Source organism: Henckelia pumila, unplaced genomic scaffold, assembly GCF_033568475.1.
Source record: "Henckelia pumila isolate YLH828 unplaced genomic scaffold, ASM3356847v2 CTG_525:::fragment_1, whole genome shotgun sequence".
Lineage (NCBI taxonomy): Eukaryota > Viridiplantae > Streptophyta > Magnoliopsida > Lamiales > Gesneriaceae > Henckelia > Henckelia pumila.
The window spans coordinates 1-72,089 of record NW_027331855.1 but is presented as its reverse complement, the minus strand read 5'-3'; the positions used below and the strand labels follow the sequence as shown (position 1 = coordinate 72,089).

The following is a 72,089-nucleotide window of genomic DNA, read 5'->3' as shown; positions in this document are numbered from 1 at the left end:
CCAAGAGTTGGGGTGTAATTCCTGAAGCTGTTGGTCCAGTCCCGGTGTACTGTGACAACACGGGTGCTGTTGCTCAGGCAAAGGAACCAAGGTCTCATCAGAAGTCCAAACACGTACTGAGGAAATACCACATCATCCGGGAGATCGTGGAGAGAGGAGACATCAGTGTCGAGAGAGTGGCCTCTACAGACAATATCGCTGATCCGCTTACTAAGCCCTTGCCAGGACCATTGTTTGACAAACATCGCGAAGCAATGGGATTACGTAGTATGACTAGTTGGCTTTAGGGCAAGTGGGAGATTGAAAGAGTGGGTGCCCGGTTAGCCAACTTGTGGCTAAGGGCTTTTATGACTCTATGTAAAACAATCTTTTGTTTAATATAATTTACACTTTTATAATGGCATTGACTTTATCTTTCTTCATAATGTTATATTATGATATAATATTGTTGTTTTGATAAAGACCTTGAATATACTATAGTGTATGTAAGATGTGGTAGCACATGGGGATGGCTATCATGAAACACATCTTATAGTCACTGTATATTCTAAACTGTTCCTAGTCAATTAAGCCGTCCGCAAATAAGGATAAGGATCGCTCGAGATTGAGACTAGCATTTGTGATGCCGATTACCACGTTTCATTGGTATGGAATATAGAGATGTTCAAAGCATGCAAATGGATATTTATATGATGAATGATCGAACTACCCTATTCGGATTTTCCAAGTGGTTATCACTTATCGAGTGGATAAAGTCCGCGGTTTTGGTTGTACACCATTAGTCCTTATTACTTGAAACATCATTGAGACTCTATATGCTAGTACTGTGCTTTGACTCATTTATCGACTCTATTGGGGTCATCAGGTGTCGGAATTGGGTACAGTTACGACACATATAGGAGTCGATGCTTTGTTGTCAAGGATTCACCACATACTTGCGAGTGTGGATATCCTATGAAATCTGAGGAGATATTAGTGTGACGAATCTCTGGCCAGAGTATATGATGTGTTTTAGGTTAATGGGTTTTCCTAGTAACACATGCGATGTCACTAATAGATCTCCAAGATGTTATGCATAGTTATCGAATCTCGAACAACTCTCGATATACCAATGGTTGTTGATTCGATCGGGATATATGGATGAAGGGACCGTACTGTACGCTAACCAAAATCTACTGGTTCTTGCAGGCACTATCAGTAATACCTAGGGAATCATGGGGCGATGTTGCTAGGCGCTCTTACCATGATTCGATGGGTAAGTCGAAAATTGTTGTTCCGAGTCACAAGGAGTTGTGAGCCCACGGCTAGCTGTATTCCTAAACCATTGAGGGTTACACAAGTAATGGATTACTAAAACCCCGTAGAGATAGTTAAATTTAAAGAGTTAAATTTAATGAAAGAGAAGTTGGACTTCTTAACTAAAGGGAGTGAGATTTCCTAAAATGACATAGGGATGGACATTTTTGGAAACCACTGAATTCGGATTCAGAAAAATTATCTTGACTCTAAAAGATGCAGAAATGGTTTCTGTGCACATTGGTGAAATCAGTTTATCAATCGGAGTCACGATGAATTTTATATTAATTTCTATAACAACAGGCTTGGCTTGTTGGGCTTAAGTTATGGATTGTGGGCTTTAAGGAGTTAGAGTCCTGATACAATTATAACTAGAAATTATCTATAAATATACTGCAGTGTTCGAAAATTCCATAAGATTTTCAGTCTTGCAATTTTCGAATTTCAGCCTATATTATTCAAGGGGATTTTCGAAATCCTCTGTCCCTTTTGGAGAAAATTCGGGTTGTGATTTTTGTGAAAAATTACAATCTGAATTAACAGATCATATCTGTTTATTCTCTACGCAAACTTCTGATTGATTTCTAGTGCAGTCAATCAGAGGGTTTTGTTTTCTATTCGTGGACCTGATTGAAGAAACGTTCATTCATAAGTTCCTGGGATATACAACAAGAGCAGATTAAATTCTGTTGGTGTCCATAATCTCGCTTCGAGATTTCAAGGTAAAATATTGAATAGTGATTATTTGTTTTACTTACACAAATTTAATCGTAAAGTTTTGATACCCAGATATGGAATCGTTCCATATTAATAAAATAAATTTTTAAACTTCCGCTGCACCGGGTATCAATTCTAATTGATCTGAACACAGTTTTCCAACAATGGTATCAGAGCCAGGTTGCTCAGATAAAACGATTAAATTAATCGATTGTACAAAATTTTTTAAGCCTCGGTTTTTGAAACAAAACGAAAATTTAAAATTGAAATTTTAATGGGCAAATCGGGCAGCGAGCGTCGCTGCCCAGCCCGGGCCCCTTTTTGGGGAGCGATCCCGGGCAGCCTGGAAAAATTATTTTTTAATTTTTAATTAAAATTTTAATTTTTGAAATTCTAGTTTTTGATTCGATCGAAAATTATTTTTGATTGGTTCACGAGGCATCGGATCGAATTGTTCGAGTCCGAAAATTTTAAAATTGATTTTTGGATAAATTTGAATTTTTGAAAAATTTATAAATTTTATCCGTTAAATTAAATTTTATAAAATTAATTATTTTGGTACAATTGATGATAAGATATGATCTTATGGATGGATAAGATAAAATATGATTTTATCTTTTAAATTATAATGCCTTTGCATGTTTATCCAATTATTTAATTATTGAATTAATTAATGGATAAAGGATGATCGATTGCCATGACCAATATTTTAGGTGTATGTTAGGTGATTTACATTTGTCTTATTGTTGTTGGTGTTTATTAATGGGCTTGGTTTATAGCCCAATATGATTGTCATATGTAATAAAAGTGGGCCTGGTTTATGGCCCGTTCCCACCCCTAAAAATGTATCCCATATTTGTCATCGAAATTTATTGTAAATTTATTAGACTTAGTGGAAGACAAATATTTGAAGAAATGGTGGGCCCAGCAGACAATGAAGACCGAAGAAATGTAAATTGGAAGCACAATGTAATAGGATTGCATTGCATACTTGCATATCACCTAGGATTGGACTTAGACTCGTGATTGGCAACCACGGGTCGATTAGTTAATGGGATCGATCATCCTTAAATAATATATGATATTATTGATGTATGCATGTTTAGACAAAATTGTATGAATCCCGCAAGCATACTAAATTGCATGATGAGACAAATTTTCAAAAATTAAAAATCCCTCATTTTAAAGATGATTTAAAATTGATATCAAGATTAATAAAAAGAGAATTTAAATATTGTTTAAATATTCCTACCTTCCATCAACGATCAATGTATGAGATGCTACCCGCGGATACGGTCCGGCTCATATTATTGGGGGGGCCCGTTCGTCGAAAAGCTGTACATTGGATCGACACATGTTGTAAGTTGGGTGGAACTCCCATGGGATTGGCTCATATTATTGGGGATCTACATGGCGACCGTCCATCACAACTTAATATTGATGGGTTATCTTGCATGTCACAATAAACGGCGTCATATTATTGGGCCCTTATTGGACATGAGGTAAAAACATGGGGGTTACTTTGGAAGTAATTGGACTCTACCTTTTGAAAATTATGGTTGGCTGATATTATTCGGGATCATGATTTGTCAATTGGACTCCATGTTCTCACTAAGAAAAACAGTTTCCCGTTTTCACTAGAGGGTAGTGAAATCGTTAAAATAGTGGGAGTGTAATTCATAAAATAAAAATTCGCCATATTTTATGTCTTAGTAAATTAATTAAACAATCATTGATTATTGTCTGTTTCCTTTTCAGTATACTATTACAATGACTTCTCGCAATCCACTGTTTTCAATTCTCGAACAAAACAAATTGACTGGCGCAAACTATATGGAATGGTTCCGTAAGTTGAAAATTATTCTAACTTCGGAAAAATCTTTCTACGTGTTAGAAAAGCCGCCTCCGAAGGAAGCCCCGACTAATACAAGTCCGGAAGAGTTGGCCAAACTTGATTTATGGTGGGACCATGATATCAAGGACAAATGCTACATGCAGGCTTCGATGTCTGATGAGCTTCAAAGGAGATTCGAGGATACCGTGAATGCTGCTGACATTCACAAGAACCTCAAGGAACTCTTTGGAGCTCAGTCAAGGTCGGAGAGGTATGCCACCGTCAAAGAGCTCATGACGAGCCGCATGCGAGATGGGACTTCGGTCCGTGAGCATGGGGTGCGCATGATTGGGCTCATTGAAAAGTTGGTAACACTCGATTTGACATTGGAGCATGAACTTAGCGCGGACTTGTTGCTTCTATCACTTCCTTCATCGTTTTACGGTTTTGTGATGAACTTCAATATGAACAAGATAGAGGCCACCCTTGAAGAGATGGTCAATATGCTTGTCACATATGAAGCCACACTAAAGAAGGATAAACCGGTACTCTTGGTTGGCTCCTCTTATAACTCTAAGAAAGGACCAAGTGGAAAGGGTAAGAAACGTTCTGCCCCACCCAAGAAGATTGTACCAAATAAGAAGGGAAAGGCCAAGGCTTCAATTGGAATAAAAGATGAAAACGTTTGCCATTACTGCAAGAAACCCGGTCATTGGAAACGTAACTACAAGAAATACCTCGAACAGTTGCGAACTGCAAAGGGTATGTTTTACATTGATATAAATGTTTCGCTTAATACTTCTTCTTGGGTATTGAATACCGGATGTGGATCTCACATCTGCAATGATTTGCAGGTGATGACAAGAAGTCGTAAGCTAAGGATGGGTGAGACCCAGCTAAGGCTCGAGAATGGTTCTAGAGTCGAAGCCAAAGCTATAGGAGACATTTATTTAGTTTTGCAGAACAATTTTAAGTTATTTTTGAGAGATGTTTTATATGTTCCGGATTTGGTCAAAAACATTATATCTATTTCTATGCTTGATAGAGATGGTTTTACTTGCAATTTTGTGAATGGGATTTGCTGGTTTTTCTTGCAATTTTGTGAATGGGATTTGCAATATTTACAAGAATGAATGTTTGATTGGAAATGGACAACTTGAAAACGATCTATATAGCTTAAAATTAAAAGACGTTCCAATTAATTATGTTGATGAACCGGTAACAACAATTAAAAGGAAAAACGATAGTCAAAACCCGGAAAACCTTTGGCATGCTAGGCTAGGTCATATTTCCTCAAGGAGGATGAACAAGCTAGTGGGAGAGGGCATGTTTGATATTTCTGATATTAACTCTCTACCTACTTGTGAGTCCTGCCTAAAGGGAAAAATGACTAAATCTCCTTTCAAAGGGAAACCTGAGCGTAGTCAAAATCTGTTGGATTTGATCCATACAGATGTTTGCGGTCCATTTAGGATTGGTACTAAATATGGCAACACCTACTTCATTACCTTTACCGATGATCATTCTAGGTATGGGTATTTATATTTAATGAAATATAAGTCTGAAGCATTTGAAAGGTTCAAAGAATTCAAGGCTGAAGTAGAAAACAAACTAGGTAAAAGTATTAAGGCATTTCAATCGGATCGAGGTGGAGAATACTTAAGTACCGAGTTTTTGGACTATCTAAAAAAGAATGAGATTCTCTCTCAGTGGACTCCTCCGATGACACCTCAGCTGAATGGTGTTTTGGAGCATCGCAATCGAACTTTGTTGGACATGGTTCGATCCATGATGAGCTTCACTGAGCTCCCACCTTCGTTTTGGGGCTACGCGCTTGAAACGGTGGTATTGTTGTTAAACAACGTCTACACTAAAGCAGTAGATAAAATACCATACGAGTTATGGAATGACAAAGCTCCTAAGTATTCGTACTTGAGGATTTGGGGATGTCCTGCTTACGTGAAGCAGATAGTGGGAGATAAGTTGTATAGTCGATCCACCTTATGTTATTTTGTAGGGTATCCGAAGAATTCAATCGGATATTATTTATATCATCCTGCTGAAACAAAAGTGTTTGTTTCAAGGAATGCCACCTTCTTGGAGAAGGAGTTCTTATTGGATAAGAAAGGCAAGATGATGGAACTCGAAGAAATTTGAGAAGAACCCGAGATACAAAATAGCGATCCTACACCTCAAGAATCATCACAATACACACCTATTACTAGGAGATCCGAGAGGACTTCCAGGCCTCCTATTAGATATGGTCTTCTTCTTGAAGGGGATCAAAGTGAACCCGACATTGGATGTGATCCAAGAAACTTCAAGGAAGCAATTTCTGATGCGGATTCGAATTTATGGCTTGAAGCTATGCAATCAGAAATAGACTCGATGCATTCTAACCAAGTTTAGTCTTTAGTAGATCCTCCCGATGGAATTGTTCCAATTGGGTGCAAATGGATCTACAAGAGAAAGCTTGGGCCTAATGGAAAGGTATTGACCTACAAGGCACGATTGGTGGCAAAAAGGTTATACTCAAAGACAAGGAGTTGACTATGATGAAACTTTTTCACCAGTCGCAATGTTCAAGTCCATAAGAATCCTTATTGCCATAGCAGCATGATATGACTATGAGATATGGCAAATGGATGTAAAGACTGCATTTCTTAATGGAAACATTAAGGAAGAGATCTATATGATGCAGCCTGAGGGATACACATCCATGGGAAGCGAGCATAAGGTATGCAAGCTTCAGAGATCAATCTATGGTCTCAAACAAGCATCAAGAAGTTGGAACCAAAAATTTGATGAAACGATAAAGGATTTTGGTTTTATCAAGAACCGGAGGAACCATGCGTGTACAAGAAAGTAGTTAAGAATGCGGTAACATTCTTAGTACTTTATGTTGATGACATCCTACTCATGGGGAATGATGTAGGGATGTTGCAGTCAACAAAGATATGGTTATCAGGTAGATTCTCGATGAAGGATTTAGGTGAGGCATCCTATATTCTAGGAATTCAGATCTATAGAGATAGATCTAAAAGAATGATAGGACTCACTCAATCAACCTACATCAACACCATATTGAAAAGGTTTTCTATGGATGAGTCCAAGAGAGGACATCTACCTACGTGTCATGGAGTTTCTCTATCCAAGTCTATGTGTCCCAAGACTGACGAAGAGATAGATAAGATGACACACGTGCCATATGCGTCAGCCATAGGTAGTATCATGTATGGGATGATATCTACCAGACCGAATGTGGCCAATGCTCTGAGCGTCACGAGCAGATACCAAGCCAATCCCGGTCAAATGCATTGGAAAGCCGTGAAGGATATTCTTAAGTACTTGCGAAGGACTAAGAATTTGTTCATGGTTTATGGAGGGAGAGAATTGAAGTTGGAAGGCTATACCGACTCTAGCTTCCAATGTGACGTGGATGACTCGAAATCAACCTCTGGATTTGTATTCGTGCTCAATGGCGGTGCTGTCTCTTGGAAGATTTCCAAGCAGGACACCACAGCGGATTCCACCACTGAGGCAGAATACATTGCAGCATCAGCTGCTGCTAAAGAGGCGGTTTGGATAAGGAAATTCATCCAAGAGTTGGGTGTAATTCCTGAAGCTGTTGGTCCAGTCCCGGTGTACTGTGACAACACGGGTGCTGTTGCTCAGGCAAAGGAACCAAGGTCTCATCAGAAGTCCAAACACGTACTGAGGAAATACCACATCATCCGGGAGATCGTGGAGAGAGGAGACATCAGTGTCGAGAGAGTGGCCTCTACAGACAATATCGCTGATCCGCTTACTAAGCCCTTGCCAGGACCATTGTTTGACAAACATCGCGAAGCAATGGGATTACGTAGTATGACTAGTTGGCTTTAGGGCAAGTGGGAGATTGAAAGAGTGGGTGCCCGGTTAGCCAACTTGTGGCTAAGGGCTTTTATGACTCTATGTAAAACAATCTTTTGTTTAATATAATTTACACTTTTATAATGGCATTGACTTTATCTTTCTTCATAATGTTATATTATGATATAATATTGTTGTTTTGATAAAGACCTTGAATATACTATAGTGTATGTAAGATGTGGTAGCACATGGGGATGGCTATCATGAAACACATCTTATAGTCACTGTATATTCTAAACTGTTCCTAGTCAATTAAGCCGTCCGCAAATAAGGATAAAGATCGCTCGAGATTGAGACTAGCATTTGTGATGCCGATTACCACGTTTCATTGGTATGGAATATAGAGATGTTCAAAGCATGCAAATGGATATTTATATGATGAATGATCGAACTACCCTATTCGGATTTTCCAAGTGGTTATCACTTATCGAGTGGATAAAGTCCGCGGTTTTGGTTGTACACCATTAGTCCTTATTACTTGAAACATCATTGAGACTCTATATGCTAGTACTGTGCTTTGACTCATTTATCGACTCTATTGGGGTCATCAGGTGTCGGAATTGGGTACAGTTACGACACATATAGGAGTCGATGCTTTGTTGTCAAGGATTCACCACATACTTGCGAGTGTGGATATCCTATGAAATCTGAGGAGATATTAGTGTGACGAATCTCTGGCCAGAGTATATGATGTGTTTTAGGTTAATGGGTTTTCCTAGTAACACATGCGATGTCACTAATAGATCTTCAAGATGTTATGCATAGTTATCGAATCTCGAACAACTCTCGATATACCAATGGTTGTTGATTCGATCGGGATATATGGATGAAGGGACCGTACTGTACGCTAACCAAAATCTACTGGTTCTTGCAGGCACTATCAGTAATACCTAGGGAATCATGGGGCGATGTTGCTAGGCGCTCTTACCATGATTCGATGGGTAAGTCGAAAATTGTTGTTCCGAGTCACAAGGAGTTGTGAGCCCACGGCTAGCTGTATTCCTAAACCATTGAGGGTTACACAAGTAATGGATTACTAAAACCCCGTAGAGATAGTTAAATTTAAAGAGTTAAATTTAATGAAAGAGAAGTTGGACTTCTTAACTAAAGGGAGTGAGATTTCCTAAAATGACATAGGGATGGGCATTTTTGGAAACCACTGAATTCGGATTCAGAAAATTTATCTTGACTCTAAAAGATGCAGAAATGGTTTCTGTGAACATTGGTAAAATTGGTTTATCAATCTGAGTCACGATGAATTTTATATTAATTTCTGAACATGCGAGCTTTGCTTGTTAGGCTTGAACTTATGACTAATGGGCCCTAAGCTGTTAGCAGCCCACATTATAAATAAGTTATTGCAGTACAGAAATTAAACAACAGAGGTCACAATTTTTGAAAACCCTAGCTGTTTTTCTCTCTAAGTGGCCGCCCCCCTCCCTCTCTGCTCGGGAAAATCCAGCCTGTGAATTTTGAATTTACAGTCTGGTTTAACGGATCAAATTCGTTAATTCTCTTCGTAGAAACTTCTGATAGCTTTTCTAGTGCAATCTATCAGAGGGATTAAATCTCTGTTCGTGGACCTGATTGAAGAATTGTTCGTCCATCAGTTCCTGGGATATACAACAAGAGCAGAGTAATCTGTTGGTGTCCATAATCTCGATTCGAGATTGGAGGTAAAAATTTATAATTGTTATTTAATTTTTACACACACAATTTAATCGTAAAGTTTTGATACCCATTATGGAATCGTTCCATATAAAAAAAAAATTTTAAACTTCCGCTGCACCGGGTATCAATTCTGATTGATCTGATCACCGTACTCCAACAGTGCAATGACATCATAATTAAAAAGATAAAATCAAATTTTATCTTATCCTTTCATAAGATCATATCTTATCATCAATTGTACCAAAATAATTAATTTTATAAAATCTAATTTAACGGATAAAATTTATAATTTTTCCAAAAATTCAAATTTATCCAAAAATCAATTTTAAAATTTTCGGACTCAAACAATTTGATCCGATGCCTCGTGGACCAATCAAAAACAATTTTCGATCGGACCAAAAACTAAAATTTCAAAAATTTCAAAAAATCCAAAAAATCAAATTTTAAAATTTTCGCACTGCCCGGGACATTCCCGGGCAGCCCCGCCTCCATGTGGGACAGGGCTGCCCACGTGGAGGTGGGCAGCTCGTCGCTGCCCCTGGGCAGCGATTAAATCGCTGCCCGATTGCCCTTGTTTCCCTTCAAATTTAATTTTAAAATTTTTTCGTTTTGTTTCAAAAACCGAGGCTAAAAATTTTGTACAATCGATTAAATTTAATCGTTTGATCAAAGTTTACGACCTGGCTCTGACGTCACTGTTGGAACACGCGTTCTCTGATCACACGGATGTGATACCCGGAGCAACGGAAGTTTTAAAAAATTTTATTTTTCGATATGAAACGATTCCATATCGTGGGTATCAAATCCTAACGATTAAAATCTTGCACGTAAAAATATAAATTCACAATTAAATATTTTTACCTTTTCAAGCTAAGGCTTGATTATGGACTCCAACAGAATTTAATCTGCTCTTCTTGTAAATCCCGGAAACCGATGACTTGCTCGATCAATCTCCGGAATTAGGTCCACGAATAGAAAACAGAAACCCTCTGATTGATTGCACTAGAAATCAATCAGATGTTTATCGTAGAGAATAAACAGATTTGATCTGTCAATTCAAAATGTAATTTTCAGAAAAATCACAAACTGAATTTTCTCAAAAGGGACAAGAGGAATTCGAAATTCCCCTAAGAAATATATATTGTGATTTTCGAAAATTGCTTGATTAAAAAGTTATTATTTTCGAAACCTACACACATATATATATATATATATATAATTTCTAGACTGAATTAAGTTATAATTGTATTAGGACACTAAGTCCTTAGGGCCCACAATTCATAACTTAAGCCCAACAAGCCAAGCCCATTATTATAGAAATTAATATAAAATTCATCATGACTCCGATTGATAAACCGATTTCACCAATGTGCACAGAAACCATTTCTGCACCTTTTAAAGTCATGATAATTTTTCTGAATCTGAATTCAGTGATTTCCAAAAATGTCCATCCCTATGTCATTTTAGAAAATTTCACTCCCTTTAGTTAAGAAGTCCAACTTCTCTTTCATTAAATTTAACTTTTTAAATTTAACTATCTCAACGAGGTTTAGTAATCCATTACTTGTGTGACCCTCAATGGTTCAGGGATACAGCTAGCCGTGGGCTCACAACTCCTTGTGACTCGTAACAACGATTTTCGACTTGCCCAACGAATCATGGTAAGAGCGTCTAGCAACATCGCCCCATGATTCCCTAGGTATCACTGATAGTGCCTGCAAGAACCAGTAAGTTTTGGTTAGCGTACAGTACAGTCCCTTCATCCAAATATCCCGATCGAATCAACAACCATTGGTACATCGAGAGTCGTTCGAGATTCGATAACTATGCAACGCATCTTGAAGATCAAATAGTGACATCGCATGTGCTACTAGGAAACCAAGTAACCTAAATCACATCGAGTACTCTGGCCAGAGATTTGTCACACTAATATCTCCTCAGATCGCATAGGATATCCACACTTGCAAGCGTGTAGTGAATCCTTGACAACAAAGCATTGACTCCTATATGTGTCGTTACTGTACCCAATCTCGACACCTGATGACCCCATAGAGTCGGTAAACGAGTCAAAGTACAGTACTAGCATATAGAGTCTCAATGATGTTTCAAGTAGTAAGGACTAATGGTGTACAACCAAAACCGCGGACTTATCCACTCAAATAATAATAACCATTTGGAAAGTTCGAATAGGTTAGTTCGATCATTCATCATATGAATATCCATTTGCATGCTTTGAACATCTCCATGTCTATTACCAATGAAACGTGGTACTTGGTATCACAAATGCTAGTCTCAATCTTGAGCGATCCTTATCCTTATTAGCGGACGGCTCAATTGACTAGGAACTGTTTAGAATATACAGTGACTATAAGATGTGTTTCATAATAGTGATCTCTCTTTATTCACTATCTCATCTTACTTACACTATAGTATATTCAAGGTCTTTATCAAAACAACAATAGTATATCACAATATAACAATATGAAGAAAGACAAAGAAAATGCCATTAATGAATGTAAATTATATTAAACAAAGATTGTTTATACATAGAGTCATAAAAGCCCTTAGCCACAAGTTGGCTAATCGGGCACCCACTCTTTCATTAATATTCTCCTATTATTAATTAATTCTAATAATAATTGAATTTTTTTAAAAAATATCAGCATCGTTATTGGGTTGTTTTTAATTTTTTAAAGAAAATTTTGTTAAGATTTAATTGGTGTTTATATCTATTATCTATTACTACTATATCTATATGAGTTTCAATTGTGAATTTTATAATTTGTCTTCTCTATATTTCATAATTTTTTTGTTTTTATGACTTGTTTTTGCCTTTACACATGCTTCATTAATGCATTGAATTTTGTTTAATAATAATTTAGCTTAATACCAATTAATATTTTCCTATTATTAATTAATTCTAATAATAAATTGAATTTTTTAAAAAATATCAGCATTGTTATTGGATTGTTTTTGCCCAATATATGAGTTCCATATGAGTTTCAATCTATTATCTGTCTATCGGGATAATTCTTAAATATATCCTTGTATCTTTTCCATTTTCTGTTTTATATCCCTTTCACTTTTTATGTTCAAAATATATCCTTGATTCATTAAATACTTTCTCGAATATGTCCTTAAAACTAAATAATCCTTATTATACCTTTTAATACCTTATTAATTATTTAAAAGCTTAATCCCATCATGCTTCCGTAAGTAAATTAAAGTCAATTACCTCTTTGACCAAACTGTTGTCGGGTTATGTCCACCGGGTTTTATAGGTTGCTCCTCACAACCAAACCACGCGATCGCAACCGATGGTTTCTGACACAGACTCCTTCAGCAGCAACTAGTACAACCTTATTTCGTTTCCTACCTTAAGGTGTATAGTAATAGATTAATTTTTAAATGAGAACAACATGATAGAGAAGAGCTTCAGAAATTTATTCAGACAACATATTATTAAATAAATCAACCTCCTTTGAAGAGGAGGAGATAACTAGTTTAGCTACTCATAGTAGTCTTTTTCTTGAAATACATAAAATTAAAACTTAATACTAACTTAGAAAGAGAAATATTACAATGTTTTATTTGTAAAAAAACTGAAGGGAATGATCGATGTCTTCAGCTTCCTCAACTGCCTGTATTTATAGCTGAAGCTCCACTCGTTCACCGAGAAACTTCAGGGAATCTTACAGCTGTCTTGAATTATTTATGTCATTATTTATGACATCTTTTACTCGTTGAGGAGTCACATATCTGCCACTTTTTTTGGGCTTTATATTATCCTCACATGCCTTCTTTAATTTTGTCGGGGCATATATCTTTTGCTTTTGAAGTGGGCCCCTGTGAAAGCGCGTTTTCAGTGGTCCTTGTCCATTTTTGCTAGTCTCAGAAAAATCCCTCCGATCCTTTCGGGGTTTGAAGGTTTTCCAAATTCTGGCTCCTTTTGGTTAGAACATTCTGGGGAGATATTTTCTGACCATCTCCCGATATGAGTCATATTGCAAAATTTTCGGCGAGTTTCTTTACTCCCCGGTAGCTTGTTGTTCCACAAAAAGTTTTTCTTTTTGTCGAAGAGTTCTTCCGCAAAAGTCGTAGTTTTTCCTTTCATTGTATTTAACAGGAATGATACATTCACCGAATTTTGATAAAATTTGAACGAAAACTTGACCTTGTCCATCTAAGTGAGACAGACCCAGATACCCCATGCCCTCATGGTTGAGATTTCATTCTCTCCGAAAGTGGACACAAATGATATTTCTTCAGATATAGGATCCTTGATGAATCTTTGATTATTCATATCAGGTCTCCTTAGCTTGATGAAATGAAAGGACTCGTGTGATCCTTTCTCTGTTGGTTCTGGAGCTGCACTAAAGAAGTATAACTCGAGCACATCTCCTCTGGACAAATGGTCATTATTTGTCCATGTTTCTTGGACTGCTTCCTGAATCCATTTTGGTAGCTGTGATACCTCCTGAAAGCCTGGTGAAGTTGTATAAACTGAGGCCAGAGCCCCAAATTCATACCATAGCTTTACATCCTTAGGGTTGACATTATTTTTTAGCCAAACCCTTGGATATATCCCTGCAACATCAACCTTGCAAGTGTTCGGGTTAATTTCTGTAGTAACCCATATCCTGTTTTAAGTTACTTCAATTTCAAATACATAATCAAGGGATTAAATGAGATGAAAAATAATTGAATTGTGTGTTAAAAATATGTATTCAGACATATCGGTTTATAGACGATATTAAATTATATATTTGATTTTTATAGCACACATGAGTTGAACTAATTTTAATCGGGTCACGTTTAAATCTCGAATGAATAAAAAAATACACACAGTTAAACACGTATACACAATTATATTGTGATATATACATATATAGATATAACGAATGTACACGTGCCATCACTATTCACGGTCACATCATAATCTTCAAATTTCCTGATTCACGTTTCTCTCTCCTCGCGCCGCCTTCAAACTGCCGTAACTCCGCCACCGCTTGTCAAAAATCAAAACTAAATATACCATTGGACTCCTCGCGACGAGGGCTATCCACGGATATCCACTTTGGTCATTTTAGACGCACCCCGACGAACCCGAATCCGGAGCCGCCGCTTTATTACCGTCGTTCAGCCGTCTCCGGCCACCGAAACGTGAAATTGAATATACGGTTGGACTCCTCTCGACGAGATCTAGCTATTGATACCTATTTCGCGAAGTTTCGTCGTGATTGCCAAAAACCCATTTTTTCGACCGCCGCCTTCGCTGCCCCGTTTCGCCACCGTAAGTCGCCGGAAACTTGAAATTGATTGAGGCGTTTTGTTCCTTATGTCGTAAGCTTCGTTTTGATATAAATATTTTATAGAAATATCCAACTCCGACGATGGTTGATTTTCCGGTCGCCGCCGCCACTGCCGGACATCAGTGTTGAGTTTGTTTAATTGTTGGGCTTGTTTCGCAGCTTTGATATATAAATTGGAACACATCAACGGCTAACTACAGACGAAGGTATGATCCAGAAATCCTATTAAGAAATAGGAGTATCTACTAGCTTAGTTAAGACTTGTAGATAATAATTATTGATACAATAAATATTTGATTGTAGGCTTGAAATCTAGGTCCTGACGTAGACTCGAACTATTACATAGAAGGTACGTAAATATTGACTGAGATAGCCAGCGAATATGCATGTTTATATGTTGCATTTTTACGTGGCATGATGTATGTTTTACTGATTTTATATTCATATGTCATGTGCACATACACGTTGAGCCTATTTTCTTTGACATAGCCATGATAGTAGAGCTGCTCAGCTCTACTCCAGTATATGGTCTAGCACTAGTAGTGTAGCGGAGATGGATATGTCTGAATACTACGGTGTTTTAGACGAGTGTGGTTGTACCCAAAAGTTGATCCGCGAGGTTCCAGCACTCATTTAGGCGCCTAGTCTGAGCATGATTTGATGGATTACCCGATATTCAGTCATCATATGCATGCATCATATTTATATGTTTACTCATGTTTACGTACTGGGCATTAATCACTCACGTCCTTAGTATTATCTTGGACAACCCATTCGACGGGACAGGTTCCAGGTCGGACAGAGCAGGAGGTTCGAGGCAGGACTAGAGGGCAGGAGCGGTTTTGGAGTATATTATGCAGCAGGAGTTGATATAGCTGTATAATAATATATTTTAGTTTTTATTGTATATATTTCGATATGGTTGTATCACTACAGATTTGGGTTTTAGTACTGGTTGTTTTCTGCTGGTTTATGTATATTATGAGTTATGTTTCCGTAAGTTTTACTCTGATAATTAAGTATTTTAATTAAGTTGATTGCATGCTTGTTAGTAGGTGACTCAAAGCAGGGTCACTACAATTTCACTTATTGTACTTAATTTCTCCACTTTTGTTGATAAATCTGAAATGGAGAAATAACAGCTGGGTTAGTATCAATCTTAGATTTTTTCTTGTCAGTATTGAGCCTAAGATTGATCTCTTCATCTTTTTTTCCAAAGGCGAATGTTTGACTTGATGAGTTTTCCTCATCAATTGTTGCTTTATCTAGATCATCAAAAGCTGATGATAGATTAGCACTTATTTCTTGAGTTTTGGAATCCTCAACATCTTGTTTCACAATCGGTGGTTGTATTTTTTGTTATTGTAAAACCAATGGTTTTAACATTTCTAGTTTATGAGAAACCAATGGTTTCTCTATAGCCCTCACAATTGGCCCTTGAATAGCAGCCCATAGTTGAGTTTGATCTTGCATACATCTTGTAATTCGATTAGATACTTTGATCCGATCAGCTTGTTGTAACCTGCCGGCCATTTCAGCATTAATGGCTAACTGGTTGAACTCGGTTTGAAGCAACCCAAGGTGTTCCCTGAGATGTCTCTGCATTTTCATGATGGAATCTACGTCACCGCCTTCCATCTCTTGTTAAAAAATTTGCAAGAATATTTTCATGAGATTTAATAATAACAATATCAAAAATATAATTTTGATATAAAGCTTGCCATCTTAATAATCTAGCTTTCTCTGGTTTAGATTCAATTTTATTTTTTAAGAAAGCTTTTACCTGGGTATTATCAACTTTTAAAGTAAATTTGTTAGCAAGTAAAAATAAAAGCCATTTCTCAAAAGTCTTTTTAACTGCGTAAAATTCCTTTTCGTTGATATGTCATCTGATACCCTCAAATTCTGTAAAAAGACCGCTACAGTATCTGTATGGTATCTCCCCATCTGGAGTGAGCTTAGTAAGGACTGCAGCCCACCAATCATTGTTGACATCTGTAAATAACACCAAATCATCTTCATCTAAGGGTATAGCCATTTTCAAGAGTTTCTTACATATCTCCTTTAGTTGGTTTACCTCTTTAGTATGTTCATCGGTCTATATAAACCTAGCATCCTTTTTTAATAAAGGACTAAACACCTTCAAGTACATTGCTAGGTTGTTTATGAACATTCCTGCAAAATTGACTACTCCGAGAAAACTTTGGAGTTGTTTTACGTCTTTGAGTTTATCTGAAAAATTCTGTACCTTTTTCATAATATTGGGTTGTAGAATTATTCCAGATTCATCAATCTCAATACCAAGACATTCAATTTTTCTTGTCGCTATGACTGCTTTCTTTTCAGATAAAACCAGTCTTTCTTGTTTACAAATTTTAGAGAAAATCTCTAAATGTTTAACATGTTCATCTATGTTTTTTGATGCTATAAGAATATCATCAATATAAACAAACATGAAGTTGAAATAATTTTTAAAAATATTATCCATCTTTCTTTGAAATATTTGGGGTGCATTAGCCAATCCCATAGGCATAACTTCCCAGATATAATGTCCTTGTGGTGTAGAGAAGACTGTGGTCCATCGGAAGATAGGACCGGAGAGGTCCAGACATCCGAAAAAAGTAATTCAAGAGGGCACGAGGAATTAAGAGTCGTATAAAAAAAAATGAAGTTTATGACTTTTATTAATATTGCATGAGTTACAATGAAAATTTGAAAAAGAGCTAGACATGACCGAAATGGCCTTATTAGAAACTAGATTACTGACAAGAGCCGAGGTGGGATGACCCAAACGGGAGTGCCAGAGAGACAGAGACTCAGCAGCAGTGGTGAGGGCGACAGTGATGGTAGAGGTAGTGGTAGGGGATCGCCAGACATAAACACCATTCTTACATGGACTCGTTTGCAGCAGAGCTCCCGTGTGAAGATCTGTCACCTGAAACGATGAGTGAAGGAATGTGACAAAAACATTATTAGTATGACATAACTGGGCAACAAAAATAAGATTTTTTTTCATGGAAGGAACACATAATGTATCAAACAAGGATAAGGATGACAAAAATGTAGGTAAAGTAAGAATTCCAGTATGTGAGATGGACAAACCAGACCCATTGCCCACAACAATGTTGTCAGGGCCATGGTAGGGCGAGTGCACATAAAGATTTGCTAAGTCTGTGATGACATGATGAGAAGCCCCGGAGTCTAGAATCCATTCGGCAGGGCTGGAATGAGGATAGGGGTGGGATGCGGTATGGGCTTGGGATGGAGCATAGGCAGGACGTGGTTGACGAGGTGAAGGCTGGGTCGGCAGGGTCCATGGGAGATGTTGATATGTGGTACAGCACCAGGCAGAGTGTCCTGGGGTGCCACAGAGTTGGCAGCGGCCGAGGTAAGGACGAGGTGTGTGAGTTTTATTTGTGAATAGCCTAAATTGTCCTTGTATTAATTATTGTTTCATTTGTATGTGAAAAGTCAATGGATAGTTTAAGTCATTTTCATAAAATTTAATAAAGTTAATTTAATTCTTCATTATTGCATTGATTATGGTCTTACTATTACTATTATTATTAAAAATTACGCATGTTTAAACCATGTTATCAAATTAGATTGGATTAATAATAACCATTACTATTATTTAAAATATTATTATTCAAATATGTCTAATTGTTTTTTTAAATTTTTTTAATATTTATAATTAATTATTTAGGAAAAAAACATGATTTGCATAAATGATTTTGAGAATGAACATGAAATCATATCAATATCGGATTTATTTTAAATTTAACTCATTTCATAACATGTTAATTTTAACTAAATTAATGTTCATTAACAAATACTAATATAAACTAAATTTTAAAATTTTATTTTATTTTATTTTTTACATTTTATTCAAACCCCTAAATTTATAATCTAATTTAGAATGGAATAATTCGGAATGTCTTATCAATTGTCTTTTAAATGCGAAAAATTTATTAAAAATTAGTCACATTATCTTATTTTGTAATATATTTTTTCTCAAAACTTCTTTTGTAAAATTTTTGTATAAATAATTTATTGAATTATGTTAACATATGCGTATTTATGATCTCATAGAATATATCTAAAATATAGCTTTTTGAAAGAACTTTTGAATCATGAACATATCATAATAAAATATTTTTAAAGAAGAAGAAGAAGAATAATAAGAATAAGAAAATGATGATGAAAAGATAGAAAACTAAAACCGAAATCTTACAATATAAAAGACCGAAATCACAAATTGAAAAATTTAAGAGATTAAAAATGCAAATTTTCCAAACAAAAATAAGGAAAACAACAAACTTTTCCCACCTATTTTGATGTTTTGAGGATTATTTTGCTTTATTTTTCTCATTTTTTTTACCCAGATAAATTTTAATGTGTGTAATATAAACTTTATTTCAACACACGTACTATGTAGGAAACCGTCGGTATCAAATAAACCATATTCTATAGATTTAGAGATTTCAGACAAAAAAAGACAAAAAACTAGAAGTTATTTTATAAAATCCATATTTTGACAAACCACATAACTAAAAGCCAAAATATGTTAACTTACAAAACTAAAATTGTAATTTTTTAGTATCTTTCGTTTTTGAGTTTATTTCCCTTATGTTTAATTTTAAAACTTAATAAAGTACCTATAATGAATATTACGGTTTTTCAGTTATTGGTTTTATATCTTTTTGTTTAGTTTAAAAATAATGTTTATGACCATTATCGATCAGATATATGTAATATTTATTAGATGTTAATAAACATATATATAATTCTAGGTTCATCACGTACACCTTACCTTCCTAGTCCAATAATATATACAATAAACCTTATCAAAAATTACAAAACATAAAAATTAAAATCAAATATTTGGGAGCTTATTCTTCTTCTTTGTCAACTCAATTTTGGGCCAATCAATTTCCATAATTTAATGAGCATCTCGATTGCTTCTCCCAACAATCGAAATTTTATTGTTTCATATTGTTTGAGGCTCTATCTTTATCCATATCCTAAACTATTTGGATCATAGAATGAAATGATTAATGCATGATATATAATATATAGATAGTAAATATAATGATTTATATAACTTTTATCACTTATAAAACTATAACTGTACGAGGACGTAAGTGTAGAAACTAATAAAAGAATGATATTTTCATATATCTCAAAGAATGATGACATGAGATGTTTATATACAACAATAAAAACCTAAAAAATATAAAGATTACAAAGAATAAAAGATTACAAGATAAAAAAATATATAATATACAATACATATACAATATATTCCAATAGACCCCTCAAGATGGTGGGCTCATAGAGATACTAATCTTGGAACACGGTAGACGAAGACGAGAACCAGAGAGTAGCTTTGTTAAGGCATAAGCTAGCTGGTAAGAGGACGAGACATGAGAAACATGAACTTTGTGGCTCTGAACCAACTCGCGTAAAAAATGATAATCCAAAGCAATTTGCTTCATGCGAGAATGAAACACAGGATTCACACATAAATAAGTGTCACTGATGTTGTCACAATAGATAGAAAACTGAGAAGACGCACAAACAACACCAAGTTCAGCAAGAGGAGAGCCAACCCATTGCACCTCCGCAGCGACAAAGGTGACAACACGATACTCAGCTTCCGTATAAGATCGAGCAATAGAGCTCTGCTTTTTATAGCTCTAAGAAACTGGATTGGGACCCAGAAACACAATATAATCACCAGTGGACGTGCGACCATCCACATCACCAGCCTAGTCCGCATCACAGTAAGCATGGAGTGATAGACAATTGTGATGCTAGAGACAAAAACCATAGGAGCGCGTACAATTGAGGTTGCGCAGAAGCCGATTGACCGCCCCCAATGAACAAATGATGAATAGTGCATAAACTGAGACAACTTGTTCACAACAAAGCAATATCTGGGCGAATAAATGAAAGATACTGTAGATTGCCAACCGTCTGACGATACACGGTGGCATCGGCAGGGGAAGAGCCATCAGACTGGTGGAGCGCAAGGGGAGGATGCCATAGGAGACTGCACCGGCTTTGATTTTTTCATGTTAACTCGTGTAAGGATATCAAGCATATACTTTTTCCGAGAGATACGGAGGCCCCCTGCATAAAAATCCACTTCAACACCAAGAAATTAAGACAAGGAGCCCAGATCCTTGACAGAGAACCGACGGCTTAAGTGATCAATGAATTCCTGTAGTGGGTTTCGCCACATGACTGAAAGTATCAGTGTAGTCAAATCCAGGGAGTTGATGAAATCCCTTTGCAACAAGACGAGCTTTGTAACCATCAACAGAGCTATCTGGTTTCCACATAATAAGAAACACTCATTTTCATCCGACCACATTTTGAGATGTTACAGATGGAACAAGATTCCAGGTGCCATTACGAAGAAGAACATCAAACTCCTCAAACATTGCGGCACGCCAACGGTGATCCTTGAGAGTTGTAGTGTGCGAGGATGGATCAGATGGAGTGGTGTTAGTGACAGCAAAGCAAGGGTAGGGCTTGAATATATTATTTCTATAGGGGGTAACCATAAGATGAGAGGTCGAGGGTATGAGTGGGGTGGTTGCGGCCATTTCGGGAGGTGGCTCATGAGGCCTAGGAATAGTGGGGCAAGGTTCGGCGACGGGTGGAGGCTGGATGGATAATGTGGGGGGAATGATGTACAGTGCAAGAGGACAAGGAGGTGAAGAATCACGAGATTGGGAATCCTTCACAAAGACTCTACCAGGCAGAACTTCAGGAGGAGAACTAGCACCAGCACCACCACTAGCAAAAATAAACGCAGACTCAACAAAAACAACATGACGCGGGAAAAAGATTTTTCCAGAGGAAGGCTCAAGACACATATAGGCACTCTGGGTAAGGGATTAACCAAGGAAGACACGGGGATATGAGCGATGAGAGAGCTTATGCGAAGCGTAGGGGCAAAACCAAGGATGTCACATATACCAAAAAATACGAAGCTTGGATATATTAGGAAGAGCAGCGAAAATGCATTCAAAAGAGGACTTGTAGGAAAGGTTGTTTTTAGGTAGCCGATTAATGAGATAGATTGCAGTGGCAAAGCGTACGGCCAGAACCGAGTAGGTACCGATGCATGGTGAAGGAGGACAAGACCTGTTTCAACAACATGACAGTGATGACATTTGGAGTAGCCATTATGCTCAAGAGTGTGAGGGGGTGTGGTTAGGTGAGAAATACCTTGCAAACCAATAAATTTTTTGAAGGCCAGAAATTCACCACCATTGTCAGTGTATAAGGTGAGAATAAGAAGATTAAACCATTTTTCGACGAGAGATTTAAAACATCGGAATACAGAAAGAACGTACAATTTTCGTTTTAAGGGATAAATCCATATATATTTACTGTAATGGTCAACAAATATAACATAGTATTTATAACCATTGCAGGAGAGAACTGGCGAAGTCCAAACATCAGAGAAAACTAAATCAAGTGGAAATTGCGAAGAAATAGATGATTCATGAAAGGGTAATTTATGAATTTTATTGCACTGGTAGGAATTAAATTAAATTGACGCAACAGAGAACTAAAAGATGATAATGACTTAGACAAGACTAACTAATGTAAGAATCGATCAGATGGATGACCAAGACGACTGTGCCAGACATGCAATGACACAACAGAGGATGAGAATGCCAGTGGTGGAGAAGGCGTGTATGCGGTCCACGAGTAAACATCGCCCTTAAGTGGACCCTGATGGAGAATGACCCCGGTTTGAGGATCCTTCACATGAAAGAAAGTGGAAGAGAAAACAACAACAACATCATAGATTTGCAAAGTTGAGAGACATATAAAAGTTTCTTATTAATGGAGGGAACACAAAGGGCATGTGGGAACTTCAGGGAGCACGGAGTAGAGGGCGGTAAGAGACAACCTGTGTGAGTGATGGGAAGGCCAGCACCATCACCAACAAAAACACCATCGGAGCCAACATAGGGAGCATGAATGTAGAAATTGGCAAGATCAGATGTCACATGGTGAGTGACACCATAATCAAGGATCCAGTCAGACAGAGAGGATGAGATAAGCATGTAGGCAACAACATGGGAGGCAGACGATCCAGAGTGAGGCGCATTCGTAGGTGCAGGAGCTGACATATAATGAAAATCCAGATAGCGGAGAGCAGAGTGGCCCTGAAGACTGCAGAGCTGGCATCGCCCGAGATACGGGCGCGGGGCATGCTGACCAGGCGCTGACTGGTTGGGATTTGAAGACGGTCTAAAGAGCCAAGAGCCAGGATGGAGGCTGACGGCGACGTGTTGTGGGACGGCGGCAGAAAATGGACTTAGGTAAGAGCCGTTAGATCGGGCAGATGATAGTGTCGTGACTGGAAGTAAAACGAAAACATCCTAGCAAGCAATAACATTTGGATTATGATTGAGGAGTTTTTCATGTAATTCCTCAAACGAGATTGCAGTGTTCGTGCCTGAATAACATTGGCGAGTTCCTAGTAGTCATCATCCAGACCATGGAGAACCTTGATTGTAAGGTCCTCAATATCAAGAGATGCATTCATGAGAGCGAGTTCATCAGCTTTGGATTTGATAAACTGCATAAATTCAGTGATGGACTGAGAGCCCTTTATCGGATTTTGAAATTGCGTCTTGAGTTGAGTGATGGGACCACGAGAGGTCTTGCCATAAGTGATGGCAAGAGTGTTCCAGGCGGAAGCAGAGGTGGTAGCAGTTGCAATAAACGAAATCAAGGAAGGAGACAACGATCCAATGACGATATTCAGGATCAACTGGTCTTGGCGGATCCAGGAGGTGCACTCAAGATTGAGAAAGTGAGTGGCAGCAGTGGTGATGGTCTTGGACAGACAAGGATGAGAACCATCAATAAAGCCAAACAGATCGTGACCTGTGAGGAGGGTCGTGAACTGCAGACTCCAAGAGAGCTAGTTCGACAAAGTGAGCTTCAAGGGCGCGCGCGTGGGCATCAACATTGAAGAAGATTGGAGAAGAAACAATTCTGGTGGCATCCATGGAGTCGATCAGAAAAAAAGAGAAAGATTTTTCGGTGACGGGATGGCCGCGACGGCGATGGCTGTTGGAGTCTGGGGTTAGGATTTAGTGACGTAGGCCGTGGGCTCTTGATACCATGTAGAAACTAATGAGAGAATGCTATATCATATATCTCAAAGAATTATTACATGATATGTTTATATACAACAATAAAGACATAAGAAAGATAAAATTACAAAGAATAAAAGATTACAAGATAAAAGAAAACATAATACCGTTTGGTACATGTTATTATTAATCTATGTATAACTTATCTCATCCAATCTCGTGTTCTTCTCATCATATTATTTATTTATCTATTAATTATTAATTTTACATCAATCAAATCATTACTAATTTATCTTACATCAATCAAATCATTGAATTTAAATTACTATTTTATCCCTTATAAATAATATTATTTATAATTTATTTAATATTAAAAGGGAAAAAAGTCATTTAACATTTTTATATAAATTAAAATTTAATCAATCAAATCAAATAAATTATAATTTATCAATCAAATCCAATACTATATTAACTATAATTTTTTATTTATTTTTATTACATTTTATTACTTATCTATGTATTATTTATCTTATCTCTCAATTTTCAAATGGTACTAAATATACAATATTCCAATAGTTAGAGTAACACCATAATCCCAAACTATAGATGTGAGTGTAATTTGGCTAATGAACAGTGGAGAAAAATGAACAATATAATTGAGAAACTAAAGAAATAATGAAAAACTGAACAAATATTATAAATAGTTGCGGAAATCATAATAACTGAGAAAAGGATTGCATGAATTTTCAGAAATGGTTGTTCTTCACAGATTTGGCCAATTAATTTGATGCTATTGTTCAGACGATGAATTTTCAGACTATTGTTCAGACGATATACAGAATTAGAGTGACTCAGATATGCTTCTCGACCGGCTCATGATTTGGGTTTCGTTTGGATATGTGATTTAAAAATATTTTTATTATTTTATAATTGAAAAAAAGTTAAAATATGTGTTTGAATAAAATTTATGTAAAATGTTTTTGAAAAATATTTTTTAAAAAGTATTCTTCAAGTATATTTTTTGAAGAACACTTGAGATGTGTTTTTAGATTTTTTTTTAGAATAGAACTATAGAAGACAGAAATGAACAACGTTATTTTTGAAATATTAAAATATTTTTATAGAATAGTTGTTCAAACATATATTTATTTTTAAAAAAACTTTTAAAATATTTTATAAAAAATTTTAAAAAACACTTTTATAAAAACAATTTATAAGTACTCCTACGAATGAAACCTTGTTATTGACTGGTTGAAGCAAACCGGATTCACAATGAATTAAATATGAATAAATATTAATTAGGTGTATTATTCGGAGTTGACCATGTTGTTTTCTTTTTAATTATTTCATGTAATTAGATCAAAGCCACTTGAGATCTTACTTTTCATGAAATAAACAATGACTTCGAATATGATACCCGTGAACGGATCCAGGATTTTATATTAGGATAGACTGCATTTAATATAATAAATTATAAATTTTTAGTGGAAATATAATATATAAAAATTAATATATATAATAAATTAAATGTATCATAACTGTAAATATTTAAATATTAAATGCAATAAAAAATAATTTAAAAAATTTATAGTAGGTTTGTTTTTGAGGTATTTTTGAATATATTTTTAACAATCATATAAATATATATAATAACATATGCATAGTTTGACTAATATTTAAGCCAACTATTATTTTTTTAAAAAAAATCCTTGAGTTAATTTGGATTGATTAATATTTTATTAAAAAAAAACATGGCATATTTTAAAAAAAATTTAAGTCAATTTGGATTGATTAATATTAATATATTATTTAAAAAACATAGCATAATTAAGTAATAATAATTTATCTACCATTTATATATACATTTCAAGTTCAACCACATATATTTAAATAATATATTAATATTATTCAATCAAAATTGACTTAAAGATTTTTTTAAATATGCTATGTTCACATGTATTTGATTAAGTCCAAATTAAGCCCAACCCAACACATAAAAAATTAAGTAATAGACTATATATTCACACCAAGCCCAAGAATTGGGGTGGGCTTGATACCACTTGGAAATGTTTAGTTGCTGATTCTAACAAGTTTTCAATATGTTTATATATAAAATATAAATTAATTTTAATAACCAAGATAAGCTAAAGTAGTGTTTGTGAGAGCTTTTAGAAAGCACTTCTCAGATTTTCCATCACAATAATTTGAAATTTGTTAAAAGAAAAGTTGACAAGTGCTATCTATAAGCTCTCTCAAATACTATATGAATCTATTGTCTACTAGTTCGCAACCACCACCACAACATTTTAGTAAAAAATAATTTGTTATTTTATTTCAACATGCATGTGTGAGTTGAATAAATTCTGATATGAATTCGATATTGTAGGGTGATATTGGACATGTTTAGCTAAAAGAAAATCTGTGTTGTCTACGGTGTTAGCAACGTTAAAAAACAACATGCAGCGAAAATAGTAAAACACCAAAAATAACATGCAACGTAATATTCTTCACAGATATATATCATTGGTTGCAGCTCAAATTTACGTTTGCTATTTTATTACTCCGACTGATATGATGACATTAGATGGAAAATTAATGGGAGGATAACGCCTCCCCTGATTGAGATCGTAAACCAACTCCTTGAATTGTTCTTATTTTGAGGTGATAAATTTTGAATCTTGATTATTTAAAGAAGAAAGAAAAAGACAGGCTGCTGACATTCTTCTCCAATTCTCTGTTTCTTCTTTGTTTAAGCTTTATTAGTTGATCAATGGATTTTGTAATTCTTAAAATGCAAATTTAAGTCAGTCAACTCCCAATTTATTTGCCATGGCCAAACTTTTTTTTTTTTTAATACTATTTTATCGCTCCAACGTAACTGATCATGTAATGTCGTTTTTCGATCAACTTGATGAATTTTATTTCTGCAACAGCTTATTTGTTGCTAGCTTTCGAATTGCACTCCTGATCAATGTGCCTAGCTCACCAACATTTTCAAGCAGCTAATGGCTTAATCGTTCGACGCTAGGTCTAGCTAGGAATCGAGACAAGACCATATTAATTCCTAATATATATAAGAAGAAGTTTACGCCTGAGGCATGCAGAGTAGAGTTTTGGCGCAACATGCAATGCAAAACAAACCTTTTAAAAGTGAGGCACTCATGATGATCATATACTAGAATCTAGCTAGTTATGCAAAGAGAAATAATTAATACGAGTACTATATATCAAATATACTTTAGAAGCTGTTAAAATTCTATTCTTCATGGGGAATCTATGGATGAGGAGTATCACTTAGTGCGTAGGAAAGCGGAGAGGTTGCTTGAGACCGAACGCTTATTCCTTGCACAAAAATCTAAGTGCAAGTACTTGTTGGAGGGAGATAGGTGTACAAAGTTCTTCTACGATTTGATTAAGAGAAACAACAAGAAGAGTGGTATTAAGGTGGTGCGGAACATACATGGTGATCTTATTTATGACATGGATGAGATTCGAGATGAGTTTGTTGGTCACTTTAAAAGCTTGTTGGGCAACCGATCGGATACTAGTGAGCTCGATAAGGATGTGATCCCCCTGGGGCCGTTGGTTTCGGAGGATAAATGGAGTGGATTGGTGGCCAAAGTCACTCGTGAGGAGATGAAGAATGCACTTTTTGATATTGAGAATCATAAAGCACCAGGGCCGGATGGATTTGGATCTTACTTTTTCAAACACTCCTGGGACTTGGTAGGAGAGGATATGTTTAGAGCGGTGGAAGAATTCTTTACTAATGACAAGTTGTTGAGATAATGGAACCATTTCGTCATAGCACTTGTTCCAAAGAGTGCTCAAGCCATGTCGGTGAACGATTATAGACCCATATCTTGTTGCACGGTGTTCTACAAAGTTATATCCAAAATTTTGGTCATGAGGTTGAAGGAGGTGATTGGGGATTTGGTTGATGATGCTCAAGCGGCGTTTTTGAAGGGGAGATCTATTGTTGATAATATTCATCTTGCACAAGAGCTCTTGAGAAGATATGCTCGGAAAAATATTTCGGCACGTTGTACTTTGAAGGTGGATTTACAAAAGGCTTATGACATGGTGGATTGGAATTATCTTATGGAGACTCTTGTTGCATTGAACTTTCCTAGGAATTTTGTTGAGTGGATTATGGAGTGTGTTTCGACGACATCTTACTCGGTGTGCGTTAATGGAGAATTGAATGGTTTTTTTGAAGGGAGGAGGGGTTTGAGACAAGGGGATCCGCTTTCACCATTGTTATTTACTCTCTATCTTGAACCTCTCACCAGAGCATTGAAGGATATGCCCCGATCTTCACACTTCAATTTTCACCCGAGGTGTGCGGCTCTTGGCATAACTCATCTTGCCTATGCGGACGACTTGTTGCTATTCTCTAGAGGTGATGTGATGAGCATTGAGGCGGTTTTTGAGCGTTTGAGTCGGTTTAGTGATATGTCCGGTGTGAAGATCAACTTGTTGAAGTCGAATGTGTTCATGGCCGGTGTGTGTATGGAGGATAAAAGTGCTATCTTGGAGTTGTTGGGATTCAAAGAAGGGGTGTTACCATTTAGATATCTTGGTATTCCGATATCTTCGGCTAGACTACGCACATCTGATTATAGCTTACTTGTAGATGCCATTGGAGAAAGGGTGTCGAGATGGCCAAAGAATTCTTTATCATATGCGGGAAAGATTGAATTGGTGAGGTCCGTTCTACAAGGGGTGGAGTGCTTTTGGTTATCTATATTGCCTTTACCATCCAACATTATTGATAAAATTTATGCTATTTGCCGGAACTTTATTTGGAATACCAAACACCCACCGATTGCTTGGAGGGAGGTTTGTAAACCGATAGAAGATGGGGGATTGGGGTTGAAAGATTTATCGGCTTGAAACAAGGCATTGCTTGCTAAAACTCTTTGGAAGGTTCACATGAGAAAGGAAGCCTTGTGGATAAAATGGGTGAATCATAAATACCGATCATTTGGGGATGTGTGGCTTTGGAGATGGCATATGGAGGAGTCACCGTTGATAAAAAATTTGATGCGTATACGAGACTTATTGGTGGAGAGGCTTGGATCGATTGAGCTTGCGAGACGTGAGTTGGAGGTTTGGTTTAGGGGCGGTGGTGACTTGAAGAGAGCTTATGGATCCTTCTTGGGTACTAGAGGTGTTTGGCAGTGGAAGCCTATTGTTTGGAAATCTTGTATCTTACCTAAGCATAGAGTTATCTTGTGGCTCTTTGCTCATGGGAAGTTGCTTACGAAAGATAGACTTGGCTTTGTGGAGGATAAAAGATGTGGATTATGTAAGGATGGTGATGAATCGATCCAACACTTATTCTTCCAATGCCGTATTTCGAGCGAGATTTGGGATGGTATACGGGATTGGCTAGATTTGAAGAAACTCATGAGATCACCAACCATGATACTGAATGCTTTCCGGGGAGTGTACAGAGGAGCCGGAAAGTTGGCTTGCATGAGAGTTATGGGGTTGGCGGCTTGCATATATTTTCTTTGGAATGCACGTAACCGAGCTCACTTCGAGAATAAAGAACCATGTGTTGAAGAATTGGTTAGACGTATTAAGATTCTTATTTTGCGTTGTATGTTTTCGAAGTATGATTGATGTATTTGGTTTTTGATATTTAGCCTTTGGAGCTTCGCTTTATTTCCGATTGTAAATATATCGGGAATGCCCGGCGTAGTTGTACTTGTTCTATTTACCTTTTAATGAATTTTTCATTAAAAAAAAAAAAAGAAATGATTTATATATCCTTGTCTTTTTATTTCTTTTTTATCCAATATCTCCACATATGAGGTGTGCTTCCGGAGCGCGCGCTTGAAAAGCAGACCAAGGAGCAAGCATGAGGCTTCTTCATGGTTACGGCGAACTTCATTGGACGGGTACATGACCAACTTGAGTTGTAGTGCAAGAGTTAGGATTTTCAGAGCCTCGAGCCTAAACACGTCTCACTAATCCTTTACTGTTCGGATAAATCTTGTTCTGCCTTTTTTTTTTTTTTTTTTTTTTACTGATCTTGAAGTAGTTGAGAATTAAAGGAATAGAAAATAATTAATTAGTTGACGTTGAAAAGTATAATACATATCAGCCAGTTTGCAGCTATATATATATGGTGGTTTGTATTGTGTATGCATTAGATTTGTTGGATATCATAAGTAGCAAAGATGCTCACAAAACTAATTCTTGTGTATGCCCTTTTGTATCATCTACCAATGCTGCAAATTTCCCTGCAGGTGCATTCTGAAGAAACCAACACAACCCAACCCCTCACAAACATCACAAAAGGTGACAATATCGCCAAGCCTGGATGCCAAAGCAAGTGCGGGAATTTGACCGTTCCATATCCTTTTGGCATTGGCTTAGGCTCAGGTTGTTCGGTAGATCCGTCGTTTGACATCAACTGCAATACTTCTTTCAACCCTCCCAAGCCCTATATCACTGAAAATCTTGAGGTGGTTGATATATCAAACTCCCAAGTGAGAGTCAAGAACTGGTTAGCAACTCGCTGTTTCGACAAACAGGGCAACGTGACCTCATCCAACCCGTTCTCTATCGAGCTAGACCCCTACTTCAGCTTCTCTGAGGTAAACAAGTTCACAATCGTCGGATGTGACGATCTCGCTATAATATTAGGAACACAAGGAGCTAATTTTACCACAGGGTGCATTTCCACTTGCTCTGCAAAAGAGGATCTTCTGGATGGATTTTGCACTGGAATTGGATGCTGCCAGACCTCAATTCCCAGAGGACTACAGAGCTTTGATGCAGCTTTAGGTAGCCTTCGTAATCACACACGAGTGTGGTCCTTTGACCCTTGTGGTTATGCCTTTCTAGGTGAGCAAGACAGATTCACCTTTCGCGTGTCTGATCTTTCTGACCCGACGTTTGAAAACAGAACAACAGAAAATGTCCCCATAGTCCTGGAGTGGGTGATTGGGAACAAAACTTGCGCCGAAGCTCGGAAATCCAATGATTTTTCTTGTGGTCAGAACACTAGTTGCATTGATACGGATACCAAACTTGGAGGATACAGCTGCAGCTGCTTTGATGGATACGAGGGGAATGCATATTTGGAGCCAGGCTGCAAAGGTTAGCTTCTTCTATATACCACGATTCATTAAGTTGTCTGAAACAAATTCATGTCTGATACTGTGATGTTAGCAGATATAAATGAATGCCTGAATAATCCCTGCGATCCACGGGGAAGCTGCATCAATACTCCGGGTAATTATAACTGTTCGTGCCCCGGCGGATTCGACGGTGATGGCCGAATCAATGGACGTGGCTGCACCAAACGTCCTTCACAAAAACAAGTAACGGGGCTCTCTTTAGGTACTTACCATTGTTCGTTAATAAGCTTTTGTGTGTCTCCTTTCCTTTCCCCAAAAAAATATTGTTTCTTTTTTGTTACCATTAATTTATTCATTTTTATGTTTGATAACTGACTTTAATTTACGAATGTCGTTGTTCAATTACTGATGTAACACGTGTCACGTCAACCATTAACAAAAACGACGAAATTAATAGTTAATTTACAAAAACCAAAATTTTAAACTTATTAATGGATCAAAACTCAAAATCGAACGATTTAGTACTGAACCAAAAATTATTATCTCTCGTTTGTTTAGTTAGATCGTAGAGGAAGCTCGACGTTCTTTAGGGGCTGAAATGAGAAATGATTAAGTGTCAACTTTTTTTTTTAATATGAACATATTGTTTTTATATTTAATAACAAAAGAAAATTAGTTTAAAAAATAATATACTTTGTGTATATTGTTTAAGGTTTTTTTTTATTCATCTTCTCTAATCTGGGTAAAATAATAATTTTTGAGTTGACTTGATTTGATTATATATAATTTATTTGTATTTTTGTACTGCAAGAATACAAATGCAAACAATATAGAAAAGCACCACCACTCTTAATAATTATTCATTCATATTTATACACAAAAATCCTATAAAGACTTTTATATATCTAATCTATATATAATTATTATACCAGTTTCCATTCTAAAAATCCAATTGATAGAAATTTAAAATAAAAAATTTAATAATATGAAAATTAAAAATAATAAAAAAGGGAAAATTTTTAATAAATATTTTTTCGTTGGATTTTTGTGAAAAAAATGGTTATATTATGATATATGTGTTGTATTTTAACAAAGGGGAGTGTTATTTACACTTCAAAAGTGTTAATCACACTCCAATTCATGTATTTAATTTTTTAGATTGACATTATTAGCCTTGCATATTCTTTCCTAATTTTGTGTTGAAAATCTATCATTTTAAAATTTACACACTTTCCTATTTCGTTTCTTTTTTTAATGACAAAAGGTTATATTTAATATAAACTACAAATACAACTTTCCTATAAAATAAATTTTTTAATGAAACTAATTTTCAAATTACAAAATATTTTATATAATAAATTATCTCTAAATATTATCGTATTATTGTGAAAGATTTTATTTGAAAATATCTCAAATAAGTTATGTCACTAATTTTCTTTTTTAAAAAATGTCACCAAAATGATTGTACTCACGAACTAATTATATTATATTTCTTATTATAATCACAAACTATTATTATTATTTCTAAATGATATTATATTATATTCAAATGTATAATAATAAATAATAATATTTTAATTAGCATGATAATATTTTTTTTATTAAATATGCTAGATTTTGTGATATTGGTTTTTAATATATATTATAAAATTAATATAGTAATTATGTGTAAGAATGTTACTTGATTTGATTACCAATTAAATCAAATGAGTTTAATTTAATTTTTGAATAAAAAATATTTTCATTTAGAACTTTTATCAAAATTTTTGATCGATTTTGAAATTTTTAATAAATTGAAAAGAAATAAAAAAAATTAATTTTAAAATAAAAATAAAAAATTAGATAATTGAATCTGGCTAATTATAAGTATATTTTTATTTTGATGATTAATTTGATTAATTATATGAACTTTCGGTAAAACTTGAGATATAAATATAAACATATTAAAAATTTAAACTTACAGTGAAATCATATAAAATATGAACTAAATTAAAATATCAAAAGATTTTTCCACAATAATAAGACTAATAGTTAATATGGGAAAATATAAGTTTAGATTTTGAAGGATCAATTAAAGTTTTGTATGTAAAGAAATATTTGTATATAAAGAAAGTTATATGTGAGGGTATGTTTGTTAACTAATGAAATAAAAATATGAAATGAAGTGTTATTAATACTTTTTGAAGTGTAAATAATACTTTTTTTTAACAAATCCAAAAATTATTATAATCATATAGTGGCATTTTGTACCAAATGTTTTATATTCTCAAAAAAATGCATACCCAATTTTAGGAAAGACGCGTGTCAACCAACTCATAATCAGAAGGGTAAAAAGTACAATGCCTGATAAATTTGTACAAAGAAGAATAATACATTTTTAATATTTTATAGGGATATTTGATGTAAAAAACTATTTTCATAAAAAATTTTAAAGTTGTTTTAAGAATAAATACGTGTTTGGACGATTATTCTTTAAAAACCTTTTCATAGTTAAAAATATTTAAAAAGGTATTTAAAAAACTATCTTATTGTAATTTTCTTTCTTCTCGTTTTTTCTTGTTTGTGATAATATATTGCCCATTTTACTCACTTTTTTTTATTTTAAAATACCATAAAAATATTTCTCAATTCTTCTTTAAAAATTATATTAGGAGAACAATTTTTTAAAAAATAATAATTATTATTTTTTTTAAAAAAAATCTTATCTAAAAACATACTGTTAAGTGTTTTTATTTATTTGTCCAACAAAGCCTAAGGTTTCTTTGACTTAAAACTCTAAGAATATGTTGTTAACTATGTTTTAAAAGACATCGCGCCTAGACAGTGGGCGGTCACTCAGTGTCCTGATTTTGCTGTGCTGAAAAAATCGATCGCCTAGCCGGTTCATTTTTTTTAAAAAAATATTAAATTTAAAAAAATATTAAATTTAAAAAATTATATAAATTTTTTAACGAAAATAGTTAAAAAAAATTTGTTGAAATATGCACATAAAAACTTATTCATATTAGTAAGCATTAATACTAAAGAATATTAATGAAAATGTTGAACACAGTTATGCATATGGATTAATTTTAGATATTGTAAAATTATATATATTTAAAAAAAAAAAAAAAAACTGTCTAGCGCTAGTGGAGGATGGGCTGTTCGTCTGGGCATTACGCTTTTTAGAACCTTGGTTTTTAAGGTACTTGTGCAAAGAGGAGAAATGTAAATTATGAACTTGATAAAATTTTGTAGAGCAGACGATGCCAAAGATTGGAGCAGTTGTTGGGATAAAAATTTGTGAATGTCATACACCATTGGAGCGATGAATAATCAATCAGTCACCACAGCATTCTTGCCTTGAAACTTCTTGTCATGAATCATGAAACTGTATGTATTTGAACATGGAGAGTTATATATATCATTGGAACATGAGCAGTGTGACTCTAATATGTGCCAAGTTGATGTTGCTAGCTTCCATGTCTCTATCTTAGTGTGTTTGTTCTGTGCTCCGAAATGTAAATTTTTCAGGCTTGAGCTTTGGCATATTGGTCTTGATGATTGGCATTGCTGGTTCATACTTGATCATCCAGAAGAGGAAACTAGCTAAACTGAGAGAGAAATTCTTCCTGCAAAATGGCGGTGTGCTACTAAGGCAGCAGCTTTCTTCAAACGAGAGCATGACGGAATCAGCTAAAGTCTTTTCGGCTGGAGAACTCGAAAAAGCCACCAACAATTACGCTGAGGATCGCATTCTTGGTCGAGGTGGTTATGGAACAGTTTACAAAGGGATCCTCAGTGATAATCGTATAGTCGCGATTAAGAAGTCAAAAATAATGGATCAGAGCCAAATAGAGCTGTTTATCAATGAGGTTGTTATTTTGACTCAAGTTAACCACAGAAATGTGGTGAAACTTTTAGGTTGCTGTTTGGAAACCGAGGTGCCTTTGCTCGTCTACGAGTATGTTTCCAATGGAACAGTCTTTCACCATATACATAACAGTGGAGGAATGCCTTGGTTCACGTGGGAAAATCGGCTCAGGATCGCCACGGAGTCTGCTGGTGCACTTGCTTATCTTCATTCCTCAGCGGCCATGCCTGTTATTCACAGAGACGTAAAATCTCCCAATATACTGTTAGACGATAGCTACACCGCGAAAATAGCAGATTTTGGAGCATCGAGATTAGTCCCACTCGATCAAACGCAAGTGACCACTCTGGTACAGGGGACGTTAGGCTATCTTGATCCAGAGTATTTCCAAACAAGCCAATTGACAGAGAAAAGCGACGTTTACAGCTTTGGAGTCGTCTTGGCAGAGCTGATGACAGGGAGAAAACCTCTTTCGCCCGAAAAGAGTGAGCAGGAAAGGAACCTGTCCACTTATTTTGTCATGGCCATCAAGGAAAATCGCCTGTTCCAGATTGTGGATCCCCGAATTCTGAGAGAAGGGAGTTTGGAACAACTTCAGGCAGTCGCGGAGCTTGTTAGACGATGCATCAAGCTAAATGGTGAGGAAAGGCCGACGATGAAAGAAGTGACGATGGAAATGGAGATGCTGAGAAAGTATAATGTAGTACATTCCAATAAGCAAGATGTGATCATTGAAACAAGCATTGGTTCGAAAACTGTCGAAACGGATCTCTTCCCGCCCCCGGTGTCAACGAGTCCTGATTTTTTTACTGGGGAGTACTCGGGACTTTATAGTTTGGAGAGCCACATGTTGCCTTCCAACAATGTCCCTCGCTAGACACCACAGATTCGAGGATAAGTTCTGCATTCTTGGTTTGGTTCTTCCTGTCCGTCTGTCTCAACTCTCCCATTCTATGCCAATTATTATGTGCATAAAGACTCTGTTTTGTTCTGTTCCGTTCCATTTTGGTGCGAATAAGTATTGTTTATAACAAAAGTAGTTTTGTAAAAAATCAATTGTTATTTTATTTCAAGTTAAATATATTTTAATATGAGTTCAAATATTCAATATCATTGGGTGGGGGAAAGACTCGGTTCAATTTCAAATCTTCCGCTCCATTATCGATTTGGTCCTAAATATTTTGGTATTCTGGCTTTAGTACCAAATGTTTAAAAATTTTGACTGAGTTAGTCACTCTGTCAATTTTAATGATTAAAACTAACGATAGAGATGTCATGTGATAGTTACGTCCTTAAAACAGAGGTCGTGAGGCTAACAAGAAGATAAAACAAGTGGAACAAAAAAAAAAGAAAAGAAAAGAAAAACCAGCGGAGTACTCGTTTTGGGGATTTCAGGGGCTTGACTACAAATGTCATGTCTACGGATAATTTAAACTATTAAATTGATGGAAGAATCAATTTAGTCAAAATTTGTAAATGTAAGTATTCTTCGCCTAATGAACAGTGGAGACTGGAGAATAATTAACCATATAATTCAGGCGGAAACAAAAGAAATGACGAAAAACAGAACAAATGTTATAAATAATGGCGGAAATCATAATAACTGAGAAAACGACTGTATGGATATTCAGAAATGGCCGTTCTTCAACAGATTTAGCCAATTAATTTGATGCAATTTTTCAGATGAAATATAGATCTAGAGTGACACGGATATGCTTCCCGGCCGGCCATGATAATTATTTGTTCTTGACTGGTTGAAGTCTACCTGATTCACAATGAATTAAATAGGCGTATTATTCGGAGTTGACAATGTTGCTTTCATTCTAATTTTTTCATGTTAGATCAAAGCTATTTAGGATCTTACTTTTGTTCATGAATAAACAATGACTTCAAATTTGACTAATACCACTTGGAAATGTTCAGTTGCTGATTCTAACAAGTTTTCAATATGTTTATAAAATATAAATTAATATACTAAATTGTAGTAACCTTGTTTGAACAAATAAGTTTTTACTTGCTACAACTTGCAGTTAAATGTTCTAACATGTGTGGATTCATTTCGGGTCATTCGTTTTCAGATTAAATTCTTTGGTAATTAATAGATAATAGATGAGTTAAATCTATTGAGTATTGTCTCATTCGCAACCACAACAAAATGCAACAGTTTAGCAAAAAATAAATTGTTGTTTTGTTTTGGAGCATGTGTGAGAATCCATGTCGAGTTAAATAAATTCCAATATGAACTCGATATCATTGGTTGCAGCTCAAAAATCTACGCTTTGCTATTATATTACTCCGAGTGATGTATATGATGTCATTAGATAGAAAATTAACGCCTCCCCTGATTCAGATTGTAAACCAACTCCTTGAATTGTTCTTATTTTGAGGGTGATACGTTATGAATCTTGATTATTTATAGAAGAAAGAAAAAGACAGCCGCAGTTGACATTCTTCTCCAATTCTATGTTTCTTCTTTGTTTAAGCTTTACTAATTCTTAAGATGCAAATTAAAGTCAGTCAACTCCCAATTTATTTGCCATGGCCAATCTATGTTTTTTTTTACTATCTTATTGCTCCAACTGATCATGTCATGACATTCTTGGATCAACTTGCTGAATTTCATATTTGGGCAGCTTAATTATTTGTTGCATCTGAATGCACTTCTGATTAATGTACCTGCTCGTTAACATTTTAAGCAACCAATGGTTTTTTCACCATTAGTAGGTACAGCACTCAAATAAGGGGATTCATGTTGAGCTAACATTCAACGGTGGGTCTAGGAATCGAGACAAGAACATATTCCTAAGAAGACGTTTACGCCTTAGGCAGATTAGAGTCTTGGCGCAACATGCAATGCAAAGCAAGCCTTTTAAAAGTGAGGCACTCATGATGATCATATACTAGAATCTAATTATGCAAAGAGAACCAGTACAACATACTATCAAATATACTTTAGAAGCTGTTAAAATGGTAGCGAAATGGTTTATCCTTGTCTCCACATATGGGGTGTGCCTCGTGAGCCTTAAAAGCAGATCAAGGATGGGGCTTGTTAATGGTTAAGGCACACTTCTTATGGATTTTTATTGACTTTGGACAAAACATCATTTTCACGTCACAAATTTGTTCTCAAGTGACCAATTCAATTGGCTTCTCAGTAATTCTTTAGTGTTCTGATACACTGGTTTTGCCCCTTTTTTTAATGATCTACCTGACGTAGTCGAGAAAGGAATAGAAAATAGTTAATTAGTTGGCATAGAAAAGTATAATCCAAATCTGCTGTGTTTTTTGCTGTAGCTTCATGCTATATATTGTGGTTTATATTGTGAATGCATTTATTTGTTGAATATCATCAGCAAAGATGTTCACAAAACTTCTTCTGTATGCTTTTTGGTATCATTTAGCAATGCTGCAAATCTCCCTGGTACATTCTGAAAAAACCAACACAACCCAACCCCTCACAAACATCACAAAAGGCGCCAATATCGCCAAGCCTGGATGCCAAAGCAAGTGCGGGAACTTGACCGTTCCATATCCTTTTGGCATTGGCTTAGGTTCAGGTTGCTCAGTAGATCCATCGTTTGATATCAACTGCAATACTTCTTTCAACCCTCCCAAGCCCTATAGCATGGGAAATCTTGAGGTAGTCGATATATCAAACTCCGAAGTGAGAGTCAAGAACTGGTTAGCAACTCGCTGTTTCAACCAACAGGGCAATCTGACCTTATCTAACTCGTTTTATATCAATCTAGAAACATACTTCAGCTTTTCTGACAAAAATAAGTTCACAATCGTCGGATGTGATGATCTCGCTATAATATTAGGAACAAAAGGAGCTAATTTTAGCACGGGGTGTGTTTCCACGTGTGCTGCAAAAGAGGATCTTCAGGATGGATTTTGCACAGGAATTGGATGCTGCCAGACCTCAATACCCAGAGGCCTACAGAGCTTCGCCGCAGGTTTAGGTAGCCTTTACAATCACACAGTTGTGTGGCCCTTTGACCGTTGTGGTTATGCCTTTCTAGGTGACCAAGATAGCTTCACCTTTCGTGTATCTGATCTTTCTGACCCGACATTTAAAAACCGAACAATAGAAAATGTCCCTATAGTCCTGGAGTGGGTGATCGGGAACAAAACTTGCAGCGAAGCTCGGAAATCCAATGATTTTTCTTGTCATCAAAACAGTAGTTGCATTGATACTGATACCAAACTTGGAGGATACAGCTGCAGCTGCTTTAATGGATACGAGGGGAATCCATATTTGGAGCCAGGCTGCAAAGGTTAGCTTCTATATATACCACAATTAAGTTGTCTGAACCAAATTCATGTCTGATGCTGTGATGATACTTGTGGTTATCAGATATAAATGAATGCCTGGATAGCCCCTGCGATCCACTTGGAATCTGCGTTAATACTCTGGGTAGTTTTAACTGTTCATGCCCTGTTGGATTCGATGGCGATGGCCGCAGCAATGGGCGTGGGTGCACAAAACGTCCTTCACAAAAACAAGTGACGGGGCTCTCTTTAGGTGCTTACCATTATTCGTTAATAAAGCTTTGTGACCGTCCTTTCGTTTCCCCAAAATGATTTTTTTCCTTAACTTGTTCATTTTTCTGTTTGATTATTAACTTTTGAAAGTTTAGTTTTGGTTTTTGGTACACCAACTTTTAATTTTCGACCGTGGTTCAATTATTGACATAACACGTCAATATTTTCCGGAGTCACATCAACCAGTTGTAACAAAAACGAGGAAAATTAAGAATTAGTATACCAAAACCAAACTTTGAAAACTTCAATTCAAAACTCATAATTGAAATGAGTTGATGAACAAAAAAACTATTTTCCCTCTCTTCTGTTTAGTTAGATTGGAGAGGAAGCTCGACCTTTGTTTAGGGGCTGAAAGGAGAAATGATAAAAATTGTCATTCACTGTAGGAGCTATAACTAATCAATCAGTCACCAGAGCATTCTTGTCTTGAAACTTCTTGTCATGAATCATGAAATTGTATGTCTTTGAACTGGTCTTTGTTTATGTTAAACCAAGAGAGGCACACTTCCAGACGGTGTAGTTTACACGAGATGCTCACATGAATATCTGAACTGAAAACAAAAAAGTACTGATAGACCCTACATGTTTTCATTTTTGTGTATGATATTCACATGAATATCTTTTGTAAAACTACATCTAGAGTGTTACTTGGAACGAGAGTGGTGTCTACTATATACCAAGTTGATGTTGCTTCCATGTCTCTATCTTAGAGTGTTTATCTGTGCTCCGAAATGTAAATTTTTCAGGCTTGAGCTTTGGCTTATTGGCCTTGATGATTGGCATTACCGGTTCATACTTCATCATCCAGAAGAGGAAACTAGCTAAACTGAGAGAGAAATTCTTCCTGCAAAATGGCGGCGTGCTAATGAGGCAGCAGCTTTCTTCAAATGAGAGTATGACGGAAGCAGCTAAAATCTTTTCGGCCGGAGAACTCGAAAAAGCCACCAACAAGTACGCTGAGGATCGCATTCTTGGTCGAGGTGGTTATGGAACAGTTTACAAAGGGATCCTTAGTGATAATCGTATAGTCGCGATTAAGAAGTCAAAAATAATGGATCAGAGCCAAATAGAGCTGTTCATCAATGAGGTTGTTATTTTGACTCAAGTTAACCACAGAAATGTGGTGAAACTTTTAGGTTGTTGTTTGGAGACCGAGGTGCCTTTGCTTGTGTATGAGTATGTTTCCAATGGCACAGTCTTTCACCACATCCATAACAGTGGAGGAATGCCGTGGTTCACATGGGAAAATCGGCTCAGGATCGCCACGGAGTCTGCTGGTGCACTTGCTTATCTTCATTCCTCAGCGGCCATGCCTGTTATTCACAGAGACGTAAAATCCCCCAATATACTGTTAGATGATAGCTACACCGCGAAAATAGCAGATTTTGGAGCATCGAGATTAGTCCCACTCGATCAAACACAAGTGACCACTCTGGTACAGGGGACGTTAGGCTATCTTGATCCAGAGTATTTCCAAACAAGCCAATTGACAGAGAAAAGCGACGTTTACAGCTTTGGAGTCGTCTTGGCAGAGCTGATGACAGGGAGAAAACCTCTTTCGCCCGAAAAGAGTGAGCAGGAAAGGAACCTGTCCACTTATTTTGTCATGGCCATCAAGGAAAATCGCCTGTTCCAGATTGTGGATCCCCGCATTCTGAGAGAAGGGAGTTTGGAACAACTTCAGGCAGTCGCAGAGCTTGTTAGGCGATGCCTCAAGTTAAATGGCGAGGAAAGGCCGACGATGAAAGAAGTGACGATGGAATTGGAGAGGTTTAGAAAGTATAATGTACATTCCAGTTATAAGCATGATGTGATCATTGAAACAAGCATTAGTTCAAAAACTGTTGAAACGGATCTCTTCCCGGTGTCGTTGAGTCCTGAATTTTTCACTGGGGAGTACTCCGGACAATATAGTTTGGACAGCCAAATGTTCCCTCTCAAAAATGTCCCCCGCTAGACACCGCTGATTCGAGGATTTCGCTGATAAGTTCTGCATTCTTGGTTTGGTTCTTTCTGTCCATCTGTTTCAACTGTCCATTCTATGCACATCATGGTGTAAGTCTATACTACACCCGGAGAATTACCCTCCTCTTTTTGTTTCTTATATTCATGTGAACATCTCACCGTAAAACAAAAAATATAGAGTATATCAATACATTTTTGTTTGACAACTGAGATGTTTCCATGAACATCTTATACAAACTTGGGGCGTGGCATAAATTGTCACCCCTACTATGTGCATTACATAGTCTGTTTTGTTTCCTTCCATTCTGCTGTAAGTAAGTACGGTCCGCTTCTGTTTATAACATGTAATGCGTACTGAATCTTGATCAGGTTTGCAAATAATTTGTGATTTCGTTTTGATATGGTAAAACACTACTCATTTGTTCTCCTATTGTGAACCTTCTTTGTACAAATACAAAAAAAAAAAGTGAAATATAAGCCTAGACCTGGTAGTCACCCGGTGGGTACGTGGGGTTGTATAAGGTGGAACATCACTTTCTTCCATTTGTTTAGATTTTTATGGCTTTTGGTGTGGTTTTAGATGGTAAAAAATCAATATTCTAACACTATAATCATAAATTTTATACTAGACTAAGGTAGTGTTTGGATGTTCTTTTAGAAAGCGCTTCTGAGCTTTTTCTTGACAAAATTTTGAAGAGCTTTTAAGAAGCATTTTTCGGTTTTTTCTGAACAAAATTTTGTTAAAAAAAAAACTTTAGACTTCCTAATTTTGTTATGGAAAATCTGATAAACGCCTTCTAAAAATTCTCTCAAATACTACTTAATTGAGTGAACTACTTGGAAAACTAGGAATGAAGGTTGATTGAGCACATCAATTCCATATCATGAATATTGTTCTCAAGATAATAAATCAAAATCCTTCTGTAATATTTGCACATTTCACGTAAGGTTACTTCTGCGATCGAATATTTGATTCGATCTATATGTATTTATTTATTTTTTTATAATAAGATCATAATATTTATTGGTTAAATTTGAAGTTATTTCTTGCGCTTGAGTTCAATTCAAATTTAACTCAATTGAAATCCAACCATAAAAAAATACTTTTGTCGCAAAACAATATTGTTCCGAAGGATTACAAGTTGATTTATATATTATACTTTAAGACATAATTTTGTACACATAATAAGAGAGTGATTAATAAATTATCCTCCTCTATCTCATTCTTGGTACATTTTTAAAAAGCCCATGATAAGTCAATGACCATTGATAAATGATTTGACAAGGGGACTATATATCCATTTGATTTGATGTGATAAATTTAATACAACTAAAAAAATACCACAAAAAGACATGATTACCCTCCACATATAAAAACATCTAAAATTTATACATGCCTCATTCTCCTCCACATTACGGTAGGGTTAATTTGGTCATTAAATTCGAATATATAAATTTAATCACTCTTATTAAAATCATATCAAACATTCAATATAACATCCTACCATTTTACTTATCCTTAATTTATCTTATCCTATATACCAAACTATGCCTAAATTACAAAATTATCAATCTATTTTATTTGAAAAACCCTTTTAAAAATAAATTAAGAATAATAATATAATTTCAAATACATGTATAACTTAACGTGTACATGTATGCTTCACTCAATGTGGGCTAAGAACACTGTGTACATGCATGCATGACTCAATATGGGTTAAGAACACTTGGCAGGATAAGATGATGGATGGGTGTCTTCTCCCACGGCGGTGAGAGAGTGAATCAGCAATGGCATGCCGCCATTAAATTCTTTCTTCTGTCACACCTCAGCTGCGTGCATGCATGCATTACACCTGGTGTCTCGTTCCAGCAATAATCCACATTGGTGCAGTTTCTTGAGTATAAATATTAGAGAACACTCGGCAGAATTTTGAGGAAGAAACATCACAAGTATGGCATCTGACCAGAATCGAGGCGAGCTTGACGCGAGGGCCAGGCAAGGGGACACCGTTATCCCCGGCGGCACTGGAGGCAAGACCCTGGAAGCTCAGGAGCACCTAGCTGAAGGTGATGATTCTGTATCTGATATATATAATATTTTTCTTCTTACATGATTAATCTGAACTTTTGAAGAACATGCGTTGTAATTTACGGGCGAATGCAGGAAGAAGCCGAGGAGGGCAGACTAGGAAGGAGCAGCTGGGGACAGAAGGATACCAGGAGATTGGGCGACAGGGAGGGCAAACCCGAAAAGAGCAGCTCGGGAAAGAAGGGTATCAGGAAATAGGTCGAAAAGGTGGGCTCAGCACCAATAACAAGTCTGGTGGCGAGCGTGCGGCTGAGCAAGGGAGGGAGGATTCAGATTGATGAATCTAAGAATCCTGATCAAATACACCATTTCCCTATCGTGTATATATGTATGTATATATGGTTGTCTCAGTAATAAATAAAACCATTTATAAATAAATGGTGTTCACTTCATGTTTTCTTGACAGGGATTTCATTGGTAAAAAATTTGAACTGATGATTGAAATAATTGAGCATGTCAGCGGCCAAAAATGCGGCAGGAATACATGTAAAATTACAGGCTATTTGCTCTCTCGTGCCTACCTCTCCTCTGCCAAGATAATCAATGGCTGGTCGCCAAAGCCGTGACCAATAGTCCGAGAACAAGAAATGGTTGTGCACTAGCCTGATAAACAAATCGAATAAGACTATTGTATCAGAATCAAGTACAATCAAAATTTTAATTTTCAAAATATATTTCATAAAGAAGTTAATTGCATCCCATTACCTTGTGAAATCCTATTATTTACTAAAAAAAATCACATAAATAATGCCCATGTTCATGTTTTCATCTCTCGAGTAAATTTACGTCTCTAATGTTTTCGAGGCATGTCTTCAAGAGGTATGTGTGGCCTGTTCAATGTGTTGTGTTTAAAAGTTATGTTTAAAAACATAAAGGAGTTGATAATCAAATAGGGATTTTCAGCGTCAGAATTTCACAGGGCACTGGGATCAAATTTCAATGCAAATTGCAGAATGTTGTGAGCTTGGATCGTGTTGCCCTCGTGTCCTGTGTAATGCAACACATGTATTTTCATATTTTGTTACAAAGACGAAAAGTACCTGATATTGGACATCGTATTTCACTGGGTCTTTGAGGAAGTATTTGAACTGTATCAGAAGATAGTTGTATCCACAAGTTAGATCCACCACACGTGTTTTTTTTTTTTATAAGAAGCATTCCAATAAAATACAAGAAACTGCATCAACTAATACCAAAAACGGGTACATTTTTCGTAACTCCACATACGGTCTAGTTTACCTGGAAAAAGACTTGTGGGGCGATTAAGCCTAAAAGTGCTAAACCATAGTATGGTTTACCAGAACCTACAAGATAGCCTGCAGCAATATAATATTGATTTAGTGATCTAAACCATAAAGAAAATTAGTAATTGTCAACTTTATTTCATTAATGCCATGTTTGAAGAATGATTGGCAGTGTTCTAAAAATCGGCCTAAGCCTTTTTAGACCTAAGCACTTAGACGGAGATGAAGTTTTTTTTTTTGGCTTTTAAATCATAAGCCCAATAACAAAACACTGACGAGAAGTCTTTGTCCCACTCAGTGAGATTGACTGACAACTCCAACTGTAAACTACTCCATATAAATATGAATGTTATCCAGTTTTAAAGTCGCGAGCTAACGATTTCCGTCTTCCTCGGTTGATGCGAGTATATATCATTTAGTTTTTGTTACAATTAGAAACAAAATCAAATTTTATATTTCAGATCACTTCCATGAAATATTATGTCATTGCATGAAAAGGCGCCCAGAAAGCAAAGAACGTATTTTGGAAATAAATTTGGATGACTAAAATACGATATATCTTCCATATGATTGGACTACAATTTAGTTTGAGAAAAATTCCCTGATATCTCAATGCCTTTTCACATGCATATAGAGGTTGCCAGGTCGGGATAATAATCTAAACTAATAAATTGTGTCGTGGCCGCAGGTTCTTATGGCCAAATCAAGTAAATTTTTGTGTTGTGTACTCTCTTAACTATAATTTTTATCTACTTGAACATTCGAAAATAGCAATGAAATTACCTGCTACAGATAACTGAGTTATATCAATAGCTCCAACACAGATCCATTTTGCAGTCTCGGTGCCAAAAGCCACAGGAAGAGACTAAAAAAGTAGTAACAGAATGTAGGATATATTGTCAAGATTGAGCCAACTTGGATACAGAGGAGGCCAGAGCTTAAAAAATACTATTTTAAACTCGGTGTCCTTCAGTGTTTTTGTTTAAGAAGACGAGCAGCTGGAGCAGTTTTTATGGTTGAATACAGTTGTGAAAAGGAGAGTTGTTGAGCATTTTTAGAAGAGATTCTTTGGTATCCAAGTATCAGATTTCTAAAATAAAACACCTTTGAAACAAATTTGCGCTTATGATGAAAGAGCTGCTCAATCGAAACACAATGATCAAATGAAAGCTAAATCACCTGTAATCCCATTTTTCTATCTCCTTCAATGCTCTTGAAGTCATTTACAATTGCAATTCCCAGCTAAAACAAAAGACGAGACAAATAAGAATCAATTTTTATACGAAGCCTTTATAAAATGTCGAATTAATATTACAGATGATACATACACCAGCTATGCTGTAAAGTAGTGTTAGAACAATAACATCAGGTGTAAGTGTCCCAAACAATGCTTGACCAGCCCACCTAAAATCCGGGAAAATTCAGAGTGTTATTGTAGTTGAAGAACTTAGGCAACACAAATTAATGAAACTGTAGCTGAACTTAAAGAATGGTACCAAGGCAAGCTTATGTAGCTTGATCCCAGTGCAAAATTGCCTAGCCACCCATTCTGTTTAAGCTGAAAATACAGGTATATGGAGTCAGGGTAATGGTTGCTTTCTTGTCATTCTCTCACGTTTAGTAGCTGATAATTTAGCCAATTCAGCTTTCTATGGTCAGAATCCAATGGGGTTTTCCGAGACAAACAATATTGAGGCTTTTATTTTAGTTAGCAATGGATAGCTTTTCATTAGAATCATATCTTGTAATGTTGCCTTGCATTCTATTTTGCCCAAAATGGTGTTCCAAAAAAAAAAAAAAAACTGGGACGAATACCTTTAAGGGCGGAGCTGAGTATATGTAAGACAGCAAGGATCCACCAAGGGCAAGGTAAAATATCACCGGAAAATCATGTCCAGCCTACAAGGTGGGCCTTATTAGATGAAATTTACTGCATTAACAAGAGGACATACACGTATTTCGAAGACATACCCACACATCAAGTAGACAAGCCAAACCGAGGCCTCCAAGGAGCAGCACCCAGATTTGTGTAATCACCTGTATACCTTGGCGGTTAGAAGATAATAGTTCATTCGGGAAAAAAGGAAGTGAAACTGAGCATACCTCCTGTTCTGATACTGCTCCTGAGGGGATCGGGCGATAGGGTTCGTTAATGGCATCAATCTCTTTGTCGTACCAGTCATTTATCGTCTAAAAAAATTGAGTGACTAGTTAAATAAATAAGATGCTGAAGCACAAACTTGAATTTCAATACTCAAGTTAAACGTGAGAAGCACCTGAGTGTAGCCAGTAAGACAAGGCCCAGACATCATCATACATACAATCGATTTAGCTACATCTTCCAAAGTCCAGTGGAAGTTACCTGCAAGAAAGTACAAATATAAATAATACTACATTGTGGTGATAAGGGCTAAAAGCCAATGCGTAGAAGGAATAAAAGATCCAGAAATTACCCGATGCAGCAGCTCCACACACTACACCCCAAACCAGAGGTGGCCATGTAACAGGTTTAGTGAGCTGAACTCGAATTTTCCACTTATCCTGAAGAAGTTCATGCAATTAGTAGTCGAACTATAATACAATCGTATACATGGAAGAAATGAGAAGGCTCAAAGCCTCACAGTTAAAGGTAATGTTATGCTATAACCTTGATTACCCTATCCATCACCACGCATGTTCGTAAAATAAAGTTGTCCAAATCACAATATTCGAACAATTTGATGCTGTTCAGATCTTTCATTCTTTCATACTTAATGGGGTTTACATATGCATACACTCGCTGTATCAAGCTCTTAATTCAATCTACACTCCATCATACAAAATTGCAACATGAAAATTAAGCAAAAATTCTACTCAAATAAATCTTGACATAAAACAACTATGATTGATGACTCACAGTCTCTTGCTTGGCTCCTTTGATACCAAGAATCTGATTCATGCTTGAGCCACTCTCCGCCGGTGCCGTATCTGGTGCCTTGGCTCCAACTGCCACACATTACTCTTTAACATATCAAAAACCAGTTTAAATTATTCAAACAAACACACCCCACAATCATTCTTTCGAATATATTTTCCCATTTGAGAAAGTCACTCATAGATCTAAAATAAGCTCCAAACCCAATAAAATAAAACATATTACAAAAATAATCAGAAAAAGAAAATCCACAAAACCTTCATTAGTATCCGTTTCTGCAGCTCTCACCACAAGCCTCCGTCCTGAGATGATCCATTATATACAATTAAATACTCCTTACAGTAAAACAGGCAACTAACAAGCAGAACTAAATTGGCCCAGAAAATTTTTTTAACGAAAAAAGATAATTCTTGAAAGCTTGGAAGTGAAAAGCTTACTGCTGAAAGAAGAAGCGAGATGTGGAGTTCTGAATGCGTTCGAAAGAGAAGACAATTTAGTTGAGTAGACAGTGTTGATTAAGGCAGCCATAGCTGATACTTTGGAGAGCTCACTCAGTTTCCCAGGATTGTGTAGTTTTGCGATAACTTGTCTTTTTCCTTTCTTATTTTTTTTCAGGATTTAATTCATATTGATGATGGAAGTGTTCTGCTGCTTTGGGCTTATGGTTTTTGGTACACCCTCTGCTCACGTGGCATTTCTCCATTCGTCAGAGTTGACTGAATTAAAATCTCGAAATTATTATTAGTATTACATATTTTCAATGTGACGTCGCTGATGGCACTTTTTTTTTTTTTTAAATGAAAATATGTCAATATTAGTTGATTTTTCAAAGGGTAATATTATGAGTATGTTAGTTTTACTTTTGACATTTCTATAAAATATTTCCTATAGACATTTTCAAAATTTAATTGCGAAATATAATAAATGATTTAATTACACTTTCTTTATAATTTCTTTAGAATGAGTTTTCTACAACGAAATGCAAATAAATACAGAATAATGATTCTTCAAAAAAAAAAATCAGAATAATAATATTCAATACAGGCCAGGAGAAATAATAGACATTCAAATAGAGCACTTTATTCTTCGGTATTATCATATAAAAATTGTAGCTGAAAATGAGTCGAGAGTCTTATAGAAGTAAACCTCTTTCAGAAACGCCTTCGAAAAGATATAATTTAATCTCAAAACTCGAGTCATTCCAGCAGAATATGTAAAATCTATGCCTTGACCTTTTGTTTTGCTTTACTTATTTCCAGAATGACTCCATTGGTAAGTGAAGTAATATCTTCATTCTTTCCAAAGAATTTCACAAATTGCATGCTTGGGTCCATCAGGTACCTGCATATTTTGGTTTAGTATATGCAAATGTCAAGCAAGATATACGAAGAAAAGCATGCCCGTTTGTGTTAGTTATTATATATATCGCAATCTCGCCAAACATGACCGAAAAATTCATACTTCTTTTCTCGTGAAAAATAAGAAAGAAGATGAATTCAGACGGTTGGACTAATCAGTGTCAAACTTAGCCTAAGTGAAGTGGTGTAGGACGTACATGACTATAGAGTGATCGACAAGATAATCTGAACCTTCATCTTCCGTCTTCATATAGTACACACGATAAGCACGTGCAGTTTTCTTGACTTCGTCTGGGGTACCAGTCAGGCCAATTAAGTTTGGGTGGAATTCTGGAAGAGGCATGTGATGGCAAATTTTCAGGGGAAAAAACATTTTGGTTTGTGTTGCAAATATTTAACTTGATTATCACACATAAAAATTTACCTTTAACATATTCACGAACTTGTTCAACCGTATCCCTCTCCGGGTCAACTGAAATGAAGATGGGCACTACTTCTATCCCAGAGTTTTCTTCTGGAAATACAGAAAAATTAGAACCCAAGAATGACGGAAGTGCACAAGAAATGTCGCATCTCAGCCAAAGAAATGCTACTCCGTGAACTTACTTATTTTATCAATAGCCGACGCCAGTTTTTGTAGCTCATCTGGGCATATATCAGGGCAGTGAGTGAATCCAAAATAAATCAAGTTCCACTTTCCCATAAAGTTCTTTTCAGATACTGATGTTCCATTGTGGTCAATAAGGTTAAATGGACCTCCAATAGATGGTTTACCAACAGAAGGTCCCTGTTTTACTTCATTTGAAGCACTAGTTATTCCTGCAAGACTGCAACAGTCAAACTCCATACGTGCCAATAGAATTGCAATAAACAATTCTGGAAAAGCACATTATATATAGCAAAATTAATCAAAGAAGACACCTTATTCAGTATTTATGTCAGTACCACTTCTAGAGTTGGAACAAGACTATATGTATATTTTACGCCAGCAAAAACCCATTTGGTTAACAGGTTAAATGCGAGCTCACTTAATTTGGTCTTTGATTTTTTCCTATTTCATAATAAATTTCTATTTGAAATTGGCATCAGTTCACATATGTTTGAACAAGATCTGAAAAATTAACAAACATAAAAACAACTTCAAATTCTTGCAATCAGTGGAGAAATCCAATATCATAATAGTAACAAAAATGGACATATTATCATACCCCAACCAACTAACCAAAAGAAATAGGAGCATTGTATAACAACCACTAAAGACTACAACAAACCAATCCTTCACAATTAGATTAGGACTTATTCGGAAAATACTACTAGAAGTTAGGAAATCAATTACAACCAAACTGATGGAAGCATTCATCTTATTCGGCTGCATTCCCCAAATCCATATACCCAAAACAAATCAGCCACAAACAAACAAACATGAAATTAATAAAGTCCCTGCATGCATACAACAATCCAGAAACATCATCCAACTCACCATAGTAATCTAACCTTCAATATGCCGCCTCTTTTCTTTGTCATAGTAGAAGATCAATCCAACTCCAGTGCAAATAAGCAAAAAAAAGCTCATCCACGAAACAGGCTGCCATCAAATTTGCAACTTAGTTATTTAGCATCAGAAAAATCTAATACTTGCCAACTGCACTACAATACAATCCGAATATATTATATTTTTAAACGAGTTAAAAAGCAAACGAATGCATGAATAACTGTAAGGATCGTAAGAATATACATTACAATGGCAACAACAAAATGAATGAGAAAATGAGAGTTAGTTACCCCGCCTCGGATAGGCTTTCCTTGCTGAGAAGTATCCTGTGATCCCGCTGAACCCTGCCCCCCACTATTTCCACTTTCAGAATTCCCCTCGGCCAAACCACTCGAGGGCGTCACGGTAGTGGTCGAACTTGGCGATTGATTAGCAGCAGAATTAGCAGCGGTGGTGCACAAAAATCGATGATTTAACTCAAAAGCACTCAGCAATTTGTATCTACCAACAAGAAATTCCGGCCAGAGCGAGGAACGGTGGGAGTTCTGGATGGGCATTTCGGGTAGACTATGAATTGGGTTTCTCAAGGAACGCCAATGAGAATCGAAGGATCTGCAGAGGAGTCGAAGGCGAACATTTCTTGATAATGCCGAGGCCATTGCTGAAGTTTGAGAAATGCTTCGCGTCAGATTCCGGGCTCTTTCTAAAACCCTAGCACAGCAAGGAAGGGTTTATTATAATCAAAATCAATAGCCATTTATATTTTATAATTATAATATAATATAATATAATGGCTATAAATTTCTATTTTTTGTTTTTTATGACAATTGTTTCTTATTAGTTGATTTTTATATAAAATAACGACAAAATTTATTTCAAATATTCATGATTATTTTGTTTCAGTTCGTAATTTTTGTTTCGATATCGTACTATTTTATTTTTATTTTTTTCAGAAAAGTAACGATGCAACTACACTAAAATAGGTTTACATGATATTATTATTACATAAAAGAAGGTTTTTTTGAGTTGGTGGATGTTATTTCGTAAAATTCAAATGGTGGGTGGATGTTACCATATGCACAAAAAAAATTACAGAAATATAGATTTTTTATATACGAGGGAAAAAGTGTCCGACTCTGTATATCGTACTCAACTTCAATAGAAATTTAGAATATCCTTAGACAAGGCAAAAGAACGAAAGTTCATAATACATATCATTTTTCCCATTCTCAACAGAATACAAAATATGCACATTAAGCTATAGATAGCTTCGAGACATCAGCACTTGACAAGCAAACCCTAAGGTGGAATCGATATCTTGGGATGGGAAGAACAATTCAAAAGTCGAGAGTGAAAGTGCATGGCTGGGAGCTAGCACAGAAAATGAATAGCACAAGATAGAAAAAACCGAAAACATTCTACTGCGATATGCAACATTATCAACACAACCATATCTAACACCATCCTAGACAGCTCAGTCAAGTAACATTCGGTCTGAAGATTACATTAGTTTGTTACTACATAATTGGGACCGATTTGGACTCATAAATATTTTGTCAAATTCAAGTTAGAATCTCAGCTCTGACTCGACATAGCTTCATCTTCTTGTCAAAACCGGAATCTTGTGCCCATACATCAGCAACGAGCGTCACTGTTTCTTGAATGACTGTTTAGTTAAAAACATCCAAATTAGAACTTGTTAGAAATTGAGACTAGGACCTAACTGACATCAAAAGCTAGCTCAAGAGGTGAGGTTTGCCCTTGTTCATATAAAGAGGTCCAGGTTATTTAGCCAACCTATGTGGGACATAAATCAATACACCAACACACCCCTCTCACGCCCAGGAATAAAACGACTGGAGCGTGGATATATTAAATGGGTGGCCAACTATGGGACGGGTGAGGCCAACTATGAGCCGTCCAACAAATAACGGGAACCCGGGCTTTGATACCATGTTAGAAATTAAACTTGGACCTAACTCACCTCAAAAGCTAGCTCAAGAGAGGAGGTTTGTCCAAGCCTATATATTAAACTCCCAGGCAATTCATTCAACCGATGTGGGATCTTGAGCTAGCTTTTGAGGTGAGTTAGGTCCAAGTTTAATTTCTAACAGAACTCAAGTTATTGAAGGATTTTGAAAATACCAAAGCAGATTCTAGGCCAAAAAATGATTACATAAACCTCAAAGTTCTTGGACACATCCTTGATTTGCTCAGCTAGTTCTTTCTTCTTTTGAGCAGCTGAACCAGGCAATATATTTTAGTACAAGGGCATCCAAAGTCTAAAACCAAAACAAAATGCACATGAAATATGTGGATACCAATATTAGATAGTTCCCCCATCGTCTTTGACGTCCTTACAGCAAACCTCTGGAATGTTGGACTAGGACACGGGAGGAGATAAAATGTCAGGAGAAACAATGCTGAAATACACACGAAGAGTAAAGAAAACAGCTTCCACTCAGTCCCAAACAAAAAATTCTAATTGTCATCCGCAAACAGGATGTAATAGGAGGGGAAAAACTAAGAAAATAAAGACATCGCTACAAAAATTTTCGAGTAAATGATGTTGTACAAACCCATGGTCATAGCCCCAAGACATTTTCCCTAATAAATTCTGCCATGAGAAATTCGAGATGCAGCTTTTGCAACCCATGAACGCATTCAATTTTTTCGAATATGAATCAGAGGTAGATTGGAGGAGGGTTTCCCCAAACAAAAAGCATCGGAACAGAACATTTCTCATGAAGTTATTTTCTCTCAAAATCGTAGGAATTACGAAATAAGAAAATAATGTCAAACACAAAATGCTGAAATGAAAAAAGCAGGAGCCTCAGACCGATAAAATTTAGCAAAAAAGATAGCGATCATCTCCGCAATCAGTACAAGCCTACGGAAGTCCTCATCGGCAAACACCCCTCGACTCAAAATCAAACAAAAAAGATCGACAGAAAAGCTTTCCAAAAAAGAAAGAAAGGTCGAGGTTGACGTTAAAATCGAATCACCTGTTTGCAAGACCGTTGACAAGAAACTCATTGGCCACGTAAGAAATGACCCTGTGAATGAAATTTCCACCGCCAGCCATTCTTCAAACCAAGGCAAGAAACGAAACAAGGAGCAATTCAGCTTCGAGTTAAGCAGAATACACAACATACAAAATTAGGGCGAGATTACATTTCCACTACCTGAAGGCGATCCGGGAAATGAAACCCTAACTCAAAGCTCGGTGGATGGATTGGATTGACGTACAATCTTTCTCGCGCCTCATTTCGCCTGCTATGAATGGATTTCATTGGCTAGCGCTAGGTCTTCGCGGGCCGAATCTCAATAAAGTGTTGGGCTTTAGAGTGAAAAATTAATTGGTTCAAACAGAGCCCATTGTTTTAAAATTTCATCATTTAATAATTTAGGGAACTTTATGCTTGATTTTTGAACGCATTTGGTTTAAAGATAATTTTTTTTATATATATAGAACGTTTCCTTGTCGATTTCTTTAATAATATTTAAAAAATTGAATTTTTGTTACCTCGTACTACCAAATTTCCTAAAGAGAAAAATGTATCAATAGACATACAGATAGATTGTCAGACAAATGAATTACAGAGTTAACGGAGACACAATACATCATTGGCATCTTGTTGCCGAAATGACTCGAAAAAATTTAGAAAAAAAAACATCATCATTCAATTTCTTCTTCTTCTTCTTAGATACATGTGCTACAACAAATGAGCATAAAGTATTTGATTCCATGTATCAGGAACTCCCGGCAAGCACCAATGTATGCAATCTGCATGGTGCAGAGGATCGGCCTTTTCGTCAACTGTCAACAATCTTCCTCCCGACTCGGTGTAAATCGAAGAGTGTGCATCGATTCTGTATTCTGATAACTGAGTGATGTTCAGCAAGATCACAGGCGTTTTCATCCGGCGGATCACGCCTTTCACCACGCCCATGATCTGCTTATCCGAGCCTGTCCCCCAGTGTCTTTTCTTCATCACTGGCTTCGTTTCGTTGAAGCATTTGATCCCTTTTTCGCGCCCCCAGTCCGCGCTCCTGAAACAAAGTTGTGTTTGTATAGATATGCATATGATCTGGTTCAATATTTCTAGCTAGATCAATATGAGTTCATTGGGAGGCAATGTGACTACAGGTGTCATTAGATGGCAGTTCTTTTTAGCGTCGCGACCGTGGTTTTCAATGGGGACATCGATATTGGTTTGGTGAAAGAATTAGGTGCGAAAAATGAACTGACCTTTGGTGCGTAGGGGACATTGTAGTGAAAAAGACTCGAGTTTTGTTGGGATCAATGTTTGAATCCACCCAATTTGCCCATGTCTTCAGTCCTATTCGGTAAGAAACAGATGCATCTAGTTCTTCAAATCCTTCTTCGCCGTTTGAGAAAGAACCCCATCTGCGCTTCATTAGGCGATTAATGTATAGGTACTTTATTTTTTGAGTTATGAATGGAAAGAGTTTACAGGGAAAGAATTTACAATGAGTTGATCCTGAGGCCACTCATCCACCAAACGTACGTATTGAAAACGAGTATATCGACTCCTATCCAATGTTTGGCATGTTTCTCCACTGAATCAACTCTCAGAATTCTTTTCTTTGGATCTGTTATAATGTTCAAATCAGTGTTGGATTCTACTAAAAAGGGAGCCCAATAGAACTCAATTGTGGCATTGTACTCCTGAAAAACCAAGAACACAGTTCAGTTCTAGCCCTATATAGCAAAATGATAATATTTCAGTCCATATTCATATATCTGATGTACCTTGGCTCTGAAAACTGTATGAACACGGCCACGTTTGATCGATTTCTTCCCTTCAGGTATCACAGACTCCACGAGGCAAACGAAGGATTGCCACTGTCCTCTTTGCAAAGAATCCCCAATGAACATTAACCTCTTCCCTTCAAGTTTACGCAGAGCTGTTACAGGATTGAACCTAGGGAATAAAATTATTAACATACATTAATCAGTAATGTTGGACCATGGTAGCTCAAGGTTTTGGGAGAAGTCGCTCTGGAGTGGGATCAGAGCTAGTGTTTTTGACCCCTTGTGTGCAATCCTCTTTATGTTTTTGAGTTGGCCGCGGGTCTCGTTAGTTCTACATTTTTGTTGCTCAACACCAGAGCAACTTTCAAGAATTGAGTGTTCATTCAGTATAATGTATTCTTTTAGTCCCCAACTTACACTTCAAGGGATGGAAAAATACAGGAAATTAATGAAGAATGATAAATATATATTGCTTTATGGTCACATCATTGCCGTTTGTAGATGAGAACTAGAATACCTAGGCAGGAAACAATCATCAGGCTGCCATTCCCAATGCCTGTAATCCGAATCCAGCCGTCCATTCTTGACACATGAAACCTGTCTGTCCAGATATGGGCATGTCCTGTCGGTATACAAAGGCTTAATCGAACGGTTGAACGTCCATTTTCCATCCACAAGGCTGCACTCTTCTGGATCAAACTCAAACCGATCATCGGCTGCATAGTTCAATGCACTACCATGCACATTTCTCCCACCTGTACGATACAACCAAAGGACAAAATTTTAAGACTTTCAGACATGGAAACTAAATAAAACTCAAAAAATAAACTAAGCATTATAGTAGATATACACCTGACACAGACTTCTTAGCAGCCTTTCTCTTAGTACAAGGCTTAAACCCGAACTTGGATGAAAAGGAGCTGACTATTTCTGTGTACAAAAGTGCAAAAAAAGGCAAGCCCGCATACCACAACGATAAGTACTGACAAAGGAAGCTTCCCCCGCGCCTTGGGGTGCCCATCACAAGAAAAAGGCTGAAGATGGGACACTCTGGAGAGGGAAAAGTTGAGAGATATAGGGAGGCCTGAGGGGGTGATGAAATGCAAGTGCAGCAGGATGATGAGGAAATTGATTAAGCTTTAGGAACATTTTGAGGATTAATTTATTGGTTCTTGAGTAGAAGTGAAGTTAAAGTCATGTCTGATTCAGCAATACATTCTACTTTTTAGGGGAACAAATTAAAAGCCAATTAGGCAGCAAGTTGCAAAGCTTACCTTATATTTTTTCAGATGATCGTGTTGATTAGGTGCAATTGCGTGCCAGTAAACTCCATGTTTCTTTTCTTGGATTAACTTTCTTACATTTTCAGTACATTTAGGAACTTTTCACAATTCCTAGCTCGGATCTACCCCAGGCAAGATCATATAACCTATTCGATAAGGGTCGATAAAGCCATATATGTATCGGTATAGACTCATTTATACTCGAGTTTCGAAGAACGATACACATGATCCATCATGTATATGAGAATTGCATTGACAGTAATAATATTGTATGGGTATCAACTCACTGCCATCACAGGTTCGACTTATCAATCGAACAGGCTCTTGTATGGTGCAAATGAGGTACCTTGGAGTTGTAAGATTTAAGAATGTATGTTTTTTTTAGTAGATATAATATATTATGTACACTAGCTAGCTAAGCTAGCAGAATATAATAACAGATTTGTATATAAACAATTTTTGTTAAATTCATGAAGATTCTAATCAAATTTAGTCATTATCCAATAATAATTTCTTTTTTTTTTAGTAATTCTAGACATATACATGTAGATATCGATCTAAGGCTCATAACAGGATATAAACATTGACGAAACTGATTTTCTTCTCTTCGATAAGCTTTTTCCTTGAACAATCATTGAATGATTTGATAAGCGACTTCTGAGCTTCAATAACTTTTGATCATTTAGTAATTAAATTAACTTAATTAGTATTATAATATAATTATACACTGATTCACACTAAAATAGTTATACTTAAGTATTTATTCTTAATATAAGTTAATGTATAATTAAAAATTAAATGAAAATAATAATATCACTAGGGTGTGTAAGAACAGATATATATAAGTGATACTCGAATTTATTTTTTCAAGCACTTAAATCGGTGAATTGATGGACGATATATATACATCGATATTAATGAATAATTTGAGATGTGAAAGAAGAAATTATGTCAACACAGACATGTGACAATGTAATATTGTTATGAATGAAAAGTGTTTAAAAGTAATCAATTCAATTAATCATATATCTTTGTACATCACTTGATTAATGAATATACAGCTCAACAACTACAGGGATTTTTACTGTTAGATGGGTACTATTAAGGAAGAAGCTGAGAAGTCATTTATCAATTAGACAGGCACCTGCTGCGGGTCCAACCTTAATCTTTCTCATAATTACTATGCCCAAATTAATACTTGTTAATAATACTAATAAGGCCTGCTCCATTTTCTGTTAATTTGTTAATTAATGTATCATCCCACTAGCAAATGTACATATTTTACATTTTCACTTGAATAAAAAAAATAAAATTTCGATTATCTAACTTTAAGTTTTTTTTTTTCCTTTTAGTCGTGTAACTAATCAAATTTGGTACTGATCGTATAACTTTTCTTTTTTTTTTTGCTATTTTGATCCTTTTTTTATCAGAATATCTAATTTTAACTAATATAAATTGAGATGTAAAATTCGATGACATGACAAGAAATTTAGATATTTTCAATTTGATAGGAAATAATCCTAGTGGAATATAATGCTACCTAAAATTCCACCACATTAAACTGAAATTATAAATTATTCTTTTTACGCAAAAAATAGGACAAATCCCAAAATTTGTTGTCATATGATCGAATTTTACAGTATAGTCAGCATTATTTTTCAACTGTGATTGGACAGTTAGGTTAAAATCAGACCAAAATAGCCAAAATTTGAAAATTCGAAGATCAACATCCAAGTTTGACTAATTTTGGGACTAAAAGATAAAACAAGTACAGTTAATGCTAAAAAAAGGAAAGAAAAGAGACCAAGAGAGTTATACATGCAATATCGACTTAATTAATTCTTAGTTTATTTTAAAATAGTAATATATATATGATGATAATCCCATATGGGTTACATTAAATATATAACACTTGATTTTGGTTACTTTACTCATAACTATTGCTCCTTAGCTTAATTGACTTGTGGCTGAGGAAGCACATGTTGTTTGCCATGGGCTAAGCAAGAAGTGACACAAGTAATCTCAGCAGCGCCACAATTCTCGTAGCAGGCAAGAGCCTGGTTCTTACTGCTTCCACAAGTAGTAGAGCAAAGAGTTGACTCCTCCCCACACTTTATCAAGCACTCTCCTACTTCTTGGAACTGCCCCTCGACCAGATGCGTCGTCCAGCTCGAGACGAAAACCATTGCCACAAGTACTGTGATCATAACTATCAGATCACTTTTAGTCATTGGTAACTTATAAATTTCGAGCCTAGAATAGCTAGTATATATCAATCGAGTTTTGGTTCATCGAGTGTTTAAGAGTATAATTTGTGTCATTTTATAGCGTACATGGTTTTATTTAAACTCTAGGATAGGATGTGTGCTTACATCTGTTGTGTCAATGAGAATTGCATGCGAGCTTGATTTAAGGAATGCATAGGTTACGTTACCATTTGGGAAAAATACAACTTCCTCTTCCCTTTTTCATGCTACTAATGTGATTTAATTTGTTCCCCCTGCCCCTATATATTCCTTTTGAATTCGCATTATTTAATCTGTTTTCTTTTTATTAAAAGATAAATACGTTTTTAGAATTAATAACAAGATGGTTGTACAGATATGGCTAAAGACGACAAGGTGAACGCCTATATATCTATATTCCTATGACATGATCTCAAATGAGGAGGAAACATCAAATATTGGGTCGCACTTGATTTGGGCTCATTTGGCCCAAGACCTCAAAATCTCCCGGCCCCATTTTGTTTTTTAAGCACCTTTTGATTTGTATGATGGGTAAGTGAATGAAATATAATAAGAGCTACTCAAAAATGAAAGGCAAGAATAAATAAAACATTAGGATATATATAATTGTGCATGGTGTTTAATTAAGTGTGATTTAAATTGATTGATTAATTATGTTATTTGTATTGTGATTATCAAAATGCTCTCATCATATATTAATTAGTAATAGATCTTTAAATAATTAAAATTCCTAGAATTAAAAAAATTAATAACAAAATAAAAATATTATATTAATTATTAAATTTTCACTAATTTCGATTTAATAAATACAAGAACTAAAAATATTAATTAGCAATATAGAAAATAGTTAAATTTAATGATAACCTAAATATGCATTTATTGAAAAAAAATTAAATAAAAATTAAAACAGTATACTGATAGGAAAATTAAATGTCGGTTAGGAACAATTAATACAATAAAATATCAATAATAATAATTAAAGTATGACTAATAATATTTAAATTAAATAATATGAGCATTATAAATTATATTTATGTATTGCTTAATTAAATTTGTTGAATTTATAATTAGTTTTAATTTTTTAAGATATTATAGATATTCATATAAATAAATTAATCAAGCATCATCCCTCCTCCTCCATTCCTCAAGGTATCATTTAAATTTTAAACACTTGACATGGCAACATGCGGATAATAATGTCTACACTCTACAGTGCAGGTAGCTAGGGTGCGGGATCAACTGGTCAATCACAATCTTAATCATGCATATCAAACACATGAAAATCAATCCTCCCTTATCATGTACACCAAACAATCGCAATATATGAGCCTAATTCATAACTGTATTATAGTTCTTGTCGAGTTTAGGCATCCAATTACTTGATCTATGCAACATTTGGTGTTGCATGTGATGTGTGCATCTTTTAATTAGTCGTCTGCGCGCGCTCGAAGCGGGATCATATTATTTCTCCCAAAGAAAAGCATCAGTGGCACTGGAATATACATAGTTCATGGTTTGGAGACTTGATCATGATCAAGTCCATATATATGATGAGGGCAGCATAAATCACATTTTTAAGGAGTCCACAAGGTGTGTGCCAGCATGGATGCGAAGGTTATATATAACTGGGAGTTTTTAGTTACTTTAATTTAATTCTAATGTTTGGATATAATAATGAAAAATAATCCTTTCGTGTTTCGGAAGAAGTTAAATGTATAGAAGCCCAAGGGCCTGTTTCATTACCGTGCTCTTAAAACAAAAAAACAAAAAGCCTTAATTTTCAAGGATAAAAAATGATGAAAAATCTGTTTTATTCAAACACGGTCTCAAGTTTTTGTTCTTGGGTTGCCTGCCACTTCCACCATGAGAATTTCTACTCACATCTGCTTCCTTATCCTCTTATCTCCATTATGTGTTTCTTTTTTGCTTGGTGCCTTGTTCTTAACTTCTTTATCATCCATTTGTCTTTCGGCGTATTTATATATCCTGCCAGATGGCTATGAACAACGTCCATTAATTCCACCGAATAGAATAATGTTTTTTCACTCGTGGACAGGAGACGGCAGTAGTGAGTAGACACGTGTAAATCTCCCGCCTAATAAAAGCTGCACATCTATGTTACTTTCTTTTCCACGATCAAACCCGCAAGCCGATATTTTTGGATTGACATCATATTATCGCCTAGAAAGTGTTGGATAAAAAGAATCGAACTCATTATTATCGACCAAACGCTCACCTACTGCATCAATCTAGACTTCTTTCAGGGTTTATGTTCATTTTCTTGCACTCAGGGACCGGGCAGGAAATCTAATTAAGGGGGACGAAAATGATTTTTGTATCAGACGAGAGGAGCGACAGTGGGTAAATCATTTAAGAAAAAAATTGTTGTTACAAATTTAGAGTATAGCATACTATAGATGAAACAAAGTTGATGGGAGCGAGTGCAACCACCGCGCGCAGCTCCATCCCAGCTTGCCCTTGCATGTACACAATAAAATGATTCATCCAAGATTCAAAAATTTTTATTTTAATTTTTCGTCATGATCCATCACTTATATGTGTGACTTAACATTGAATATTTATCTATGTTACACCGAGAACATGTACGTCTTGTTATGGCGTGGATGCAAGTGTCGTACGTGCGCGGGTGGGTGGGTGTGAATTGTGATACACATGATACATTGCGTACTTGTAAGTTTGATGGCCACATAAAAATGCGGCTTCTGGTATAAAGTGGCAAGCAAAGAAGAATGAGCAGTCTTCTAGTTGTATTGCAACTTTTGCCTTTTGATTCATTCGAAAGCGGCAGTATAATTGGCATCTTATCTAAGTTCCATGAATGGGATATTTTTCGAGATATTTCTTTATATTTATATCACTCTTCATAAACAAATACTATTGTTGTTGGCTTTTTTTTCCCCCTATTTCTAAAATCATCCAATTACAGATTATATTAATTTGTTTCAATATTAAACGCGGTAGATTTCAACCTAGCATATGAGTAATATCCCCATGATAGATCTAATGTTCCATGATTTGTCATGTCAACAATATATAATTAATTATGTCTATGTATAAAAATACGGACCGTTGGATGCATGATTTGGGTATTACTCATATTTTAGGATATCATCTACCATTAAACGCACTTGAGTTTAACGGGGCCGTCGGCTCGTCACTTTACCATATTAATTAACGTAATGAAAATATTGTCGCTCATGCTTTAGAAAAAAAAAATTATTTCTTCTCCTTCGCATTTTTATGGGGCGTATGTTAGCTAGTTAAACTTGTACATAATGACATTGTGTTCATTCAATAAAGCTTTACAAGTTTTTCATGTCCAAAAAAAGAATTTTAAAAATATACATCAGATCAAGGCTCAAAACCAATAATGCAATCAAACGAAACCCAAAATCTTGTTTTGGCCATCAATAACTCATTCATGTGGTTTGGTTTGATATTCAATAAATCAATAAATTTGATTCGGTTTAAATGTTTGTAGATAACTCAATGAAGATACATATGTGCCAAATGTCTCTTGGTTTAATGAGTACTCTCGTCTTTATTATTATTATTATTATTATTTATTATTATTATTATTATTATTATTATTATTATTATTATTATTGTTGTTGTTGTTGTTATTGTTATTATTATTGTTATAATTATTATTGAATTTCTCATCAATTAGTTTGTAAGAGGCCAGATATTGCACGATTGGACAAAACAAATATAAAAAAAAAAGCATGTGAATTAAGTGCATATTAATTCATTTTTATTGTTGTGGTTTGGTTGAAATAATTAATTAAAAACCATTAGCTGGGAAGCACACAACTCACACTCGTATTGGTCCATCATTATCGCATGCTGATCAAAACAAATATATAATTAATTGATTATGCTTTAAGAGCTTTTTATATAATATATACTAAGAGGTTTAGAAAATCATGGCATTGCCTAACTAATAATGGCAACTTCTATTTAAACTTATATATTTTAATATTAATATAATATATAATATTAATAATATACAATTTAGAAGTTAGTTTTATATATTCCCATGAGTTTTTTTGCACCCCCCCCCGCTAATTTTTGTTTCTTCTCAAAAGCATTTCAATTGGGGTACTTGGCTTTATTTTGGCTCGAAAATTCAATCACGAATTAATTTTCTAGTAACTATGAATTTTGTTAACATTGCATTGCTCGAAGGTCAAACGTATCTTAGTAACAAATTTAAAATTATATATATATTCACCCGGCGTTTATCATGTTGGAGGTGACTCACTTTCCGACCACAAAGGAATTAAACAGAATCTGTTCCCACTAAATATCCATGATTCCGGGTGATTCACTTTCCCCTAGCTCATGACACAAAGGTTTCTTTTGGGTCAATGCGATGTTATTTTGGGTGGATGTAGGATTTGAAGTTTAGGAGCTACTTACGAGCAGTGATGTGATGATGTCGGAGTTACCAATGTTTAGAGTGGATTGCTAGTTTCGTTCTTCAGACTTATTGTAGTTAGTTTTCTAAACTTCTATTTTGGTATGATAAATATGGGCAAGGAAAAAATTGATAACTAAGTAACACGAACCTAGCTTGAGTCCAGATGGGGAAAAAAAAGAAAAAAAAAAAAGAAAGAGATATCATCAAATAATAAATATATATTAGAGTGTCAATAAATAAATATATACTAGAAAAAAAATTATATGGCAATAAGGTTTTTTTAAATTGCGATGCATGGAGTTTGCTACTGCTAACGAAATTAGATTTAACTTAATTAAACCCAGATTTTTTTTATTTCCATTCTCTTTCCTTTGTTCTATTTTAAAATTTATTTTTTAAAATTTTATTTAAAATCGATAAAGTATTTTGTTACTAATTTTTTTAAAAAAATCTTTTTTGATACAAAAAGAAAAAAAAAGAGTGAGATATAGAATTAAAAGGTTAGTCAAGTAAAATGGTCCAATTGAAAAGGATTGAAAATATGATAGCTGATTAACCCATTAAACCTAATAGACAAATAAATAACAATTTAAAATTTTGTGTGAAGAGCTTTGAACCATGCATTTCTAGCTAGACTCTAGGCTAGGAATTAGCCCCTTGTCGTTGAAAGTTAGCTGGGCCCTTTAATGGTAACTTTTCTAAATATTATATATATATATATATATATATATATATATATATATGAAAATTTTTATATAATAATAACAATTCTAAAACTTGTCGATACATCCTGACGGTACTGCCTATTAGGGAGTGTTTGCAAAACATTATATTTTTTTAGAAATGATTAAATTTATAGATTATAAAAAAGTTAAAAAAAATCAAAAGTTAGTAGTGTTTGAAAACAAATGTGAAAATCTAAAAATCAAAGTTGGGTAGTGATTTTAACATTGACATTTTTATTAGAATCAATTTTGAAGAATTATAATCACTGTATGACTAGCTTTTGAATTTTAATTAAGTTAAGTATAAGTTAACACATAATCTGAGTTGAAAAAAAACACAAAATTGATTTTTAAGCCAAAATCTAACAATTAATTTTTTTTTGTGATTGCAAACACTCTCTAATTAGTACAAAGACAATAAGTAGTACTGACTAATATTATATCTAATGATTTTAGTTATAATTTAGCTACGCGATACTCATATATTTTTATGGATTTCACATGTCTAAATCACGTAAAAATTATGCTAATTATATATCAATTATTAATTTTACATACCTAGAAAATTTGAGACAATAGTCTCGTTGAAAAATTTGTAATGGAATTTGCCCCCTAAGAGTCGAGGTTGTTGCTATGTCCTAGGTGATGAGCTGTCTCTGATATAGATTTTTTTTTTTTTTTTTGAAACAGTGTCTGATATAGTTGAAATATATATATATTATTATGTTTATATCTTCCGAGTGACGAATGAATTATGTATAAATCACGTGTAGATGATGGCCTACAAGGCTACAATGCAAGAAGCATAAAAATGAAATAAAGAAGTCACGTTATCTAAACTGAACCAAAATAACAATTGTCTCGAAGTCCAAAAAATTGGCCGGAATACATTAATAAATAACACAACGACGATTGAAGTAAAAGTAAAAGTGAAGCCTAAAGTTGCAGTATAGAAACTGCGGAATGGATCAGTTTTATAGTAAATTTTGTACACTCCGCCCATAAAGCTACTGTGACTCACTTGCATGACATGTTTCCCATCTCCCTTCAATTATTACACCACCCAAATAAATTTATTCAAAAAGTCCAATATTTTTTTTAAAATCCAACTTAAAAAATATAACCCTCTACACAAAATCAATAATACTTCCAAAAAAAATCAATAAATCTCGTGCTTTAAACATCGGGCATAAACTCGTGAATGATTTTTAAAAAATATAGGGTTCTAAGTAACATTTAATTTTACATATTTGTTTTTATTTATCCATTTACAAATCTAAAAAAAAAAAATATTGCAGCAACTGGTACTACCAGATGTGAAACCAAATTTTGCACATGTTTTTAATTAGGGTGAGGTTGGGATATATCCCCCTCCAGCCTGGATGGTGCATGAACAGTGCATGCTCGCCCATTTCTAGCATAACATTGTTCATGTGCTAATGCTACAACGTTTTTAAATTATTTTTATTTGTTTTTTTTCTTATTGATATTTTAATTTTAAAATAAGCTTGATCCATTAATTTTTTGAATTTCAGTTTAGTTACGTTATCTTTTAATGTTCAATTTTTTTGGTTCAATTGTTGACGTGATGTAGAACAAGTTAGTAATTTTTTGTGTCACGTCAGCATTTTTCAATGTCAATGTCAGTACTTGGGCGAAACATAACTGAAATTAAGAAGAAAAAAATAAAGTTAGAACACCAAAATCAAATTTAGAAAAATTAGTAGATCAAGATCCAAATTAATTCAAAAAGTTTATGGACAAAATTTTTTTAAAAAAATTTAAGATAAAAAATAAAGTTAGAACACCAAAATCAAATTTAGAAAAATTAGTAGATCAAGATCCAAATTTAAAAAGTTTATGGACAAAAAAAATTAATTTCCCATATTTTAATTAGTTTAGTATATATAACTTTAATTGATTTACTTATTTTAGATAGTTAATTTGTATAAATAATTGTCATATAATATTAGTACATTTATAACCCTTAATATTAATTATTTTAATTGATTAAACGTAATAATTATAAGAAATATATTAACATATTTATTAATATAGGTTAACATGATTTGTGGTTATATGATAATTATTGGATATATCCTCTAGGCAACAGGTATAATATGAGATTAGTATTCATGACAATCATGTAAGATCGATCGATAAATCAGAGAACACACGCCTCTCTTTTTTCTTTTCTTTTTTTTTTTTTTTTAAATCGAAAACACACGCACTTGAATTTAGCTTTAAGATAAGATATCTGTTATAATTTTATTTTCAACCATATTAATAATGATGTTTTTTTTTGACAAATAATGATGTTATTATGATGACTTGTAGTTCATCCTCCATATTAAGGAACTTATTTATTATTTATTATTATTATTATTATTATTATTATTATTATTATTATTGTTGTTGTTGTTGTTGTTTTTGTTTTTGTTATTTAAACGATGAAACCGAAAGTAGCCTGTAAATCATATTAACAAAATAAATCAACAGGATTTTATGTTTTATCGTATCTTAAGATTTTTTTAGATTTTTTAAAACCCAAACTTGCAATTTAATTCATGAAAATTAAATTTTGTTTATGATCTTGTCTAATATGGTTAAATTAGACATCCATGACCTCTTTCGATATGGTTGAACCGGAAAATATATATAACCCAATGTGGTATGTTTAAATAAGATAGGTACGACTTTTTCTAGTAGGACTATACACGAAATTATCATCACCTCTAATAGGGTGAATCTGGATAAAATCGTTTGGAAATTTTGTAATCTGATTCTATGAAATTTCTATATTTTTATAGATCGAAGTTTTAAACTGGAAGAATCCGTCTGCTCTATTTTATCGAGTTACCTTCATTCAATCACCCCTTTGCATCATGTTGCAATTTGCATATATCAATACATGCATCATTCATAACACTGATGGTGGTGTCTCGTGGCCCGGCCCGGGGCGAGGCATTTCCTTGTATATGGAGCACTGTCTCCATGCAGATTATCAATATATATGGTGTCTAATATTTTTTTTTAGTGAACCTCGTAAATATTGATAATCTACATCCTTAAACACATCATTGGTGTAGTCTGTAAAGATATGATGAAATTATCCATAGTATATGGGACTAAAGCCTAAACTCTCGGTATCAAGGAATAGGTCGAAACCCGATAGGCACCTCAATTGCGCCTTGGTTGGCTAGCTGTTACTTGGTCTCACCATTTTGAACCATGTCCGAGTAGGCAAGGTCACAGTGAACAATGTTTGGTTGAGACATGGTTTAGCTAGTACACTTAATTGCCACATGATTACTTGGCTGCAGGATAATAACTCACATGACAAAGCAAGCAGCAGCTGGCGGAGCCATCACATGCATGTAGAACCACATAATTTTCATCGTCAAATATAGAGTAAAAAAGTATTTTATAATTGATTAAGTTTTTAAAGTTTGATTCAAAAAAAAAAAAGTTTTTAAAGTTGACTCGATCGTGCCCGATAGTGGATTAGGTTAATGTGCACAGTTTTTCTTTTCTTTTTTCTTTTTTTTTTAGCGGGGTGATTAGCTATCTAGCTAGAGCCTAGAAATGGTTCAAGCCACCCACATGTTAGTCACGTATGGCCTCCCATTTACGATTTCTTTACAAGTAAAAAGTAGATTTATTGATAAAAACACAAATAAAAACAAATTGGGAAAATCGTATTTTGGTTGTGTATGTTGCCTACGAGACTCTTGTCACAAATGAAAAAAATGAAAGCCTTAAAATACGTTTAAAATGGGATACAATAGACTTGCATAACAACTTATGTTAATCATTTTCGTAAAACGAGGACGAATACGAAGTAGTTGTAATAGGAACTCATTGTGCAGTCGCGCAAGCACGGGCCTGGGCTCGGGGCGTGACATTGCCTCTTTGCGATCTTGGTTGTCGATGTCATAAATTTCAGTTTTAGTCCACTATTTTTTTTATTAAAAAAAATTAGTTTTTTATAACATAACGCTGATACGATACTGAAATGACGTTTGACATGTGTATCGTCATCCTACTTGGACGTTTTCTTGAGCCATTGAAATGTGGTATCTTGGTATGGAATAAGAGATGTAAAGCCACTGCCTACATGTTTACTTTGATAGATCAATTTTGTGATTGATATTATGATTAATTGACGAGTTATAATTTTTTTCTTTGCTTATAATATATAATCTTATTTTTAGTTTTTATTTATAAAATTGAGATTGTGATTTTTATTGAATAATGTAAATTATTATTTATCCACATGTAATTATTTTAATTGACCAAAATTATTGAGTATAAATATTATTTATTTTTTTAAACAAAAATTAATAAATTGAGTTAAATTTTTTTTCCATGAATAAGGATGAAATCCAATGAAATGTATTAATCATATCTTAAATTATTAGAATTTTTATTCATGTTTTATAATTTTAAAATTGATCTTTCATATATTAAAATCAAATAAAATGTATTAAAATATCTTAAAGTAGTGGGGTTTTCATATATTATTTTTTTGGAAAGTAAAGATATTAGTATAATTTTTTTATAATTGGAACATAATTAGTTAAAAATGATTATTTATCACACCATTTATTTGTGATAAATCATCAAGGTTTAAAGTTTAAATTAGGTAAATATGGATGGACTTTATGAGTTAATACGAGTCCTCAAAAAGCAAGTAAACATGAGATTAATAAGATTATTAATATAAGAGAAAACTGCAAATTTGGCCATGTATTTAGTCCTGTATGTTTGTTACTTTGCGATTTTGGTCCTCTATATTTTCATATTTCAGTTTTAGTCCTGTATGTTCCGATTTTTGGCAATTTCGGTTTTTTTTATTCGAAAATGCTTACGTGGCACTGCACACATCAGCTCCACATCAGCACTGAATTGGTGCCACCTCAGCGCCACGTCGGAAAAAGGACTAAAATTACCAAAAAAATAAAGATAACAGACTAAAATTAAAATCTGAAAATATAAAGGACTGAAATCGTAAAGTGACAAACATACAAGACTAAAAAAGCAATTTTCCCTCAATATAATCATATTCTTATCATAGCAAGTAAATGCACTCTAATAGTATTCACATTAACTAGTACTATGAGTATAGAATTGAGGGAGTGTTTACAAATTGCAACCGATCGATTTTTTTGTTTTTAAAGAAGTTATTAAATTTATAGATTATGAAAAAATGAGAAAAATTCAAAAGATGTAGTACTTGAAAAAAAATCGAAAAGCTGAAAATCAAAGTGATAGTGTTTGATAAATAAAAAAAAATTGAATGTAATAGTAAATTTTTTACCAAATCTCTTTAGAAACTGGATGAGCGTCCAACAACATTTAGAATTCAATTAAATTAAATAAAAGCAAACACAGAATCTGGATTTAAGGAAAATAAATAACCAAATTTTTTATGGATTCCGTTTGGATTAAAAAGTTGAGGATAAAGGTGTTTTTTTATTTAAAAAAATCTTTTATAATTTTATGTGTTTGGATGAGTGCTTAAAAAACACTTAATGAATCTAAATTAAGTTTTTTTTAAATCTCAAATTTATATCTTTTCAACGTACGCTTCTCTATTAATAAAAACTAGAAACACAAAAAATAAAGTCAAGATCCAAAAATCAATTATTTGTCGTGCATTGCAAAACACTTGTCAAAAGCCAAACCACTTCTTTATAAATACGAATCTTCACTAAAGTACTCGATCGGTGTGCTGGTTTATTAAAATGTTATCAATCAAATTAGTAATATTGCTTCCTTTCGAATTCAAAATGAATCCGATGTCCAAAATTTACATGAATGCACGTATTGTTTGATACCAAAAGAGAGATTCTATTGCATAATTTTTTTAATCAAATCGAACCCCAATTCATAAGAATTTCTTATTTGATTCCAAAGAGAACGTACACAAAAACGAATACACGGCGCAACAAGAATAGAAAATATTTGAAGATTAATTTCAACCTTTTGATTTTGAATCAAATGTTTTTTTTTTTCGTAAGTGGCTTGATCGATTTCAAATCATCCATTCTAAGTTCAACTTTTTTTTTTTTGTAAGTGTTATTAATTCATGAGATTTCGAATATAACTACCCGAATATTCTCATCAAATCAAATTGGCCCATCGGAATCAAATCATTCTAAAGAAAAATAATACTAACTAGCATAAATTTCGAGTCCAAGTTACATTCTAATACGACGTACAAGAACTAATTAAGATGCATCATGCAAGTGAAAAGTAAGTCTAGCGAGGGTTAATTTGAGGAACTCAAAACTTGTAACTGTCTCGCCAAAATTGGCAAGAGACAGCCTCACCTTTAAGTGTAGTCCACTCGATTCACCTTTCAAACATGTGGTCCTTGTCAATTTACCACGACGCCAATACATAGAGATTAATTTGTAGATATATATTGCATGATATATATCCTTTTTTCGTAATAATGAATAATCACATGACCTAAATATTTTGTTCCTAAAAAATGAAAATCAACCATGTGAACTTTTGGTTGAGTTTGTATCGTTTTTTCGGATCTCATTTAGAAAAACAAAATACTTGTAAAACGTTTTTATAAAAGTGTTTTTTGATTTTTATAAATTGTTTTAAAAGTTGTTTCAAGAGTAAATATGTGTTTGGACAACTATTCTTTATTAAACATTTTAACATTTCAAAAGTAATGTGTTTTGATGCTCGTCATTTTCTTCAATTCTAAAAATATATCTTAATTGTTTTTTAAAAACTACATTTGAATACACTTTTAAAAAAATACTTTAAAAAATATTTACAAAATTTCTTTTCAAACACATATTTTAAGTTTTTTTTTTCACTTATAAAATACTAAAAAACTTTTTAAATTACTTATTTAAACAGATTCTTGAAGTGTTTCTCTAAGAATGCATCGACTACGGGAGGCATATCAAGAAACATGATAATTGGTATTCACTTGCAAGGAACTTATCAATCATAGCCCAACAATTACAAGATAATTAAAATCTCACAAGATTTAGTTAATAAATAGCTAATTATAGTGTTTGGTAATATTTTCATAATTCATCGGACACAAACCTTTCGTTTAATTTTTTCTTCTTCTTCTCTTCTTCTTCTTTTTTCTTTTTCTATCTATATTTTTTTGAACGGGATGAATATCACTGAGTTAATTAGATCCTACCCGAATAATATACAGATGATAAATCAATAAGCTTGAATATGATAATTATGCATGACATTAATTAATTTTTGGAAGAACTTGAGTCAAACATTGGACAAAACAATTAAGAAATTGTCAATCAATGTGTTAGATCCACACCAAGTAGTGCTTTAAGATATTACTCAAATCATGTATCTGATTATTGTTTATAGCTCAGCACATGGGTAAAATTAGTGTTGTATGAGTCATTAGAACTACAATTAAAATAATACTCTTAAGATAGATTGAATTCTACCACAATCATTGATAATTGATGTCATGGCCAAGAATGTGCTTCCAGGCATATCTCTCACGATTTGTTAGCACATGTTTTCAACGATTGGTCGCAATCAAGGATATGATAGCTAGCTGGAGCTACCAACATGGTATCCAACCACAACAACACATGGAGAAAACCAATTTTAGGGAGGCATAATGTATTATCATAGGCTAGGTAATTGATTATTTATATATGTATAACGTGTTACAATTTTTTTATTTATTATTTCGCTAATCAACCTACATGTGATATGATCGAGTCATATGACGTAGCCTTGATGTAACGGCAAGAAATAATTCTATCAATTCATATTACATACACGCTAGAATATCAAATAAACATCGAAGATTGAAAAAAAAAATTAGAAGAAAATATGCACGATAGTTTGCTGCTCGTAAATTAATTAGTTTATCGAATACTCACTGGATAGTACCGACAGACGATAGCTTGTTCTCATTAGAGTTTGTTTAAACAAGTTTAACCGGATAGTTCGACCATTAGATGGGTGGGGTGGGACGAGATGATTCACCTATTAGATGGGTTAAAAAAACACTAAAACTCAAACTCATGCTCAACCCACGCTAGATATAAATTTTAATTCGTAGCAGATGACTAATCTGGCGGATTTAGGTGTAATTTGATAGGCAAACTCGCAACCCGTCACGAACTCACCATTAAATGGGGCGGCGGATTG

General features: G+C 34.8%; 5 protein-coding genes and 1 pseudogene across 6 annotated transcripts; 2 read left to right on the top strand and 4 right to left on the bottom strand.

Annotated features, from left to right (window-relative positions):
- The first annotated feature begins 30,067 nt into the window (after positions 1-30,067).
- LOC140872973 (uncharacterized) lies at positions 30,068-41,328 on the top strand. Its single transcript, XM_073275914.1, has 7 exons — positions 30,068-30,992; positions 31,068-31,235; positions 34,487-35,691; positions 36,857-36,917; positions 38,180-39,103; positions 39,184-39,351; positions 40,118-41,328. Exons 1-7 carry the CDS (start codon positions 30,068-30,070, stop codon positions 41,326-41,328), a joined length of 4,662 nt encoding a protein of 1,553 aa, XP_073132015.1.
- A 1,675-nt stretch (positions 41,329-43,003) lies between these two features.
- LOC140872972 (uncharacterized) lies at positions 43,004-43,846 on the top strand (annotated as a pseudogene).
- LOC140872980 (chlorophyll synthase, chloroplastic-like) lies at positions 43,728-48,199 on the bottom strand. Its single transcript, XM_073275924.1, has 15 exons — positions 48,021-48,199; positions 47,841-47,885; positions 47,566-47,654; positions 47,123-47,210; positions 46,946-47,031; positions 46,773-46,859; positions 46,641-46,706; positions 46,485-46,568; positions 46,166-46,227; positions 45,998-46,073; positions 45,849-45,911; positions 45,453-45,534; positions 44,665-44,741; positions 44,466-44,513; positions 43,728-44,028 (listed from the first exon to the last, which is right to left on the bottom strand). Exons 1-15 carry the CDS (start codon positions 48,109-48,111, stop codon positions 43,966-43,968), a joined length of 1,107 nt encoding a protein of 368 aa, XP_073132025.1. The 5' UTR covers positions 48,112-48,199; the 3' UTR covers positions 43,728-43,965.
- Positions 48,200-48,543: 344 nt separating this feature from the next.
- Positions 48,544-51,145, bottom strand: LOC140872983 (protein SCO1 homolog 1, mitochondrial-like). The gene is made up of 6 exons (XM_073275929.1): positions 50,724-51,145; positions 50,436-50,526; positions 49,548-49,760; positions 49,366-49,455; positions 49,139-49,271; positions 48,544-48,924 (listed from the first exon to the last, which is right to left on the bottom strand). Exons 1-6 carry the CDS (start codon positions 51,090-51,092, stop codon positions 48,804-48,806), a joined length of 1,017 nt encoding a protein of 338 aa, XP_073132030.1. The 5' UTR covers positions 51,093-51,145; the 3' UTR covers positions 48,544-48,803.
- A 636-nt stretch (positions 51,146-51,781) lies between these two features.
- On the bottom strand, positions 51,782-53,719 carry LOC140872984 (uncharacterized). 2 transcript variants are annotated; one of them, XM_073275930.1, is made up of 5 exons: positions 53,619-53,719; positions 53,439-53,519; positions 52,755-52,816; positions 52,579-52,674; positions 51,782-52,099 (listed from the first exon to the last, which is right to left on the bottom strand). In XM_073275930.1, the coding sequence occupies exons 2-5, from the start codon at positions 53,516-53,518 to the stop codon at positions 51,996-51,998; spliced, it is 342 nt and encodes a 113-aa protein (XP_073132031.1). In that variant the 5' UTR covers position 53,519; positions 53,619-53,719; the 3' UTR covers positions 51,782-51,995. The 2 variants fall into 2 exon arrangements, with proteins under 2 accessions (XP_073132031.1, XP_073132032.1); XM_073275931.1 differs by having other exon boundaries at positions 52,616-52,674.
- A 411-nt stretch (positions 53,720-54,130) lies between these two features.
- On the bottom strand, positions 54,131-56,234 carry LOC140872982 (protein trichome birefringence-like 3). The gene is made up of 6 exons (XM_073275928.1): positions 56,066-56,234; positions 55,731-55,968; positions 55,211-55,382; positions 54,927-55,126; positions 54,686-54,844; positions 54,131-54,486 (listed from the first exon to the last, which is right to left on the bottom strand). The coding sequence occupies exons 1-6, from the start codon at positions 56,232-56,234 to the stop codon at positions 54,150-54,152; spliced, it is 1,275 nt and encodes a 424-aa protein (XP_073132029.1). The 3' UTR covers positions 54,131-54,149.
- Between the last annotated feature and the right edge of the window lie 15,855 nt (positions 56,235-72,089).

Excerpts from the sequence above, each read along its gene's own strand:
- LOC140872973 (XM_073275914.1), top strand. The coding sequence starts at position 30,068 with ATGCTCACAAAACTAATTCTTGTGTATGCCCTTTTGTATCATCTACCA. Across the intron at positions 36,918-38,179 it reads TTTTCAGATTAAATTCTTTG|CAAAGATGTTCACAAAACTT; the intron begins GTAATTAATAGA and ends GAATATCATCAG. Across the intron at positions 39,352-40,117 it reads AGTGACGGGGCTCTCTTTAG|GCTTGAGCTTTGGCTTATTG; the intron begins GTGCTTACCATT and ends TAAATTTTTCAG.
- LOC140872980 (XM_073275924.1), bottom strand. The coding sequence starts at position 48,111 with ATGGCTGCCTTAATCAACACTGTCTACTCAACTAAATTGTCTTCTCTT. Across the intron at positions 44,514-44,664 it reads CCCCACAAGTCTTTTTCCAG|TTCAAATACTTCCTCAAAGA; the intron begins GTAAACTAGACC and ends CTTCTGATACAG. Across the intron at positions 44,029-44,465 it reads AATACGATGTCCAATATCAG|GCTAGTGCACAACCATTTCT; the intron begins GTACTTTTCGTC and ends TTTGTTTATCAG.
- LOC140872983 (XM_073275929.1), bottom strand. The coding sequence starts at position 51,092 with ATGGCCTCGGCATTATCAAGAAATGTTCGCCTTCGACTCCTCTGCAGA. Across the intron at positions 50,527-50,723 it reads GAAAGCCTATCCGAGGCGGG|CCTGTTTCGTGGATGAGCTT; the intron begins GTAACTAACTCT and ends ATTTGATGGCAG. Across the intron at positions 49,761-50,435 it reads AAAGAGGCGGCATATTGAAG|GAATAACTAGTGCTTCAAAT; the intron begins GTTAGATTACTA and ends GCAGTCTTGCAG.
- LOC140872984 (XM_073275930.1), bottom strand. The coding sequence starts at position 53,518 with ATGGCTGGCGGTGGAAATTTCATTCACAGGGTCATTTCTTACGTGGCC. Across the intron at positions 52,817-53,438 it reads GTCAACGGTCTTGCAAACAG|TCCAACATTCCAGAGGTTTG; the intron begins GTGATTCGATTT and ends CCCGTGTCCTAG. Across the intron at positions 52,100-52,578 it reads TTGGCCTAGAATCTGCTTTG|TCATTCAAGAAACAGTGACG; the intron begins GTATTTTCAAAA and ends TTAACTAAACAG.
- LOC140872982 (XM_073275928.1), bottom strand. The coding sequence starts at position 56,234 with ATGGGCACCCCAAGGCGCGGGGGAAGCTTCCTTTGTCAGTACTTATCG. Across the intron at positions 55,969-56,065 it reads TGCTAAGAAGTCTGTGTCAG|GTGGGAGAAATGTGCATGGT; the intron begins GTGTATATCTAC and ends TGTATCGTACAG. Across the intron at positions 54,487-54,685 it reads ATGTCCCCTACGCACCAAAG|GAGCGCGGACTGGGGGCGCG; the intron begins GTCAGTTCATTT and ends ACTTTGTTTCAG.